The sequence below is a fragment of the Pholcus phalangioides genome, unplaced genomic scaffold, assembly GCF_987345545.1.
Source record: "Pholcus phalangioides strain wild (caught in Gottingen) unplaced genomic scaffold, Ppha-v1.0 ptg000010l_1, whole genome shotgun sequence".
In the NCBI taxonomy this organism is placed as follows: Eukaryota; Metazoa; Arthropoda; class Arachnida; order Araneae; family Pholcidae; genus Pholcus; species Pholcus phalangioides.
Genome location: NW_028301603.1, coordinates 28,795,235 through 28,858,740, shown reverse-complemented (window position 1 = coordinate 28,858,740; position 63,506 = coordinate 28,795,235). Strand labels below are relative to the sequence as shown.

The 63,506-nt window shown below is 41.0% G+C and overlaps 1 protein-coding gene across 1 annotated transcript; it reads left to right on the top strand.

Moving 5' to 3' along the window:
* Positions 1–28,962: 28,962 nt before the first annotated feature.
* Fdh (alcohol dehydrogenase class-3 Fdh) lies at positions 28,963–40,516 on the top strand. Its single transcript, XM_089238062.1, has 10 exons — positions 28,963–29,014; positions 31,512–31,613; positions 32,791–32,932; positions 35,239–35,326; positions 36,972–37,104; positions 37,323–37,539; positions 37,959–38,089; positions 39,026–39,161; positions 39,387–39,525; positions 40,363–40,516. Exons 1-10 carry the CDS (start codon positions 29,009–29,011, stop codon positions 40,385–40,387), a joined length of 1,119 nt encoding a protein of 372 aa, XP_089094188.1. The 5' UTR covers positions 28,963–29,008; the 3' UTR covers positions 40,388–40,516.
* The last annotated feature ends 22,990 nt before the right edge of the window (positions 40,517–63,506 follow it).

Here is a 63,506-nt window from a genome sequence, read left to right as displayed (position 1 = left end):
AATCGCGGAGTGTGTATGTGATATGAATAAGAAAGAAGGATTCACACACACACACACACACACACACGTGGAGTCTTAACTAAACAAGGAAGCTCCTCTCCTCTTCTAGTTTGTCAAATAGCATATTGAAAAAAAAAAAAGACACTGCAGCTCACGATAGTAGTTTTATCCGATTCAAGATCTCTAACGGAAATTCATATCCGAGACATAATACACAAAATAATGAAAAGATTGCTTTGATAAAGTCGAAAAAGATTCTATTCTCTTCGAACAGAAGAACAATTTCTTTTTTTCCTCTCTCAGAGACCATCTTCCGAATCGCTGTTACAAATGTGGAATTCCGTGAGTGTGGAGAGACAGATACAATATCCAGTTCAATTCTCAAACGAGGAAAATAATAATTCCATAGAAAACATAAAAGTAAACAAAAGGGAAAAAACATTTCATAAACAGAAAATGAAATAGAAACAGGAAACCCACAATTTGTTCGTTTCAAAAAAAGACCTGATACGTGGTATAAGAGGGCATTTAAGTATTACGTCAGTATCGATGGGGTGGGGGGGGGGGGGTTCGGGTTGGCTGACTTTTGATGACGGGGTGGGGTTTGAATGCTGCTTATACGTCATCAACCACCTTTTATAAAGTATGAACTATTCTTGATAGCATCTTTATTGAGTGTGTGCCAAAAACGAGAGAAAAACCTTTCCATGAGCTAATATCCTCCCTACATTGACAGTGCCGTCACAACACATGATCCTACTTGGAGCGGCGGGGGGAGCCTCAAGAGAAGAGGGGTCTCCAAAAACTAGAACCGATTCAAATTTTCGACAGTTGGCCAGGCAGGACTTCAGAAAAATCACTTGGACCGGGGCACATGATGCTCTTAAGACGGCACTGCTTGTGGATAAGTGCTCTATAGAACCACTTTTAGTGACCCTCTAAATGTTTCGCGGATCCATTAAGTGATCTGGAAATGTGTCCGGGTCACTTAAGTTCTTCAGAAATGTGTTGCTGCGGGCCACTTAAGTGTTCTAGGAATGTGCCGCGCGTCATTCAGATGGTCCATAAATATTCCGCGGATCCCTTAAGTAATCTGGGAATGTGTCGCGGGTAACTTGAATGATATAGAACTGCACTGCGAGCCGCTAAAGTCTGCGCGCATGTCACTTAAGAGATATCTAAATGTGCCACGGGCCACTTAAGTATTCTGGGACTGTGCCACGGGTCTACTTGAATGATCTGAAAATGTGCCAAGAACCGCTTAAATACTCTGGCATTGTGCCACGCATGGCCCCCACAAGGGGTGGGCTGACAAGGCTCCAGCCCTGGGGCCCGGGAGGATTTTAATCACTTTTTTGTTTTTTCACGCTATAAATTCATCATAAAGGGGGCCCAGTGAAAGTCTGATCGGGGGGAAACCTGTAAAAAATCCCAACCTAGGGGCCCTGCTTCAGGATGTGGGGACCATGGTGCCACGGGTCACTTAAGCGATCTGTAAATGTGCCGCTTAAATCTTCATTTTTGCAAAATTATATTTGAGAGTTTTACCTCATCAGGTAACCCTGAGGGGCCACATTTAGCCCGCGGGTCATGAGTTCAGCATATATGAGTTAGAGAGTAGGTCGCAATGAATTTCTTGAAGAGAAATTTTTAGTTCTTAGCCTCTAAATAGCATCGAAATTAACAGAAATTTCTTGTAGTAACATTCCGATATTTAAGTTAAACAAAATTTTTTTTGGATCGTCTGGGGGATCGTGCCCCCGCCTTCCGCGTACGTTTCTGATCTTAATGTGCGGGGGGGGGGGCAGAGCTGACGAAATTTTGCTGACAAGAGGGGGGGGGTCGAAATGGCTAAAAAATATGCTGACTTAATACTTGAATGGCCCCCTGTACTGTCCAGTGCTATAGACTAGGGTTCCGAGTCTGCAGAGGGGCCTCAAAATTCTCAAACTTATTTTTTGGAGAAATAGCTCAAAAAGATCAAATTTTCACACATTTAATTAACACATGCAAATTGTGTTTCAAAGGAACTTTTGTTTTTGCCAAATGCCAATGTGTTTGCATTATTCTGTGAATGTGCTATGAATAGAAATCTGCCAGTCACACAACCCCGAATTTTCATGCGCTTCACCGTGCCTTATTTTCAAGGGTAGTGCTAAATATGCTTATCACACTGAATACTCTTAACAAGTTAGAAATTCTGGTACTCTTAGAGATTCGGTTTACACTACGATATGCAAAAATGCGTACTCTCTCGTGCTTCACCTCCTCTTTCCTGCGGCAAACACATGGCAGTGGCTACATTCGGAATTACTGTTCTATTATTATTTTACTTTACAATTATAGAATTTATGTTTAATGCACTCTATTCTTGGCTTCTATAACATCATTATTATTATGTCATCAATAATTGTTGATGTTATAGCAGAGAAAACTTTTGGCTAAAAAAAAAAGAGCAGATTGCGCAAAATTCGTAGCGGCCATTTTCATGTCCAAAAGAAAGGGGGGGGGGGGAAAAGCCGCAGCGTTTAAATACGGGACAGACCAACTTTTCTTATTACAGTATAACCTGTTTCTAGCGCAATACTGTAGGGAACCTACAAAAAATATTGTTATAGACAGGTTGTTGTTGTAGACAGTTTGAGTATTTGCGCTATTTCCCATTGAATAGGAATTTCGCCGGGACCAAACAAAATATCGTAATAAGCCGGTTTATCGTTATATACAGGTTTCGCTGTATCTGAATCTTGAGAGGGGCGATCACCCCCCCCCCCTTTCCCATTCCGATTGGTGTCTGGTCCCGATAAAATTTTTCAGTGACTACGGAATGATCGCTGAAGAGGCTGATCTCCAATCTCTGAGAATCAGATGGCATTTTTCAAGGCATTTTCAATCAGACGGCTAGCATTTTTTATCGCACCCATAACCCTGATCCTACTTTTTCAATGTTATTTGCTTCACTCCCTTTCAAATTCCTAATGCGAAATGATCATTTAGCTGATGTAGAAACCCTCGAAAATCTCACAGACAACCTCTTTCTGCTTCGTAACCTACAAAATTCTAAGATTAAAGAAATTGAAAAAAAAAAAAACCGTAAGCAAAATAGCTTTAAATTCTTGTCGGTGAGTGGAGGATTCGTTAAAGCAGCGGTTCTCAACCGGTGGTCCGCGGAGCCCTTGGGGCTCCTTATGCACAATCCAGGGGCTTCGCGGCCACTCGAGGAAAATAAAAAAAAACCAGTAAAATTTAAAAAAGTAATTATAAATATTTTTAAATAGTAAAAATGAATCAGTAACTCTGATGAATAATTCAAAAATTGGCCTACGGAGCTCCGCCATAGAATTTTTTTACTTAAAAGGGCTCCGTGAGTCAAAAAAGGTTGAGAACCGCTGCGTTAAAGAATAGTATCCTAAAGTCTTTGCTGGATATTTTGTGATTTCCAGAAGTAACTGGACGGCATTAACTGCACGTGCATTTATCTTACAGAAGATTAGTTTTTTTAACGTTTTGACACAAATTTTTTGTATACTGGGTTACATCTCAACATCTCATAGCTGTGCTCGAAACTATTCTCAAAAAGCCTTTCATGACTCATGACAATCGTTGAACAACGAATGTGCTAGAAAAAGAAAAGAAAATTCCCACCTCCATTTTCTTCCCACATAAATGTACAACCTTGTTATTATTACACATACATATACGTACATATATATTTAAAAAAAAATTCATTGTACACGTAACGAATTTCACGTCTGTTTTCTCTTTTTTTCGAAACAAATAGCAATAAACAATATAGCTTCCAGCAAGAACACGAGAAAATTCTCGTAGTGGAAAAAAAAAATTACACGACAAAACAATCATTTGACACGTGCATCACCCTCAAAAAAAAAAAATTTCGAGAGAAAGAAGTGATTTTTAACTCATTTACCTTCGTGGGATGTCCCCAGCGGCCCTCCATGAGATCTATCCAAGAAAGAAAACCTCAAATCAATTACGTACAGTATTTCCAAAAACAAAAAAAAAGAGGAAAATGCTCGAAGGTGTGAGGCTCACGAAACGAAAACAAGAACAAAACAACGTGAAAAAAAGAAGGAAGGGCCTTAAGATATTACCTGAACTACCTTTTAGGAAGTTGTGTTGACCACACATCACTGGAATAGCTTCCAGAACATCTTTCTATATTGCTGCTTTCTATTCTGCCTGTATATGTGTTCATCATTTTTTCAAGGTTGATGTAAGTTTTAAGCCGGAAGAGAAAAAAAAAAAAAAGAGAGCCAACCTTCTCTTATTCATAAGAAAGCGTTGGCCATAAGAAAGAAAAAGAAGAAAACAACTAATAAAAGAGAAGAAAAAATAAATGAAATTGGCCGTCAAGATTAGAAGACGACAGAACATTTCACTCGTCCTACAACCAATCTTAAGGCGAAAAGATAAAAAGAAGGAAAGAAGAAAACTAAATTTACAGAAAAAAAAAGTCTAATTCCATACATTGTTCCATCTGATGAGTATAATTTTTATTTTGTTTTTTGTTTTTGATGCAAGAAAAGATTTTTTAAAAAAGAGAAAAGTTACATCTTCGTTATTTAAAAAATATTTTCATTCGTTGCTCAAAAAAAAAGGTTTCAAAAATTAAGAGTCGTGTTTAAAAATCATTGCTGAAGCAGAAATGTTTGAGAAACTTTTTTTTTTCGTTAGTAAAAGTAAATGCAGTCGAATCCCGTTATAACGAACTCGAGGAGACCGGAGAAATCACTTCGTTACAACGAAATTTCGTTGTAAAGGAATTCCAAGTTTTTACATTGTTCCTATGTAACCTTATCTGGGGGATTAGGAAAGTGTTCGTTAAAACGAGATTTCCGCTATAACGGCATTCGTTAAAACGGGATTCGACAGTATATAGTTTCACCAGTATTTCAAAAACCATCATATATTATAGTTTCATCAGTACTGCAATTGAAAGATTGTCAGAATTGCTTCAAAATCTCATCAGTATTGTTTTGAAAAAGTGAAGTTTTGAAAATAGTGCAGAATAAAACCATAACAATACATTAAACGGGGGCACGCATACAACTCTTCGCAACGATACTGACAATGTGAACGACACCACTGCCCACGGCCGCAAGACAAGATGTCCTCCTTAATCGGTTGCCAAGATCCAAACTCCAAGCAACCGCAAGAAGTTCCGGAAGGCAAAACCCTACGGTTACCAGAAATTTATCGCGCAAACCCGAACTTTTCGCAGGCATTCTGCACCGCTGAAAGGCTCACAAACTGCTCAGATCGATTGTCATGTTACTTGATGCTGCGCTTGCAGTGCGAGCTTAGGGTTCGAAGAGCAGAAGTTCGGTAGTGGAAAACTTAAAAATACAGTTTTACAATACCGAAACAGGTAGTTTTCCTTCTCTGGAAGCTCTATGAACTCCCGGCCTCCCTGTAAGAGTATAGAAAAGTACGTGTCATCCATTCCAATTGCCTCATTAACCATCAGTTCCGGAAGGCAAAACCCCACGGCAACCAGGAAATCATTGCGTTAGTAGAGCGCAATAGCTGGCATTCTGCACAGCTAAAAGATTTGCATCCTTTGTTCCGTACGATTTCAATCATTGCCATACCCCTCATTGCTGGACTAGCACTGCCACTCCTATGTGGTCTAGTGGTTAGGATTCCCGGCATGGGAGCTAGGGTTCCAAGGTGTAATGATTAGCACTCTGTACTTGGAATTCAGTGATCCAGGCTAGCACTGCCAGCTTGGGGTTCGAACGGTACCATTTCTCACACTACCGAAACATTGGCAGTTTTTTTAAACTCAATGAACTCTCGGCTTCCCAGTAAGAGTATAGAAGTTCGCGTCAACATCCGAATTACTTTTCCGCTCACCATTCCCTGTTAATTGATTGCCGAGATCCCAATTCTGAAGAATCGCAAGTTCCGGAAGGCAAAGCCCCACGTTAACCAGAAATTTGCTTTGCAAACATCCAATTTTCACTGGCATTCCGCACATCAGATAGGCTCGCAACCTTTGCTCAGATCGATTTACGATCATTGCCACGTCACTTAGGTGTTGGCAGCTTCTCTTTATCTCTATGAAGGAAAGGAGTATAGAAGTTGGCGTCAACATCCAAATTACTTTTCCACTCCCCATTCCTTATCAATTGCCAATATTCAAACTCCGAGGAAGTTCCGGAAGGAAAAGCCCCACAATAACCAAAAGTTTTTGTGCAGCGCTTTCAACTGGTATTCTGCACAGCAAATAGGCTCGCAACCTTTGCTCAGATCGATTTACGATCATGCCATATCACGCAGTGCTGGGTTTGCACTGCGAGTTCATTGTTCGAAAGGCAACTTCCGTTGTTTACTACCTAAACATTAGCAGTTTCTCTTCTCTATGAACTCTCGGCCCCCGCAGTAGGAGTATAGAAGTTCGCGTCAACATCTAAATTACTTTTTCGCTCCCCATTCCTATTAATTGATTGCCGAGATCCCAATAGTTCTGGAAGGCAAAGCCCCACGGTAACCAGAAATTTTCTGCGCAAACGCACAATTTTCTTTGGTATTCAGCGCAGCAGATAGACTCGCAACCTTAGCTCAGATTTACGATCGTTACCACGCCACTTAGGTGCTGGGCTTGCACTGCGAGCTTATCGTTCGAACGGCAACTACTGTTTTTTTACTACCCAAACACTAGCAGTTTCTCTTAATCTCTGTGAACTCTCGGTCCCCACAGAAGGAGTATAGAAGTTCGCGTCAACATACAGATAACTTTTTCACTAGCCATTCCGTGTTAATTGATTGCCAAGATCCCAATAGTTCTGGAAGACAAAGCCTCACGGTAACCGAACTTTGCTGCGAGAAGCACAACTTTCACTGGAATTCTACACAGGAGACGGGTTCACAACCTTTGCTCAGATCGATTTACGATCATTGACATGCCACTCACTGCTGGGCTTGCACTACGAGTTCATCGTTCGAACGGCAACTACCGTTTTTACTGCCTAAAAATTGGCAGTTTCTCATCTATATGAACTCTCGGCACCCACAGTAGGAGTATAGAAGTTCGCGTCAACATTCAAATTACTTTTTCGCTCACCATTCCTATTAATTGATTGCCGAGATCCCAATAGTTCTGGAAGACAAAGCCTCACGGTAACCCGAATTAGCTGCGCAAACACCGACTTTTAACTGGCATTCTGCACAGCAGATAGGCTTGCAACCTATTTCAGATCGACTTACGATCATTGCCATGTCTCAGTGCTGGGCTTGCACTGCGAGCTTAGGGCTCGAACGGCAACAGTTGCAACTACCGTTTCGCTACAGCGTGATGAACTCTCGGCGGCCCCACAGTAGGAGTGTAGAAGTTAGCGTCAACATCCAAATTATTTTTCCACTTGTCATTCCTTATTAGTTGATTGCCGATATTATAACTCCGAGGAACCGGAAGTTCCGGAAGGCAAAGCCCCACGGTAACTAAAAGTTTTTGCGCACAGCAGATAGCCTCATAACATTGTCTCAGATCTATTTACGATCATTGCCACGTCACTTAGGTGATGGGCTTGCACTGCAATCTTAAGGCTCGAACGGCAACAGTTGCAAGTACCATTTCCCTACAGCCCAATGAACTCGCCCCACAGTAGGAGTATAGAAGTTCGCGTCAACATCCATTCTAATTGATTTTGCCACTTCAACCATCAGCTATTAATTAGTTGAAGCTCCTAACTCCGAGCAACCGCAACAAGTTCCAGAAGCCGAAACCCCATGGTAACCAGAAAATTTTTGTGCAAATACAACTTTCCCTGACATTCTGCTCAACGGAAAGAATTACAACCTCTCCTCCGACCGACTTACGATCATTGCTGTGTCAATCAGTGCTGGGGTTGCACTGCGAGCTTCGGGTTCGAATGGCAAAACTTGCAACTACCGAAACATTGGCAGTTTTCCTTGAGCTGTATGAACTCTTGGCTCCCCTATAGCGGTGTAGAAGTACGCGTCAACATCCAAATTCTTTCTACCATTCACATACCATGCCCTATAAATCGATTCCGAGATCCCAATTCCGAGGAGCCGAAAGTTCTGGAAGGCAAAGCCCCACGGTAACCAGAAATTTATTGCGCAAACGCAACGTTTTCACTGGCATTCTGCACAGTTGAAAAGGTTACAACCATTGCTCCGATCGAATTACGGTCATTGCCAAGTCCCTCAGTGCTTACTTGCACTGCGAGCTCAGGGCACGAACTTGCAACTACCGTTTTGATTTAGGACTCTTGACTCTCCAATAGCAATATAGTTCACGTCGACATCCATTCTAATTGCTTTTGTCACTCTAACCATCCACTATTATTTGATTGCCGAGATGCCAACGCCGAGCAATCGTAAGAAGTTCCGGACGGCAAAACCCCACGTTTACCAGAAGTGTTTTTTGCGCAATTGCAAACTTAACTGCCATTCTGCACAGGCAATAGTCTCACATTTGCTCAGATCGATTAACGCTCATTGCCACACCACTTAATGCTGAATTGCACTACAAGTTTAGGGTTCGAACAGCAACTTTCCTTTTCTAGTACCGAAACAGCAGTTTCCTTCATCTCTATGAGCTTTCCGCTCCCATAGCAAGAGTATAACGTGTCAACATCCATTCGAATTGCTTTTGCCACTAACCATCGCCTATTAATCGGATGTAGAGATCCAAACAGACTCCGCCCAATCGCAAGTTCCGGAATGCAAAACCTCACGGTAACCAGAAGAGCAACTGCATATCGACATGCATACTTACCGCTGGTCTGCAGCATAACTAGAAGGTTCGCAACTTCCATTCCGATTGATTCACCCTCCTTACCATGTTATTTAGCGCCATGCTTGCATTACATATATAGTGTTTGAGCGGCAGAAGTTGCAACTACCTTTTTCCTTCAGCTCTATGAACTCCTGGTTTCCCGATAGGAGTCTAGAAGTTCGCGTCATCATCCATTTTAATTTCTTGTCACTCTTTCCACTCCCCCCTAATCGGTTGCCGAGGTCACAACCTTGAGCAATCGCAATTTCCGGAAAGCAAAACCCCACGGTAATAAGAGTGTTGAGCAAATGCGTATTTCACGCCGGCCTGCAGTATTAGGGGTCAAGTATTACTTACATTCATTTGTCAGAATCGATGGGGGGGGGGGGGGGGTTAAATTATTCGTACGTCATTAACCACCATTGATAAAAATACGAAATATTCTTAATGACATCTCACTAGGTGTGCCAAAGAGTGCTCTGGAACTGTGCCGCGCGTCACTCAAGTGATCCGTAATTATGCCGCGGATCACTTAAGAATGTGCCAGGGCCTATTTGAGTGATCTGGCAATGTGCCACGGGCCACTTAAATCCCCTGAAATACCACAGGTCACTTAAGCGACCTGTAAATGTGCCGTTTAGTTCATTTTAACAAAATTAGGTTTGAGATGGCGGGCCATGGGTTTAACATATATGGCTTAGAGGGTGGATCGTAACGAATTTCTTGAAGAGAATTTTTGAGTTCTTACCCTTCAAATAGCATTGAAATTAACAGAAATAGATTATAATATTACAGGCACACACCATATATAAAAACACATTTTCTTTCGAAATTTTAATTCCTTTTTTAAAATAGTTTTCGCATCAAAAAAATTTTTGATCGTCGGGAGGGGGGGGGGGGGGTATAGAGAAGCTCGTGCTCCTCCCCGCTTACGTCTCTGATCCCAATATGCGTTAGGAGGTAAGGGGGGCAGAGCTGACAAGAGGGGGTGGGGTGGGGAAGGGGATCACACAGTTATGCTGACTTTTGCTGACGGAGGGGAGGGGGCAGGTGGGTCAAAAATGACTAAAAATCTGCTGACGTAACACTTGAACGGCTTTAACGCTCAGCTCTCCGACAAGAGTCTATAAAAGTTCACATCACAATCCATTCCAATTCGCGTTGTCTCTCCATCACCAACCCGCTACTTCGTTGTAGAGAAGTGAAGTGTGAGCAATCGTGCGAACAAGTTGTAGACTAGATTCAGCCTAGACTCTATTCGTTTTGGAAATATGTCTGTTATGCATTTAAAAAGTGCTGTCATCTGGATTTCGAACTGGGAAGCTAACAAGTATATTTTGCCTGTTGTATCATGCATGAATTTTCTAAATGTTGTAGGCCCGATTGCTGTCTGTGGGGAGACTAGAAGATCGGCGAACATTCGCGCTTTCAGGGACGCCGGAAGTCAAAAAGGTTTGGTAATGCTCGAGTAATGAACATAATGTTCACTTGGATATGTATGAAGACCATACATCACACATTCAACAAAAATGCCCCGTTTTTGGTAAATCTTCCATCGCCCGAACTGAGGGGAATGAGCTATATTTGAATGATGATTGGGTGTTGCTTTAGCAACATGAGCATATATGTTCCGGTATCCCTGTGCGCTTCGAAGTTAGAAAACCAACTTGAGTCATTCACCATTATACCGTCAGTGAGGTGCAAACCTGGATCCGCTCAACACCAGCTGGTGTTGGTACTCTACGATGATCACACGACCACAAAGCGACGCACCTTCACGATGTTGCTCTTCCGAAATGTGATGCACTCATATATTTCCAGAAGATACAATAATTTCATGCTTACGAGAAAAAAAACGTGTGGCAACTCTATCAAAGCGAACTCTTATTGAACTCTTTCATTTTATCAGCTCCTGATAGTGATATCACACAACGACGAGGACATTATCATACAAAAAAAGATAAGTCAACCTGTGAATGGGAAACCAATGAATATTTAAAAAGAGAGGCAAATACGTTAAACACACACAATTTGAAATGGCTCTCTGCCAACAAGACATATACGTATATATAAACAACAACATCGTAAACACTTGGCGTGAGGAAGAAAGGAAGCGCCAAGAACAATGATATTGGGATAAGAAATCAGTACGTTGCGTAAAAATCCCGACGCATTAATACGTTTTGTTTGTCCTTGGCATTTTAAAGCACGAAAACATCAATGTTGTAATGATTATTCTCATTACGCTTCGAAATCTCGTCGATGTTGTCGTAACAGATTTGAAATAACTCAACTAAATTAGATAGATTTTGATAGATCGTAAAATGACTCTCGTTCCCTTTCATTCATTTGTACGTTAATTGATCAACTAAACAGATTTTAAAAAAGCATTTGTCTTTAAGTGGAACTTTTGGAGCTCTCATTGCAGGTTGCTGCTGCATCATATGTAAATAAAGAAGATAAAGAAAGAAATATGCACACACGAGATATGATGCATGTTGCCAAGTTCTAATTAGTCAATTGAAGGCCAAACAGACAAGGGTGTTGTTGAATAGATAAAGCTGGCCATATTTCTTCGAGACTGAAACGGGACGTTGGGGATAAGATCTGCAGGAGAAATTGCGGACTAGCAGGATCTATTGGAGAAAGATCTGCACACGATTGCTAAGGGAGTCCCCACAGATGCCTTTAAAGATCTGCAGGATAAGCGTTAATTAGAGTAAGGGGTGCCGCGAGTTGAAAAAGGACCCCTGCACTATATATATATATACACTGCTGGCCACCGTAAATGCAACACCCTGAAGGAAGCATGCAAATAATATGAAATTTACAAAATGCATTAGCGGAGGTGAGATATGCAAATGATTAGAATTTCAGCGCAGACGCACTACACGCGCGCCTGTGGCGCCACTTCAAAGCGCTATTTAAGGCTTGGAGATTTCGACGATTTGAAGTACGGCAATTGTGTTTTTCTTGTGGTTTTTTCAAAAAAACGATCAATTATGCCTCGTAGAAAACAGCGATCATCTTTTGATCAAGTATCCGAGTTCGACAGAGGAAGGATAGTGGCCTACCGAGATTGTGGATTATCTTTCAGGGAAATCGGTAGTCGTGTTGGACGAAACCAAACAACTGTAATGCGGATATGTGATCGTTGGATGCAGGAGGGTACGACGGACCGACGTGTTCGATCGCATCCACCTCAGTGCACCACTTCACGTGATGACAGGCGTATTGTGCGTATGTCAGTGACGGATCGCTCAGCCACATCACGAACCATAGCACAGCACATTCAGTCTGTACCGCATCATCCAGTGTCTGCGCGTACCATTCGACGCCGTTTACAGCAGAGTGGTCTGTCCGCAAGACGTCCATTGCTTCGTCTACCCTTGACGCAGAACCACAGACGTCTCCGCCGCCAATGGTGCGATGAAAGAAGGATGTGGACGGCACAATGGAATGAAATTGTCTTTACTGACGAGTCACGCTTCTGTCTGCAACACCACGATGGTCGGATTCGAGTCTGGAGACACCGTGGAGAGAGGATGCTGAACAGCTGCGTTATGCACCGCCACACTGGTCCTGCACCGGGTATTATGGTATGGGGCGGTATTGGATATCACTCTCGCACTCCTCTAGTACGCATTGCCGGTACTTTAAAAAGCCAGCGCTACATCTCCGAGGTGTTGGAGCCAGTTGTCCTTCCTTACCTTCAGGGCTTGCCCACAGCCATATTTTAACAGGATAATGCGCGACCACACGTGGCACGCATTGTCCAAAGGTTCTTCGTCAATCGCCAGATTGAATTGCTTCCCTGGCCAGCTCGCTCTCCGGATCTTTCGCCGATAGAAAACATGTGGTCCATGGTTGCTCAACGATTGACCCAGATTACATCCCCAGCTGCCACACCAGATCAACTTTGGCAACGCGTGGAAGCTGCTTGGTCTGCTGTACCCCAAGAACACATCCAAAGTCTCTTTGAATCAATGCCGAGGCGTGTGGCAGCGGTGATCTCCAACAATGGCGGCTACTCTGGCTACTGATTTTGGCAGGAACCACACTTCACAGAAGTCTATAAATTTAATCATTTGATGCTTGGTCAACATGTTATCTACAAAATAAATATTGTTGCGATATCTCTTGTCTTTCTTGGTGTTGCAATTTGGGTGGCCAGCAGTGTATATAGGGTGAGATTTTTTTTTTTTTCATTTTCCACTCATTTCAAAGATATCGAATGAAGAAAGAAACCAACTCCCATTCACAGTTGGCTGACCATATTTCCTCCAGAAAAATGCGGGGGAATTGGGATTTCAAATACTGGCAACCGCTGATTGCTGCGAAATAATATGATGCCAAAAGTGAGCAAAGTTGCTAATTATTGGTAAATTTGTGAAAAAAATGATGACCGATCGCGGGAAATGAAGCGCTACTGCTCATCACAGTGGATTTGAAATGAATTTTACGAAAGAAACAAAAATCGTTCAACTTGACAAACATTAGAAATGAACATTCATATTTGTAGTCGCAACTGTCATGATACAGTCGACGCTCATTAAAGTGACCATTCCATTATAACGACCGGTAGGATAAGTCTCAAATGTTTTCATATAACGACTAACCGATATGTTTTCCTTCCGATACAACGACCACCCGATATAACATCCACTTTCAAGGGTGTTGTTATAACGAGTGCCGACTATGTAATTTATAAGTTGGAAAAATGGCTTTAATCCTTGGTTTCAGTAAAGAGAGTAAACATTTAATTGGCTTCGTTTAAAATCGTAGGAAAACGCGGGTCATATGGTCACGCTTTAATCCAGAGAAGAGAACGCTTATAAAGATCGCCATCTTCATCAGAATAATAACACTATCTTATCCAACGCGGCGTGTGTTATCTAGTTCAGCGAAAAATCGTGTTTTTATCCTCGTTCTGCACTTGCAGGAAAAAATCGTTGCCGTTAAATAGGAAGTGAAACCGCTGTATAAGTATACGTATATAAAAATGGCTTCTGTTCTGTGTGTGTGGGGGGGGGGGCCCCCGGGGGCGCCACCGACTAATAAATGTAATTGGGTAACGCTCGTGCACCTGCATATAACCAGCCAATAGTCATTGTTTTTAAACTCAGGAAGGGGGAAAAGTGTTACAAACACGCAACTGCCTAAACATCAATCAACAATCACCGACACGAAAAACTCTAGGCCCATTACCTTCTTTCCTCCCTTTTCTAAAAATAATAATAATAATAATAATTTTATTCCGCTTAGAATAATAATAAAATAAGAATTATGTAATGGAACGTGGAATATTATAATTGAACATGATTTTATATATTTCAATTGTTTTCGGTCTTTGTTTCCGCTTGAGATGGCGCCAACGTGAAGAATTTGGCGAGGAATTTCATTGTTGTATGTATTTTAAGAATTTGGTGGGAATTATTGTGTTGCTGTGTTGAAGAGATGCTGAAAAATGACAATGAAATTCCTGCAACACAATTTTTTAGTGTATAAGGAAAAATATCTTTTTAACAATGAACCCACACAACATCCCCTCACAATAATTTCCAACTAATTGATTCATATGACGGAATTGTGTGTGTATGTCGCATTTATGATGGCTGAGGCGTGTTTTGCGTTTTGAAGTGCTGCCATCTGTCTTCAAATCGGAAGCCAAAGTGTGTTAGTGTGGGCATATGTCTGATTTTTTTTCGTTTCTCAATCATCGCGCTGCAGATCTGTGTTCTCTGCGGGAAGAATGTTTTGGAATTTAATAATACTGAGAGAGAGAGAGAGAGAACAACAATGTCTCTTTAAACCATAGGGTGCTGTTCAACAATGTCTCTTTAAACCATAGGGTGCTGTTCAACAATGTCTCTTTAAACCATAGGGTGCTGTTCAACAATGTCTCTTCATCCAATGCGATCCTGTTCCATAATGCCTTTTAAATAATCCGATGCTGTTCAATGATGCCACTTCAAACACTGAGATGCCGTTCAACAATGTCTCTTTAAATAATGTGATGTCGTTCAATAATACATGTTTAGACAGTACGATGCTGCTCAACAATGTCTCTTAAAAAGCAATGCAATTTGTTCACGAATACATCCTTAGAGAACCGCATTGTTCATGCTGTTTAACTATGTATCTTTATAAAATTCGATGCCGTTCAACGATACGATTCTCTTCAAACAATGCGATGCTGTTCAACAATGCGGTTCTCTTCTAACAGTGCGATGCTGTTCAACAATGCGGTTCTCTTCAAACAATGCGGTTCTCTTCAAACAATGCGATGCTGTTCAACAATGCGATGTTGTTCAACAATGCGATGTTGTTCAACAATGCGGTTCTCTTCAAACAATGCGGTTCTCTTCAAACAATGCGGTTCTCTTCAAACAATGCGATGCTGTTCAACAATGCGGTTCTCTTCAAACAATGCGATGTTGTTCAACAATGCGATGTTGTTCAACAATGCGATGTTGTTCAACAATGCGATGTTGTTCAACAATGCGATGTTGTTCAACAATGCGATGTTGTTCAACAATGCGATGTTGTTCAACAATGCGGTTCTCTTCAAACAATGCGGTTCTCTTCAAACAATGCGGTTCTCTTCAAACAATGCGATGCTGTTCAACAATGCGGTTCTCTTCAAACAATGCGATACTGTTCAACAATGCGGTTCTCTTCAAACAATGCGATGCTGTTCAACAATGCGGTTCTCTTCAAACAATGCGATGCTGTTCAACAATGCGGTTCTCTTCTAACAATGCGATGCTGTTCAACAATGCGGTTCTCTTCAAACAATGCGATGCTGTTCAACAATGCGGTTCTCTTCAAACAATGCGATGCTATTCAAACAATGCGATGCTATTCAAACAATGCGATGCTATTCAAACAATGCGATGCTATTCAAACAATGCGATGCTGTTCAACAATGCGGTTCTCTTCAAACAATGCGATACTGTTCAACAATGCGGTTCTCTTCAAACAATGCGATGCTGTTCAACAATGCGGTTCTCTTCAAACAATGCGATGTTGTTCAACAATGCGGTTCTGTTCAAACAATGCGATGCTGTTCAACAATGCGATGTTGTTCAGCAATACGATGTTGTTCAACAATGCGGTTCTGTTCAAACAATGCGATGCTGTTCAACAATGCGGTTCTCTTCAAACAATGCGATACTGTTCAACAATGCGATACTGTTCAACAATGCGATACTGTTCAACAATGCGGTTCTCTTCAAACAATACGATGCTGTTCATCAATGTGGTTCTCTTCAAACAATCCGATGCGATGCCGTTTAAGAATGCCTCTTCGGAGAAGGCGATGCTGTTTTACGACAACTCTTCAGACATTGTGATAGCCGCTTTGGTGGTTGAATGGTCCAGGACTGACATCACGAGGACATGGGTTCGAACCCCACCGTCACTGCAGTGGTGGTATGCTGAAGTTGGTTTTCTGTGGTTCCAAACTTCGAGGAGCAAATGAGGACTGATCTCTCCGTTAAAAAAACTTCGCCACAGTCAGCAACAGGCGATACAATCATTGCACTTCACTCATTGTTACAAAAATTGATGCAGATGGCAACGCGCTGCACATAACAAGCACAACACAGTAACAAACTTTACCTTAGGTTCACAACACATACGCGCACATTCCAACATTCCGCACAGGAATGTGGACAAGGCGCATGTGTGGTTTAGTAGCAGCAGTAGTAGACATTGTTCAACAATGTCTCTTAAGACAATGCCATGCTGTTTAACATTGCATCTGTATAAAATGAGATGCCGTTAAACAATGCCTTTTCTACAACTGGACGCCATCTGTTGAACAGTGTCTCTTTAGATAATGCGATACTGTTAAAAATGTATCTTTAAACAATGTGATGCCATTCACAACAATATCTCTTTGAACAATGTGATGCCATTCAACAATATCTCTTTGAACAATGTGATGCTGTTCAACAATGTCTCTTTGAACAATGTGATGCTGTTCAACAATGTCTCTACAGATAATGCGATGAAATTCAAAAAAAGCCTTTCTAGACGGTGCGATGCCGTTCAACAATGTCTCTTAAGATCAGACATCTTCAAAACGTTGCTCGTGAGTACCACGGTGCTCTCTGACTCATCCAGAGTGCTCGATGCTCGTGTCCGAGCTTCGTGATCGCGAGCACTTGATCAACGTTCCAATAAAACACCTTGTACAAATTTCATGATTTCATGCCTTCGCATGTCAAACTTCCCGTAAGGACGCTTGCTCTTCTTTTGACGATGGGTACAGGCATGGCCCCCACAAGGGGTGGGCTGACAAGGCTCCAGCCTTGAGGCCCGGGACAATTTTCACCTTTTTTTTTTTTTTTGCTTTTTCACGGTATAAATTCATCATAAAGGGGGCCCGTGAAAGTGTGGGCGGGGCCCCGCAAAAGATCCCAGCCTAAGGGCCCTGCTCCAGAATGTGGGGGGGGGGGTGGGCATGGGTACAGGCTAATGCTCGCTATTAGAAAAAGGTTGAAGACCTCTGCTTTAGGCAGCGCGTGTCACCACGTGGATGTTACCATCAAGTTACAGCACTTCCTTGTCTCCACGTTCCAATGTGTCCCAATGTCCAATATAATTTCATAACCGGAATATCTCACGGCACTTCTCGTCGACATCCTAAATGATGCCGCGACATATCATTTGGGAATCGCTGATTGAAGGAAATGATTCTGCAGTATCTTGAGCTACTCAAAGTTCGGAAACCCCAATTTTTATGATTCTGACGAAGTTGTAGTTGCACTCGACGAACTCTCGTGTTGCCTTCATGAAAAAAATAAATAAAGTGTAAAAAAGCAAGTGAAAATGATCCAAAATGTACACATACCAAAAATAGCGGATGGATCCGCTGGTAGTAATATTTTTAGCAACAACGGGGCGCTAATAAAACCTGTTTCATATTCGTTCCCCCATCTTATATATTCACTTGGCATGAGTATACATTCGTAATAAAATGCATGGAAGAAGAAGAATACGAAATTCATCATTTCTCACGAAAAGCGGCACAAAATGAAAGTGCCGTATGGGAGAAGAAAAATATGTCTCTCAGTTTGGCACGCATTCAAAACCACTTCGACGTATAAAAAAGACGTTGCGTTCAAGAGAGAGAGAAACGTTTCTCTCTTGTGTTTTCTTTTCTTTCTTTGATGGTGTCATTCAAGGTATCGCACTCGCTCCTATTATCCCGTTGTGGAAATTCTTTCTTTTCCCTAACAAAGAACGAGAAACAATGGAAATGCTTTAGACATTTGTTGTCTCGTGGTGGGAGTTCATCTCTGAATGTACACAGCGATTATAATAAGTTCCCGTAGTCTGTGTGTGTGTGAAGAATAGTTTTTTTTTCTCAAAAACTACTCATCCGAACACGGCCAAATTTTCAGGATATCTTAATGGGAAAAGATTTATGAAATAAAAAAAAGTTCAATTTTCGGCCACCAGGTGAGAAAGTGGAGCTTTTTTAAGTGCATCTTTTTTTTCCATGGTCCACCAAAAAAGTATATGCGAAGTTTCAATGGAATGCGTCCAACAGAACGGGACGCAACGGAGGTCTGTGACACTGTTCAGACATATGTAGCACCCGTTTTGGTGGACGTACTCCATTGAAACTTGGTATATACACCATATGGACCATCGAGAGAAAAAAAAATTCAATTACAATAGCGCCACCTTTCCACCTGGCGGCTGAAAATTGAAGTACTTTTTTATTGCATAAATCTCATCAGTAGTTTTTGAAAACTATCCACACACACACACACAACACAGGCTACGGGAACTTTAATTATAATCATCCTGTATATACAGAGTCACCGGATTGTGGAACTGTTTATTGTGTTTCCGCTTTGTATCGCGGGCACAGGCGACGTTTGTCTGAACTAGAGTTACCAACCATCTGTGTTTACTGATGGCAATCCGTATTCTGAAAGCCACTTTCATTTTTGTACCACAAACATTTCTACCCGAACCATTTCTATGTTGCGGACTCAGTAATGAAAGTCAATATCCTGCGGACCCCTTGTAGTGAAGGTCAATAAACCGCGGACCCCTCAGCAGACAAAGTGACTACCGACACCATCTCTCTCCCCCCCCCCCGAATCCAAAATGCAATGTTTTTTAGAATTTGCAAATCATAAAAAATCGAAGTAATAAATTGCAATTCCACAGCCCTGTGTCATTCATGCAATGGCAGTAGATGAAAATGATCCCTACGGATCACAGATTCAGGAAACACTGTTATAGCCCTTCCAGACTCCGAGCATTCATTTTTTGACATTTTCAGAATTTTTTTCCCATTTTCGATGCTCAAAAAAAATGCATTAACAACATAAATATCGGCAATTATTTATTAATGTCGGCATTTATTTTTTTTCAAATTTTCACTTTTTTTATTTGTTGTGAAGAACTAATTCACTTCGTTCAGATTTTTTTCAGCCAAGATGATACAGGGTATGTTCATACTCACAAGCAATTTTTACCAGAATTTTAATGCTAAATTTTATGTAATATATAACACTCTTTTCCCAGAGGCACCTTCTCCTGGAATCCGTCTAAAAAAACCCATGAAAGTTCAACTTCAAGTGCTGCCATCTGATGAACATACCCAAAGTTCATATTCACAGTGTTTCCAACTCAAAAAAAGCTCACACAATCCTTCAAGTCAGGGCTTAACTGCCTGAGGTCGTCCCCAAAACGGATGGGAATCGGCTCCAAATTCAATTCTGGTCTGGTCTGGTGAGGTCAAAAGCAAAAATTCTACACGGAGGGAAAGCAACCCACACATTTGTGGCATCAGGGTCTGCAAGATATAGAGGCAGAGAGAGAGCCGCATTTATGGTTTTTCCGCTTGTGTGCTCCACTATGTTTGCTGCCCTTCACCCATTCAAGTCTATAATTTTCTTGACTACTCTTTCCTTGAATTCGCTACCTTGTGATATAACCCACTTGCTCCCCCCCCCCCCCACTTCCTGCAAGTACACCTGTGTCTCTAAAGTCACTCTATCAATCATTCACATGCCTGTACACTAAGTGGAAGTCAGTTGAGGCCCCAGACACAAGAGCATGGCCCCCACATCCTGGAGTAGGGCCCTAGGCTGGGATCTTTTGCGGACCCCCCCCCCCCCCACCCCCGACCAGACTTTCACGGGCTCCTTTATGATGGATTCATAGCGTGAAAAAACAAAAAAAAATAATGAAAATCATCCCGGACCCCAGGGCTGGAGCCTTGCCAGCCCACCCTGTTGTGGGGAGCCATGCACAAGAGAAAACAATGGACCCCTTAAATTGAAAAAAAATATGTAAAATTTTGGTTTTTCGGGCCCCTTCAGAAGTCGGGGCCCGGTGCTCCCACCGTTAAATCCGCTTCTACCTGTACACTATTTCAATCATTCAGATGCGTGAACACTGTTTTGGTTATATACAAGCTTCGCCGCTCTTCTCCCATTCTACTAATTTTCTTTGTCACTCACATGCTTGCACGCTGTTTTGGTCACTCACATGCTTGCACGCTGTTTTGGTCACTCACATGCTTGCACGCTGTTTTGGTCACTCACATGCTTGCACGCTGTTTTGGTCACTCACATGCTTGCACGCTGTTTTGGTCACTCACATGCTTGCACGCTGTTTTGGTCACTCACATGCTTGCATGCTGTTTTTGTTATTCACATGCTTGCATGCTGTTTTTGTTATTCACATGCTTGCACACTGTTTTGGTCATTCACATATGCACACTGTTTTGGTCATTCACATGCTTGTACACGCTCTAAGTCACATTTTCGCTCACTCACGTGATTGCAAACTCTCCAGGTCACTCAATAACCTAGTCCCCTGCTGTTTGGGCAGAGGCGGCCATATTGAGGGTTATACAAATTTCCCACCCTTTTTTCCCCCCCATCCTATTAATTTTCTTTACCACTCATTCCCCCAAATTTGGCGACCCTCTGAACCATCCGACCTGAGCTATAGCCCGCTAAGCCCCTCATGAAAATACGCTACTGGATAGAGGATGATGATGACAGTCCAGTGACTTCCTGGAAAACCTGGGATGGACGTTTTAAAGGGTGGAGGGAAAAGGCATATTGTCATTAAAAAAAAAAGGCGGCACAGCTTTAGAATATAAAAAAGCCTTGAAATTTCATGGAAGTTCCGCTTTTTTTTTTTGATTAGTTCATATTGAGATAATATGCGTTCAAAGTGCCATTATCCAAAGTACCGCCGTTATCGGTGAGTTAAATTAAAAATTACTGCAATGGGATGGATGATGTTTTATCGGTGCTATTCCTGGATTATGATCTTCGGACCCACCCGAGTTAATCGCTTGCGGCCGCGAGATAATTCAAATTCAGATATTTTCGAACTATTGTTAATTGAAATTTCTTGATTCTTTTCCTTCCCCTTCAGAATGAATTCAAGCCCCCCCCCCCTCCACCCCCAACCCCGACTGTAAGAGGCCCTGGGCAAAGCAGGCATTTTGTGAAAGGTTTAGATCCCTAGAAACGTAGTACCCTCAGAAACTCGTAGAAGGAACACGCGTTTCCCCCCGAGATGCGGCAGAAACGCGAAAATACACCCACGAAATGTACGTACCTATAACTATAACTCTCTGAAACTCGTGGAAATCTCACGAGACAGGATAAATGCTTAACAGGCAAGCGTGCATCCCTGGAAATGCGTACGAGCTACGTATCAATTGCCAGGGGCGTCTTAAGCAAGGGCTCAAGGGGGTACGGTGTACTTGGGCGGCAGGTTGTTATTGGCAGCAGCTCAGATAAGGGGTCATTCAAGTATTACGTCATCATCGAGGGGGGGGGGGGTTTCGGATTTGATGACAAGGGGGGAGGTTTGAAGGTTGCTTACGTCATCAACAACCCCTTTTTGAAGATATGAAATATTCTAAGCTGCTGACGAAATTTTGCTGACAAGGTGGGGGTGGGGGGTCAAAAATGGCTAAAAATTTGCTTACGTAATACTTAAATGGCCCCTAAGCTTTAGTTAGACACTTATTTTTAAAGAGCCAAATTTTTTAAAGAAATTTGTTTCTGGTGCTCCAGAGGCCAGACAAATAAGAAACTGAATTTTTTTTCTTTGCCTTTATTTGACCGTTTGTGAAAAAATTATTGGGTGTGGGCACCAATTTCCACACTCGCCCCTTGTAAAAAAGTACATTCTTGTTTCTGGTATTATGGTCACAAGCCCTGTCTGTTCCCCTTAAGCAGTGGTGTCTAAACGCATGGAGCCTACCCAGGGCCTCAAGTGCAGATGGGGGAGGGGGGCCTCGTGATAATGACATCTCGTTGAGATTTCAAGATAAAGCATGCAAATTGCTGAGTAATAATTTCTAGCCAGAAGAAGGGCCGCTGCGGTGGTCGAGTGGTCATAATGACGGACTCGCGTCGCGAGGATCCGGGTTCGAACCCCACCGTCACCGCAGTGGTGGTCGGCTGAAGTTGGTTTCCTGTGGTTCCCAACTTAGAGTCGCAAATGCGAGCCGATCTCCCCATTAAAAAGTCTCGCCACAGAGAGCAACAGGCCTACAACGATTAATTATTCAATCATTACATTTGACTGATAGTTCAAAAAACTGGTGGAAGATGGCAGCACTACTAATAACAAGTATTACACAGAAACAAACTTCACATCAGGTTTCACTACACGTACACGCACATTCCCGCATGTACCAATTCGTTAGAGGTTCCGCAAAGGAATATGGACGAGGTGCATGTCTGGGTTTAGTAGTAGTAGTAGCCAGAAGAAGGCGGGCTGAGAAAAATCAGTTTGCTTGTTCTCCAAAACTCAAATGAAATCACACTCTAGAACCATTTTGGACATCAACTCTTGAGGGCAGGGCCGTCTTAAGAGCACAATGAGCCTCCGGGAAAACTGATTTTTCTCCGCCCGCCTTCTTCTGGCTAGAAATTATTACTCAGCAATTTGCATGCTTTATCTTGAAATCTCAACGAGATGTCGTTATCACGAGGCCCCCCATCTGCACTTGAGGCCCTGGGTAGGCCCCATGCGTTTAGACACCACTGCTTAAGGGGAACGGACAGGGTTTGTGACCATAATACCAGAAACAAGAATGTACTTTTTTACAAGGTAACGTACTTTTTACGAGTGTGCAAATTGGTGCCCACACCCAGTTTTTTTTTTCACAAATGGTCAAATAAAGGCCAAAGAAAAAAAATTCAGTTTCTTGCTTATCTGGCCTCTGGAGCACCAGAAACAAATTTGCAACAAATTTCTTTAAAAAATTTGGCTCTTTATACTTTCTGTTTACAGGATAAGTGCGAGTAACAACGATGGACAATCAGTAAGTGCTGTAATGTGGATTATGGCGTAATTTAGCATGGCAATGATCCTGGACCAAAATTCGAGACAGTTTCTTTAAAAGCGGGACGTATGGTCACACTGACATACATTTGTATAATCAAGAATGATGTGTGGCTTTTTTGTACCAAAAAAAAAAGTCAAGTTTATACAAGCGTCACCTGGGCTAAAGCTCTGTTAGTCGCCAGCCAGGGTCTTCTTTAAGGGCGGCACATGAGGCTTTGCACCCGGGCGGCCAGGTAGACTTGAGTCGCCCGTACACTTTAAGATCCATAAGGCCGAATACATACACCGCGGGGGGTGACCACGACGTACGGGAGTACATAATAGACTACCCATAGCTCAAGAATCTCTGGCTGTGAGTAGGTTTGTGCGACCCATCTCGAAAACACCAACGAATCAAGTTTAGGTCGTCACCCATAACTCAAGAGTCCCCGCCCCCTCTCCCACTCTATTCTAATTTACTTGACTACTATTTCCCCACCCTGTGCTATAACCCGCTTGGCTTCCCCCCCCCCCCTCCGCCTGCAAGTACATCTGTGTTTCGAAGCCACTCTTTTGGTCACTCCCATTGTTTTGGTCACTCACATGCTTGCACACGCTCTAGATCACCAACTGATTTAGTCCTTGACTCTGCAGGTCATTCACGTGATTGCTCACGCTCAAGTCACTCTTTTTCTTATTCACGTGCTTGCAAAATCTCTAGGTCACTTTTTCCGTCACTCACTGACCTAGCTGTGTGGGCAGAGACGGATTAATGCAGTTACATCCACTCTACAGGGTTATTATCCATATATTACAGGGTTATATCATTTGCATTTGACCAATTTTGTCGCACCACGGTCATTTTCTGCACACTAGGGCTAATTAGGCCGGGACCTACAATTTATTGCCGATTCCGAACGGCAGCCTTTTTTATACTCACCGATCGGTTAGTGCGCTTAACAACTGGGTGTGGGACTCTCTGCGGTAGCAATCTTTTTCTGTGGTCATGTCGCCGTTTCTGTTGTACCCCCAGTGCCAGGAAAGTTTTTGACAAGGACGAATCGGGTATCGAACTCGCGACACCTCTAAACACCCTTTGGTACTTCAGTCGTGTATCTTATCGACCAGGGCTACCGCTCCCTTACAGGGTTATACAAATTTTGACGCCGTTCTACAATTCTACTGATTTTCTCAATCATTCCTCAAATTTACCACCCCCTTTGAACCTGTCATCCTGGTCTAGAACCCGCTAAGCACGCGCCTTAATCGATTTTAATAAAAATTGGCGACCTATTTTTTGGCTATAATTGGCGATATCCCGTATTTAGGATCCTAATTTCTGTATGTTCTCGAGCAAATATGGCCAGCCAGTAACATTAACATAGTTAACGAGAGTTATTCGTCCCGCGAATCGCAACAACGGCCTCACATCTTTCACTCATTTTTTGGCAATCTCATTAGAATTTCATTGAAGCGTATTCAATATATCAGTATATCCGGCTTCTCTCATCTAAAAAAGAATCTGTTCATCTTATCACTATATGCATGCTTTTTTGTAAGCCGATACATTACCAGGAATTTGTACAGTTGCGCCCTCTACTCAATGTGATTGAATCACCGAGGGGGAAAAAAGCACCGCTCATAATGCTAACGAGTTCTAGGAAATGCTTCTCATCGCATTGTGCGCAATGAACAAATTGGACGCCCGTTCCGTCATTATCAAGTTTTGTTTTTTTTTTCTCCCGCATTTGGTTACACAAGCGTAATTCTTTCCCCGCATCAATAGACAATCATTATTAAAAGTGAAATTTCTCTCTCCGCATAAGGTGATGATGACATAATTCGGGGAGGGAAAAAAGCAAAATGACGGTGTTTATACCTGGTTAGGGATATTACGAAGCTCAGAATATAATTAGCCTGGAGTCAAAAGAGGGGGGGGGGGAAATCCATCGCCAACGTCAACTAATAACAATAATAATAGCTACAACTACGGTTGTTTGGCGAAATTAATTATGAATATTTAAAAAAAAAATGCTTGTGTGTGTGTGTTGTGCGCGCTGTGTCATATCGATGCGCGTATAAAAGTTTTTGTATGAATACGTATATTTTCAGTACGAGAGGTTCGACGCGGGACCGAAATTATGATTTATGATAAGAGGTTCTTAAGCCGGGTTTTCCTAGGAATTGGTTTTTTTGCGCCGCGTGAACCGAATTAGACCATTTCGCGCTGGCAGAAACGTGTTACATACTAACGCTGAGCATTTGTGTTTTCCTAGCGTGGCGTATCAGATCAGGGAGGCTATATTATAGTATATGGCCCTGGGCATCAGCTACTCTGTCGTCTGCATGCTGCGGTTTGAAGGGAAAGGAAAGAAAACGCACAAGAGTGAAGAGAACATCGGCAAAACGCACGACGCATTTGACTCCTCCAGAAGCAGTCGGCCAATCACGCCCGACGTAAAGCGCTGTCGTGAGACGTATTACACTCTGTAGGAAAACAGTCGTATTGCTTTTCTTATTGGTGAGTGGACGGCGTGTCGCGCTGGACGAATCACGTTGCGTGCGGCACAGGAAACCTGCTCCTAGGAAAAGGTTTTCTACGGTGCGTGTAGCGTGAAATCGCTGATTGGTTAGAAACCTGAAATTCAAGTTTTCTGACCAATCAGCGTTTTCACGTTGCTCACGGCGCAGAAACTCTACTCCTAGGGAAAACCCGGCTTTAACCTACAAGTAGCGAAATAAACTTGCGCGTCGTAGGGTCTGCCGGGAAGGGTCGTACAAATCCCACAGCAAAGGCTTTTTGGCAGAAGTGGTTTTGATTTATGGTTTTGCCATCTGCGGACTGCATGAATTTTTCCGCCCTTTCCCCATTTTAATCTAATTTTCTAGACTACTCTTTCCTGGAATTCGCCACCGCGTGCTCGCAACAATAACCCGCTGGCCTCCCTCCACTCCTGGAAGTACTCCCGTGTTTCTAAGTCACTCTTTTGTTCATTTCCATGCTCACACACCCTCTAAGTGACTCATTTTTAGTCATTCACGTACTTGCACACTATTTTAATCTTTCACATTGGTCAATCACGTGCTTGCACACCGTTTTCGTCACTCATGCTTGCACACCGTTTTCTTCACTCATGCTTGCATACCGTTTTGGTCACTCACGCTCTAGGTTACTCTTTTGATTGATCACTGACATGGTTTCTTGCTGGGTCAGTCTTTTGATCATTTACACGTTTACGCGTGCTCTAGGTCATTTTTATAGTAATTCACAAGATTGCACTCACTCTAGGTAACTCTTTTGGTTATTGGCATGCTTTCACACGCTCTAGGCAGTGTCGTCTTAAAGCATGGACCCACCCGGGCACTGCCCGGAGGCCTCAAGAGAAGAAGGGCCTCACAAAAATGAGATCCGGTCGGAATTTTCTAGGATTTACCAAGTAGGGTCTCCGAAAAACCACTTGGCCCGGGGGCCCATGATACTCTTAAGATGGCCATCATTCTTTGATCATTCTTTTGGTCAATCACATGCTTGCAAACTTTCTAGGTCACTTTTTGGTCACTCACTGACCTATCCTTTCGCTATCTACGCAAAGGCGGATTTATTGAGGTTTATACAAATTTTGCCGCCCTTCTTCCATGCTACCAATTTTCTTGGCCAATCATTTTCCAGATTTGTCCCCCCCCCCCTGAACCCTGGGCTATAGCCCGCTAGCCCCCTCTCCGCTCAATACGCCACTGGTTTTTGAGCTACCATACTAAACCACACATGCATCTCGTCCATATTCCTCTGCGGAACTTCTAACGAATTGGTTCTTGAGCTATGGGTCAAAACCAAAATGAGTGATACGAATCCACTTACACCATAAACGCGCCTCTGATCTCTATTAACGGGAAATGACGCTCAAAAGGCTCCTGCAAATCGAGTGGATTACAATGTATTTCACGAATTGAACATGACAAATATTTAAGATGCATATTTATATAGTCATAATTATCGTATTATAATTTATTAATTGTCAAAATAACCTTAATCTCCGATTCCAGTTAATAACAAACATTCAAACAAGTTTCACTGAAAATACAGGAGAAGTCCTCGTATTTCTTTCTCTAAAGGAGGAAAATATCCAAGAATCCTTTGCGTTATTATGGTCAGTGAAGGCTACCACAATAAATAGCGTATCGCCAAACGCCAGGGGGTTGATCAACGAGAAATTAACTGTTTCGCTTTTATTTTGTCATGACAACTCGCTGCTTGCAGCAAGCGCATCATCATGACCCCGCATCCCTCTGGCAGAGCCGCCCTTAGGGGTGTGTGGTCGCACCGGGCCCCGCACTTACCGTAATGATAATTCCTCTCCTAAATTCTGAATTTTCATGAATTCTGAAATTCTGAATTTTCATCAATTCTGAATTTTCATCAATTCTGAAATTCTGAATTTTCATCAATTCTGAAATTCTGAATTTTCATCAATTCTGAATTTTCATCAATTCTGAATTTTCATCAATTCTGAATTTTCATCAATTCTGAAATTCTGAATTTTCATCAATTCTGAAATTCTGAATTTTCATCAATTCTGAAATTCTGAATTTTCATCAATTCTGAAATTCTGAATTTTCATCAATTCTGAATTTTCATCAATTCTGAAATTCTGAATTTTCATCAATTCTGAAATTCTGAATTTTCATCAATTCTGAAATTCTGAATTTTCATCAATTCTGAAATTCTGAATTTTCATCAATTCTGAAATTCTGAATTTTCATCAATTCTGAAATTCTGAATTTTCATCAATTCTGAAATTCTGAATTTTCATCAATTCTGAATTTTCATCAATTCTGAATTTTCATCAATTCTGAATTTTCATCAATTCTGAATTTTCATTGAGGTTTTTTTTTTTTTTGCATAATTTCCAGAAGTTCTGATACTACGTAAAGCAGGGGGTCTTAAAATGTGGGGTCACGACCCAAATTTGAGTCGCAGAGGCTTCCCAGATGGGTCGTTCAAATCCACTTATAACTAGGGATTCTTGAGCTATTGGTCACGACTCAACATAATTCGTAAGGGCTTTCGAGATAGGTCTCACAAAAACAATTGTAACCATAGGGACTCTTGAGCTGTGGGTCCTTGGCTGCAATTGTTTTTGTGGGTAAATCGTACAAATTCATTTAGTAGATGCACTTACTGTACCCCTAGTTTCACCAGTTTTCGAAAACAAACAGTCCCATGGCCATGAAACGGATCTTGTAATTGATTTTGGGTCACGGCTGAAAAAGGTTAAGAATCCTTGACGTAAGGTTTATCCTCAGCGGCTCATGGTAAGACGCCTTCATACACGTGTATTAAGGAGTTCTATCTAGCCCATGGCAAAAAGCCTCGCGGGCACTGATGCTGCCATCTAATGTTAAAATTGAAAGTGAGTACTCAAAAGGAGCAGATTTTTTCATTCACTTCAGTTCCCTACAAATAAAGGCCACTAACTGAGCTGAATAAAATGTTCAGTTTACTTTTTTCAAAAAATAAGGAGAGACATCAAAAAGAAAGAACCTGGGGGAAAGAAAAAGCAGACGACAAAATGAAGCTGGAGATTTCACTGTATGATCCAGTCGGTGCTGCCATCTAATCTCAAAAGTGAAGCTGATTTTGTGGTGATGATAAAGGTTGCCCCCCCCCCCCCCCATAATTGTAATGACAACACCGTCATAATGATTTTAGTTCACATAAATTTCAGATTCTAACCTTTTTTGAGTCATTGAGCTATAAGGAAAGTTTACTTAATAGCTCAGTGGTTTGAGTCTATAGTTTAGAAACAAAAATGCTTATTCGGAAATTTTTGGAAATTGAATTGTTCGCAGTCATCATCATCACTATCACTTTTTGTTTACACTCTGCCGGTCACGCGTTTGATAATGTCGGTCGGTATCAGATTTTATTTCTAATTTTATTCATAGCAACTCTTTTTTTTATATAATATTTGCAATGTATAAAAATAATAACGCCTCCGCCTCCCATTGATGCGCCCCACATGTACCCCCACCCCCTCAAATATACGGGACCCGAGGTCCCAAGCACAAGCCCGGGCTGACAGGGCTCGAGAAAATCATATTTTGCTTTTTCATGCTGTACACGAATTACAGAAAGGCCCGTGAGAAGTCTGACCGGGGGGCCCCCGCAAAAGATCCCAGGCTAGGGGCCCTACTATTGGATGGGAGGGGGCATGGCTTCAGCCTGGGATGATTCTTATTTTTGTCTTTTTACACTATAAATTCCCTTGAAAGTTGGCCTGTCAAAGTCTCAGCCTAGGGCCCTACTGCAGGGGGAAGGGGGCCGTAGGGCCCTCACATAATTGAGTGTAATAATGGTAAGGGGGGTGTCTATTTTTTAAATGCCTCATGAACATACCCGTGGGCATCGAGTATTTAAATGGCTCCGTGATCAGATTTGGTGCTATGATTTTCTAGGGCAGGGGTGGCCAACCCATGGCACGCGAAAGTTCTTCAAAAGTTGAAGAAATTGTATGTCATTGTTTAATTCAAAAAAATTCAGTGATACGGAAAACTTGCATGCCCCCATACAAACGGGGTGTATGGTCTGCATGTCAAAATTTTGTGGATCGGTACATGCATCAGAAATAATTGCAATTATGGTACAGCTTGGGAAAAAAATTAGTCACTCCTGTTCTAGAGTATGTTTAGGCTGGATATGAGCCCTAAAGCAGAATGTTTATCACTGTTCTGCGACGAGTCCTCAGCTGACTGGAAATTGTTCTGTGGTAAAAATCCCATACGTGTAAGTGTTTTTTGCACTTTTTCTTAAAATTCTTCTGAATTGTTCTGCAGTGGCGCTAATTGTTCTGCAACGTACGTCACAGATTTTGGCACATTCTGCTTTGGGGGGATATGAGTAGACTAGAATATGTATAGAAATTTCGGCGCAGAAGACTCAGCTCACAATATCACCTTGCCAGAGGTCCGGCGGTGCTGTTAAGACTGCCATGCATCCCACGGCCACTACCTTTATTCCTATGCCTGTGCACAGGTACACATGACCAGTTAGCAGTGCAGCGAATTGTTTTTGGAAATAATGTTAGTCACTACCTAAACTAAACATCATAATGGGTTATTGATTCACATATTATGTGCCCGAGTGCCATCTAAGTGGCTACTACTAAACCAAGACATGCACCTCGTCCATATTCCTCTGCGGAATCTCTAAGGAATTAGTACAGTGTAGTGAAACCTGGCGTGAAGTTTGTTTCTGTGTAATGCTTGTTATGTGTAGTGCTGCCATCTGTCATCAGTTTTTCTAACTATGAGTGAAGTGCAATGATTGAATGATTTATCGTTGTAGGCCAGTTGCTCTCTGTGGCGAGACTTTTTAACGGGGAGATCGCCTCACATTTGCGCCTCGAATCCTCGCAATGCAAGTCCGTCATTATGACCACTCGACCACCACAGCGGCGATCTAAGTGGCTGGAAATCAAACAGAGGTGTCATTATAATTATTCCCACCCGATTGCGCTCCAAGGCTGTCTCTGCTTGTACTACTGTGGCCCACTGTTGAGGAATCTCTGGCATAGTGATTCAACTTGAAGATATGGGTATGTTAATAGGGCACTAGCGTATGGACACGGAAAAATAAAGTTGTATTTTTTTACATTGTAAGTAAAGAGTACATTAGAGGAAAATCAATATAATGGGCTTGCCGAATATCTTTGCCAACTTTGATGTACAGATGATCGCCTCTTAAGTTTCTGGGGACTTGAGCTGGGCGTAAGAAATAGAAAAATTTTTTTAGGCGCCAGCCAAATTTCTTAGATGTAAAAAATGATTTTAATCTCAAGAAAGAAAGGTACTAAATAATGGTTTTTTTTTTACTTTTCCCGGGACTTTACATTCTTTTCCTATGTTAAAAGACACACTGTTGTGAAATCAGAAAATTTTGTGTTATTCATAGACTCTCCAATTTAATAATAACATACAGAAAATTTTAGGTGCCAATAAAGATTTTATAGATGCCGTGGCAACCTGGCGCCTGGAATTTGTCAAGCCCTAGACTTTGTTTTGCCCCTGTGGAAATTGAGCATAGGATTCTTTTCAAGGAAACAATATCTCAGCGAGGTATCAAATAGTAGTTTTTTTTCCGGTTGTAAATACGCAATGGTGTCAGAACCGGGGGTGCTTGCAGAATTTGTAGAACAGGTTTGAGCACCTAGAATTAAGTCACAAAGAGCAATTTCCTGTATAAAGATCAATCTGAGGACCCACAAGTCTGGAATGCGCATGTATATATGAATCGGTTTCTGATCCAATTAATTAAATTCATCAGATCAATAATTCATTTTACATTAGTTCAATGCTTTTATAATATATACAGTTGTATATTTCTAATTTCTGTGTTGCATGATTTTAGGTGATAAAATGCAAGGCGGCAGTAGCCTGGGAGCCGAAAAAGCCTCTCGTTATTGAGACAATAGAGGTCGCTTGCCCTAAAGCAGGTGAAGTGAGAATTAAGGTAAGTCTAATACAGTAATGTCCCAACTTGCATCCTCTTGTTTTGAAATTATTTTTTCCCTATTGAATGCACTTTGCGCTAAATCTAGAAAGCTTTTTACATGAAGTTCTTAGAATTTAACTGTTTGGTGAAAATGAAGTTTAAGCGCCAAGACCTTGGGTTAGAATCCTAGCGCATCCCGTGGCATAATGTAGGGGAATGAAAAGTGTTTTTTTTACTGTGCTCACCTGTTATATTTTTTTCTTCCTCCACACCAATATAATAATCCAAGTTAGAAATCGGAATAATCCTTGTGGCATAGACTACACACATTTAATAATTCACTTAATGAAACAAAATCTATGTGTGCATAGCTGGAATCAAACGGACGGCACTCTGGCACTACCAAATTTTAAAAAAATTCACCAAAACACAAAATTAAAATTTACCGGAAAAATAAATTTCGCTGGGTTTGAAGTTGCTAGACCTTAGCCCAACAGAAGCAGTTAAGCCACTGCAACAATGGAATAAAAAATTGGTGCTGAAACTCGACTGTGAGCAGAATATGCAGTACCACAGCATGATCGGAACAAAATGAACAATGATCAATACGAGAACTAAAATATGCGCATGTGAATATGCAAATAAGACATAAGAGGGAACATAGTAAAATTGTTACAGCTATAACCATAGATTTGATTTTGCTTTTACTTTGTCATGTCCCCTCACCCGCAAATATAACTAATAAAAAAATGAATAAGAAATGCTGCGGCTTACCACAATGTAAATATATTGCAATATTTGTGAATCAACAAATGATAGCAGGGCCCAGCACTCGCTTCATGAACAGTTGTTATTGTAAACTTGATGCAATGAAATAATAACAACCTGAACTGCAATTGATTAACTGAGGGGAACGTTATAAAAAAACGTTCCCCCCGGTATTAATATTATTTACTAAGCAGGTTTAAAGCCCTAGTAAATGAAGGCAGGAGCAGGCAAGCACAGAGAAAATAAACGTTTCCAAGGTCCCACATTTGGCGACTTCCTGAAGGGTATCTAAACTACATGCCACCCAATTACTACTACTGCTTGTGTGGCAGATCAAAACAGCTGAGAACGAACATTGGTTGAGGAGATATTTATTACAAAGGTTCTAGCAACTGTGTAATTGTGAATATTGTTTTTCATTTCATAGGTCTTGGCGACTGGAGTCTGTCATACCGATGCCTACACTTTAGATGGTCTCGATCCAGAGGGATTATTCCCTTGCATTTTAGGTCACGAAGGAGGCGGCATCGTTGAAAGTGTCGGTGAAGGAGTAACATCTGTGCAGCCAGGTAATTAATATTCATCGAATCCAGAAATGTTTTGGGGAAATATGGAAATTTTTTGTGCATTGCCACAGTGGCATCAATTATGGTAATTGTGATTGTACAGGCGATCCAAAAGTCACCCGACCCATTATAAAAGAATTAATTTTTGAAATTGTACTGAGTGTAAATGAAAAGTTTTTCATAGACAGCAGCACTATACTGTTCAAGATGAAAAGTCGTTTTTTTTTCATTTTCCATGCTTACTGATATTCTCAGTTGCTATTTGTTTGTTGTATGATAAAGATTTTTTTTGACAGAAACAAAGAATTTTTATGATTGAACAATATTTTTCAACTCATTTGTTTGAAGCCGTTATTCAGGCGTTCAAAAATTAATTCCGGAATGTTTCTGTACCCAATAAGCCAACAATCTTCTGATTGGTGTCCCATTTTCGAGAAACTGGAAATGTTGAAGACCGTAGGCAAAGTGCCCTTCTGTCTGTACTGAGCCAGCATGGAATGCGTTAACTAAAGGGCAAAATGTAGAAATGTACTTTTCACATAGCCCTGAAGAAATTCCAGTTTAATACCTGTCATGTTTAGGTAGTTTTGGAGTTAAAAGTTCCAGATCAGATCAAATGTCAGAATTCAGTGCACTGAAAATCTGCATGTCCGTCATGAAAAGCCTCTGCATTCGATCAAAATTAGTGTGTGGTGCTCAGTTTCACGCCGTAGGAAAGTGTATGCCCATTTTTTTTTTTTAATTAAGAAACAGTGGATGGGAAACTGTAAAAGGATATTTTTCGGTAATTCATTGCACTGTTGGATGAAAATGAACATGTTTTCTTGTTGCAACAGAATGGAGCAACCTGCCATATGTCTAATGAGAAAATGTATTACTCCTCACACTTTTTGATAATCACATTTCAAAAGGATTGTGGCCACCAAGATCACTGGACCTGTCATCTCTTGATTTTTTCCTTGTGGTGACACTTGAACTAACAAGAATAATCCCTGTAAATTATTAAAATTATATTATATAAAATTATTTGAAATTAAAGGGACTGTATGGCACCAGAAAGACTAAAGATCATCCTTCTGCTTTGACGAAACACGAGAAAAGTTTGATTCTATGCAGAGTAAATAACTCTTCCATATAAGTTTAAAGAAAATAACATCTTTCCCTGATGTGAGTATATCTAAATCTAAAGTTCATCTTATTCTTTGACATTGTAAATACGTCTGGCCATTGCAAAATGCTTACTCGTCCAAAACTTAGTGAGCATCATAAACAGGAAAGACTTCGTTGGGCGAAATATCGTGTCATGGACTTCCAAGTGGCATAATGCCATTTAGAGTGATGAAAAAAAGTTTAATTTGGACGGTCCAGATGGCTGGAAATGTTATTTGCATGATGTCAGAAAAAGGAAGAACTAAGTCATCTTAAGCATCAACGAGAAGGTGTAACCATCTGGGGTGCATTCAATGCTAGTAGAAAAGTGCAGTTAGCTGTTATATTGAATGTCTGAATGCTCAGACATATGAGGAACTGTTGAATCAGTATCTAATTCTGTTTTTTTGATTTTCAAAATGGATCCACAGCTCAATTTCAACAGGGAAATGCACCCCCTCGCAATACAAATTCGACCTGGGCATGGTTCCTTGCGAATGAGATTCCAGTGATGGACTGGCCCGCATGTTCTCCAGACCTCAGTCCGATGGAAAACATGTGGGGGTACAGTGGCATGTAAAGTGTGTGAGCATGGCAAGCAATACAGCAGTGTTTCAGAACTTGAACGGGTGATCTTCAAAGTGTGGCAAAATATTCCTTTGCAGAATTGCCAAAAACTTGTTGAATCAATGCCTAGACGAGTGTTTGACATTATAAAGAACAATGGAAAATTTATTGGACGTTTAAAATATAACTGAACATGAAATTGTTTTGAGTGGCTTTATTATTTTGGGACAGGTTTTGATTCCACTATTCGATCTAATTTTTTTTTTCTGTCATAAGAAATGTAGATATGTGTTAAATTATTATCATTGTTTTAATCCTGTGCAGTCAGAGAATTCAAGTTAAAAAATAATTTTCACTTCAGAAAAATAAATTGTTATTTATAGAATATTGTATGTGGCTTTTTATCATTTTGGGACACACCTTGTATTTATTTTTATATGGAATTTGTATCCACACAAAAATCTTTCTAATTCTCATTCTCCAAAGTTTGCAGCTATGCTGAGTTTTAAATGCGCAATTCAGTTGAATGTACTCCTTCCTACCAATATATGTGTTGTGATGCTTGTTGACATTCTTGCATTTCTTAAATGTAGGTGACCATGTCATTCCTCTATATATTCCTCAGTGTGGTGCATGCAAGTTTTGTAAGAGCCCAAAAACTAATCTTTGCGGCAAAATAAGGTATCTATGATTTCTTTGAAATGCCTAAAAAATATTAGACTTCTGCTTGATATATATATATATATATATATATTGCTTTTACAGATGCATCAAGTTCAGAGATGTGGGTAACTATTTAGTCAGGCAGAATTTCATGGGGGGGGGGGGGGTTGCCTTTACCAAGAGCCAAATACTATTGGGAAAAATTGGTTTGTCCCACAAAATATGGGATGGTCTAATGAACTTATTGCAATTATAAATAAATTATAAGAGGAAAATCTCTACTTTTGAAGAAAAAATTATTCCAGAAGAATTCACCCGGGGAAACAGATAGTTGCTTTTATTTTTAATGCCAAAATGACATCACAAGCATAATATAAATTGTCACCATTGCATCAAATCACAAAAAAAAGTTTCATTTTTGCAGGAAAAATACAAAATCTGAAGATGCCACTTCCACTGTTAAAGGTTTTGATAGCTGGCTGATATGGAAATAAATTATGTTCACGTAAAATTAATCTTCACATCAGCCAGCTGTCAAAACTTTCATATTAGTAGTGGGGAATGACATCATGTGTGGATAAGTCGCCATTGTTGGTGATATGAGCTTTGGCATGAGTTGGGTCTGGCTGTCCATGTACAGTTCCATTCAGAACGCACAAGCTCTAACGAGAGAGGACTTATTGCCTTGGTAGCATAGTGGTCTAGCGAGCTCATGCGATAAGTGAGAGGACATGGGTTTGATTTGCAAGGGCAATTGAATTTTCTTTCCTGGATTCGGCTTCTGTAAAAGAAAAAAATTTACCAATCAGTCAGAATCAGTTTGATCTCTCAACATTCAAATCGGTCAGATAACTCCATTATGTCTGTATGTCCTGTTTTCGTACCTAATTCTGATACAACAGTTGGATGATATTAGCAGAAAGGAATGTGGTAACCAGTTTAGGACCCAGACAACAACATGATGATTCAGCAAATATCTCTGTGTCGCTATCATATTTTTATTGTGCTGCCGATACTAAGATGACCCCTAGGGCCGTTGTCACGCATTTGAATTTTTATAACCTTTTTTTCTTACCATGATTTTTTTTTCTGACTGTACTAGAAATTGTACCTTTTCCACCTTTCCAATAGGTGGACAACAGAGGGTTGCTAGACTGTACTAGGTTTGTCTAAAAGTATTCGGCCATAGTTTTTTTTGTGTATGAACCAATGAAGCTAGGGAAACATGGTTTGGCACATACATGTAGACAATCCTACTGCACACACTTGAATTTTTTTCTATTTCCAGAAGCTACCAGTCACTGGCAGACAGCTTATGAGTAAGGAGGTATAAGTAAGCACTGCCGAATTTCCGTTTTTTGCAAAATGGCACAAAAAATTTGTCAATTGACAGTGAATTTTCTCCATACACTGCCTTCATTTACTGATGCATTTCATGAATTCAAACTCCTGCCTCTAAAGAAAAAAAAAGAATAACACTATGTTGCTTTTCTTTACTCGCAAACATTTTGCAAACGCGTATAAAAAAAACAACCTCTACACAAAGTTTTGCCATACTCATATAAAAATGAACAAAATTATAACAACTGTTCTGTTTTCATTTGATCCACCTTGTAATATGTCTTACTGCCGATTGTAAAATATTCACAATGGTTTTTAAAAGAATGACTCAAGGAAAAGGTGTGATGCCAGATGGAACAAGTCGCTTCACTTGCAAAGGCAAAACACTGTACCATTTTATGGGGACCAGCACATTCAGTGAATACACAGTCGTTGCTGCAATATCTGTTGCTAAGGTGGGTTGTTATACTTTTGAGATTATTTTTGAAAACATTTTCTGATACAATGTTTTTTGAAGTTTATGTATTTTCAGAATCCTTATGTCGATAATTTACCTTGGTAAATTCATGTATATTCCCCAATCTTGATGATTGGGTCTAAATGGAACGTTTCTGCCTAATTAAACTTTGTGTGCATATAACGATAAAAACTTCATCTTAAAAATTTGCAATAGGTGGACTCAGCTGCATCGCTAGATAAAGTATGCCTTTTAGGTTGCGGAATTCCAACAGGGTATGGAGCGGCTCTCAATACAGCTCAGGTAGAACCAGATTCTTCCGTAGCAATATGGGGTCTTGGTGCAGTTGGTCTTGCTGTTGCTATGGGTTGCAGGGAGAGAGGTGCCAAGAGGATCATTGGCGTTGATATCAACCCCGAAAAGTTTGAAATAGGTACATGACTAAAATTTTCTTTTCGTTAGATATTCTAGTACGCAATAGACATTGAAAAAAATTTTACATTTTATAAGTATTACATGCACCATAATTTCATACACAATAATATAATTCTGTGATTGTTAGTAGACAGTTGAGACAATATGTAGTGACCATATGTCCGACCAGGCATGTAATTTTTTAAAAATTTGTCCAGCCTAACAGGGCCGTAACAAGTACACATTTTGGAGCTCTCTTGTAATGTTGAAAGGAGTGGTTGAAAGGTGTAATTTTTACTCCCTGCGGAAACCCGCCTGCTCCCTCCACCCTAGTTGCGGTCCTGCAGCATGGTACCAGCGCTCTGTATAATAACTGATATTTTTGTTGTTTGGTCGATTTAATCAATCTTGAATGTTGCAAATTTTTTTCCCTATTAGCAAAGAAATTTGGATGCACAGAATTTGTGAATCCACTTGACCACAAGAAACCAATACAAGATGTTCTGGTTGAAATGACGGACGGTGGCCTTGATTACACTTTTGAGTGCATCGGCAATGTTGGTACTATGGTGAGTTGATTTTCTCTTTTCAAAGTTGAACAAATGAAATTTTTAATGCAATCTGGTCATTTTGAAAATATAAAGACTAAATGATAGGCAGTACGATACACTGAATACCAAGCAGAGATGAAGATAAATTTCGGACCAAAAATTCACATGCCTCTGCAGAGAGTCAAACCACCTGTTAAGCATACACATATATTCTAAGGAAAGAAAAATGCCAGCTCTTTGTAGCTTAATAGTAGAGCACTTATGAGGGGAATGGTACTTCAGTTTGAGAGGCATGTGAATTTCCAAAATTCATCTTCATCTCTACTTGGTATCCAGTCTATCGCACTTTGTATGAATGGGGAAGAGAGACATTGTTTCTCTCTGTGTGATTATGACTCACTGATTTTGGTACAGAGTATCTACCATCATGGAAAAATCACAAAATGAGAAAAAGGTCACAGACGTCAGGAAAACATAGCAAAATAAGAAAGATCACTGATTTCTAAAAACTATTTTCAGATTCTTCCTGGCGAGTTCCTATGCTCAATTTAACACATAAAATCATCATGGACCCATAACCCTTTCAGATACTGGTGCCATAAATGTGTAGGTTGCTTTTTCTCATTGTAGAATTTTCTCTTTTGACCTCAGAGAGTTAAACTCTGACTTAAAGGATTGTGTAATTTTTGAGTTAGAAATATGGTGAATATGAACTTTACGAGTTTTTATCAGAGGGTAGCACTTGAAGTTGAACTTTCATGGGGTTTTTAAAATGGATTCCAGGAGAAAGTCATAGAAAAGCCTTAGAATTTTTTATTGGTCATATGGTAGACATCCTGGGAAATTTTCTGCCGTACATGACTGTATTAGCATCTTTATTTACATGCAAAAATATGTGGATGGAATTCATAAACTTTCTGACACTTGAATTATAATTGATATTTATTATTTCAGAGGGCTGCTTTGGAATCTTGTCACAAAGGTTGGGGACAGAGCATCATCATCGGAGTAGCTGCAGCCGGTCAAGAAATCAGTACTCGTCCTTTCCAACTTGTCACTGGCAGAGTGTGGAAGGGATCTGCTTTCGGAGGTATGCTCTACCATTACAAGAATTAGAACTTTATTACTTTTTTTTTCTATCGCAAAAGGCTGTGGAGCTGCTTTCAGAAATTTCGATACTATAAGCTAAATGGTTTTTTTTTGGTAACTTTTGAAAGCACCCTATTGACTTGCGGGAGTGTTATAAAATTTAATTTTATAAAACTTATGAAATTTTACTTACTTATAAAATTTTCTTTGATTTTCTCTTGTGTAGGATGGAAAAGTGTGGAAAGTGTTCCGAAGTTGGTGCAAAAATACTTGGAAAAGAAGCTGATGGTTGATGAATTCATCACTCACCAATTCCAGTTGGAAGGCATCAATGAATCTTTTGACCTGATGCATGCAGGAAAATCGTACGTTGATATTATACACTAAACGACTAAAATAATAGACTCCTTACCTCTACTTTCCCATTCAACCTTTGATCAGTCTATTGGTGATGTGCATAACAACAAACAATTGCATATAAAAGCATACTCAGCATCATGAGAACTGGTTATCACTACTCATACATCAAGGCTTCTTACTCACACACACCGGTTTTGTTTTGTTATGGCCTTTGCTGCTAGTCATTTGGCCAGCTGCAACCATCCTTTGGGAAAGGGCCCTATTCTTTCTTCGGTTGACTGCTCCCCACCCACAGGGAAAAAAGACAGGACGGTGTCTTTGGGGGGAGACAGCTTCTGTATGGATGAAACTGATGTGTGTGAAAGGCTCCTTAGCTAAACATTTGTAGGGCAATAAATTTTTAGAAGTTTGAATGAAACAAGAAAGGATGGCATCAACATTTCTGAAACTATCATATTTTTTTCTAACACCACTGTCCAGTATTTTAATGAACTAATCACTGTGATGGCGTTAAAAATCTGGTGAATGGTCCAACATCCAGATGGCTATGTTGAGCGAGACAAAAACACACTATTTCATCAGTTACATTTTCTAGAAATCAGACTTTCTGACTGCATAGTTATGAAGATGAGTGCTCGTCTTAGATGTTATCTGGGGAACTATCTCACTATTCTCTTCACTATCTGTCTATTCTGGTCGTATTTGAGTTACTCCCGCTTTCTTTTGTACCCATGGTTTGTGTAGCTGTAGGTCATAACAATTGCTTTTGCTTACTTCCGGTTGATGAAATTGCATGTGTTTCAATTCTGTTGCAATATATTCTGAATTTTAATTTGCTGCAGGTTGAGAAGCGTTATCAAATTCTGATGATGAAAACTGCGCAAGTGCTCAAAGATCAATCTGGTTATATTTGGTCCAGCTGAAATTTTTGGCAAATTATTTTTGTATTCAATAACTTCTGAAAGCTTCAGGATTCAATAAAAGTGTGAATTTTCATGTCGTTATACGTATAATTTATTCAACAAATGCTGTTCATGACAATGTACTTTGAGTTTGTTGTAAAATGAGAGGTTGAACCCCTGTTTCTTTGTTGTCTGTTGATGCATACTTGGGGAAGAGTTGTGATCTGGGAGTGCTTTGATTAGTTGCACTGTGCATGACGATAGGGAAGATCACGGTAGCTAAGGACATTGCATTTTAAAATTCAAAAACAGGTGAGAATATAGGATGGGGGTTCCTGATGGATGTAAACCAATGATAGGCAGTCGCTCATGATAGCCAGCTCGCAGAAGACTCAGGGCCCATAATATTAACCATAATATTTTTACTCTTTTCTGAAGGTCAAAGTAAAAATAATTGCAATTAATAATAATCCAAATAATCCTTATTTTTTTCCTTTTTCACTAATTTTTTAAGATTAGTTGTCATAGTTATTAAGGTTTTGATGATTTATTTTTGATCTTATAAAGTCATCAAAACCTTAACCTAGCTGTTCCTTTACTTTTGTTGTACCTTCGGACACAATCATTTATGACTGCAGGTACATCGGTCATTTTTATATTCATTTTTGTTATTCATTATTTTTGGTTTTTCTTCAAATTTCTCTACAAAATAGTGTTTTAGTTTTGGTTTGCTGCAAAAACCATATAATAAAACATGATTGTAGAATGGTAAAGAAGGTATAGGTCGTGCAAGAGAGTTTTTAAATGGATTTTTTTTTGGTGTTAGATACGAAATTGGTTTACTACTCTGTGCTTTTGAATGTTAGAGGAAAAAAATGATCAACTCTAGATAACTAAACATTCATCTAATATACAAGATATACGGAAGACTGGATGTTGTGAAGATATTTATTATTTGAGATGTTAATTTTTTTTTTTTAAGAAAGGAAAAACTCATCACTGCCTCTACCGGGAGTCGAACCTGGGTCCCTCGATTGCTGAACGAGTGCAATTGATGAGTTTTTCCTTCCTTAAAAAAAAATAAAAAAAATTAACATCTCAAATAATAAATATCTTCACAACATCCAGTCTTCCGTATATCTTGTATTAACAAGTGGTCATGTCATATTCGTCTAATAGACTACTGACTAAATTAGTTACTGAGTGACACTGATTCAAGTTTAGTTATCTAGGGTTGAACATTTTGTGACATTGTGTTCGTAGGTGCATCAGGTTGTTGTACTTAAGGACGAAAATTACATTTCCAAATTTTGGATTTCAGTATTAGAAATTTTAGATTTTAAAAAATATAACTTTATTCACAAAAGTTTAGAGCATAACTTGAGCATTTTACTAAGTGAAAATATGTTTCCCACCGGTTGAAAAATAAATAAAATGTGAATTTTGTGTCCGTAGGTACAGCAGTATCTCCTATATTTTGGCTTCGAACTAAGTCCTTCATTCCTATAATTATGGGATCATTGCTGCCGCGTCAGTTATAACTATCGTTGCCGATCAGTTAAAAACCTGAAATTCAGTTTTTTAACCTCTCGGCAATAACGTTTCATCTTTATGTCATTAAAATCCGAGCCCTAGTCATAACTATACATTTTGGCCTCATTTCCATAATTATGTAATCATGACTATACATCAGCCATTCCGGAATATTTTACTTTCGCGGAATATTTTGAAGCACGTCGGTGGCTTCCTTGAATCGCGCCAAGGGCGTAGCGGGGGGGGGGGGGGGGAGAAGATGGCCAAATCTATTTTTCTATCACTTTGGTCCCCCCCACGAACGAAATTTCTGGCTACACCGTGAATTGCTTCCTGAAACACTGGGTGGTAATCAGTTTAATATATTAATAAGAGAAGAAGAGCTTTATATATAATTTCATTCCGAACACACCTCGTGACGCATCCTTTGGGAAATATTGGCTATGCATAGTCGCGCCCGTCAATTCGATCATTTTTTCCCCTCATCAGTCACGACCAGTGTTATTGTTATCCGAAAAAAATGATTTTCAAGAGTAATTTCATTCCTGTCCAAAACTTTAAGGGGTAATTTTGTACAAAAATCAGAATTCTATTAAAAATTACCTAAAATTTCAAAGTATTTTTTACTCAATGAAATTAGGAGTAAAATTGAATTTTAATGCGTGAATAACACATCTATCGTAAATAAATATTAGCAAACACTGGTCACGACTGTACGGTTTCGTTTTCAGTCGCGTCCGTCATGGCTATACAATATTGCTTCTAGAAACGTCGGCCATTTCCTTAATACTTTGGCAACATTCGACATTTCGATTGCAGACATTCGGGCTCCAGGGGCGTACGCAGGGTGGGAGAGAGGAGGGCACAGGGACTTTTCCTCCCTCCCTCAAGCAATCAGGAATTAAATTTTTAAAAATAATTTCCGTATATAAAAATCAAAATATTGAAAGAAAGTTACCTGTCATATGCTATTTTAATCTATTCCTGTTAATTTAAACACTTTTTAGAGGTTGGTAACTCTGGAGGAAATTCCTCGTGTGTCCGTCCCCCGCCATTTCCAAAGGTCAATCCTGCTTTCGGCATTTCTATAAAATTTTTTCCAAATCAAGTTTTTTTTGCCAAGCGTGTCTTTTCGACGCATTTCGCTCATACATTTCGATAAATACTTTGTTTCATCCATCACTATGAGATCATTCAGCATCCGCCATTCTGATACTTTCTGATATGTGTCCCACGTGCCCAGGGACGGGCTTAACCATTTTGCGGCCCGGTGCGAAAACAGCTGCTTTGCGGCCCTCCGAAATTATTTTTCAAGATCCTTGAGGGGGGCTGAAATAAGACTCAGCCCCAGGTTCCGATGCCTATGCTATTCTCTTGCATAGGCATCGGACCCATTCTGCTGCAAAATGCGCGGGCGCCATCTCTACAACATCTGTACACAGTACATCACAATGGAAGGGCTGTCAGGGCTATAGACGACGGATTATCTGCCCAGAGTTACAACTAAATACGATTTAAGCTGTGACAAGCATGCATTTTGCCGCACCGCATCCCCCTGTAGTTTTAAATAAGTACGTCGTTAGAGTGAGAATTCAGCGCTCTTTCTTGTCCAGCGCCCCTGAGCACTCCGGATTTTGTGTGCACGTGCCCAAAAATTTACAGGGCGCAGAATTTGGCTGCTTTTTTGCATTACATGCAAATTCCCTCCCGACGCCTCTGCCTCAAAGAAAACTGTACAAGAGCCGCCCAAGAATAGTACTTTCCTATGGCGCTAACTTATGAGATGCAGGTCATGGGTTCGGGAGAGGGGTTGTCAAAATCCTAGATCTCGAGGGTTCTTTTGTCTCGGACAGAATCTTAAGATATTGCTTTGATAAGAAGTCAAAATGTAACTCCATGCAATCAACGTATTTTCTCGTAAATTTGGGCAATTTGCCTGTTGTGGCGTTGTATTTGTATATAGACAAAGTATTTTTAATTCGTTTTTCGGTCACTAAAATTTAGCGGCCCGGTGCGACTGCACCGTTCGCGTCTGCCTAAATCCGGCCCTGCACGAGCCTGTACATTTTGGCTTCGAATTTCGTCCGTCATTTATACACATTTTTTACCGTGCACGTCATTTCTGCACCGCATTTTCATTTTCACTGCATCGTCGTACTTGTACGAGTTTTGGCCATAAGTTTTCGTGCGTGAACCAATGAAGCTAGGCATTGAATGGTTCGGTGAACGTATGTAGGCAATCCTAGTGTGCAAGCTTGAAATTTTTCTGCCTGCAGAAGCTGCCAGTCGCCGACAGACTGCCGATGGCTGATGTAAGTGAGTGCCGTAAAATTTTCGTTTTTTGACAAAATGGCAGGAAAAACTGCAGCAATACTACTGCATTAATCGTGATGGAGCTACTAATTGCGACGCAGAACTCCTTGGTTGTGGGTTGTACCGTGTGGTGCGTACTCGTCTCGAACCATGCCATTGAATTCAAAGAAGATGGTTAGCATGACTTTGACATTGTATCTTCTGAAGACCAAATCGTCAGTCAAAATGGAATGAACAGATCCAATGATAATGCTCGAATCGTCTGAAAGTTCTCTGATCGTGAGACTCGATGATCCTGCATCACTTAGTCAATAATGATCCCATTTATGGATGTTGAGGGGCCATATAAAACTTGCGCTTCGCTCCTTTATTGGTGCGGTGCCCGTTTCTTCACGTCCGAAGGTCTGTTGAATCTTGCGGATTGTTTCCACTCCGGAATTACCAAGCTTCACACAAAATTTAATGCAGTAGCTTGTTCAAGTTTTTCCTGCCATTTTTTGTCTGAAACGTAAAATGCGACGGCGCTCAATAACACTTTCTCATTCATACGCGGTCTGCCAGTGACTGACAGCTTCTGCAGACAGGTACAAATTCCAGCATGCGCACTAGGATCGCCTACATACGTGCGCTGCTAAACCACGCTTTTCGTAGCTTTATTGGGTCACGCATCAAAAGATTGTGGTGGGATACTTTTGAACCGGGCAGCAACTAGATACTTGGTCACCCGGTGCAAGCGCGCATTTTGACGCCCCCTTGTAATGTTAAAGGAGAGGTTTCTGAATTAAATTTGCTCCCCTCGGGTCTAGCGCTCGGGGCACGAAACCCGCCTGCTCCCCACAAGTTGCGGCCCCTGCTTTTGAAAAAACCTAGTTTTTTAGTACATTTGCCTCGTTTGTCATTTCGATAGATTTTTGCTGCTTCTCCGTCCATTGTGATTAATTTTTCGATAAATGTGCGGAAGTGAAGGGTGCGGACCATTACGCGTCCGTCATAGCTATAAATATCTGCCACGAGTCTTATCATTTCAGTTCATTTTTCGCCACATCTAATTAAAAACTGCTTGATTTGCAATATTTTCAAGTTCGGTCGCCATTAACTCACCTCAAAACTTTTTCCAGATCATAGAAGAGTCATTTGTAAGACTTATACGAATAATAGATGGCAGCACACTTCATATCCAATTCAAGATTTTTCCTTTCTCACCAGATAGATACAGTGCCACTGTCCAAGATGTGTGGAGCTGGAGGTGGATTTATATGGTTTTGTCGCTTTCTTCCCGTTCTAGTCTAATTTTCATGACCGCTGCCAATTTACATCGATTTGAATAACTTTCGAAAACGAAACCACACGTATTTTAGAGTAGAGGTCTTCAACTTCTTTCTAGTCACGAGCACTGACACTACTGAATGGAATGTATTTTTCGAATGCTATAGGATTGTGGCTCGTTCGTTAATTCAAAGGAGCGTCTACACGCGCGCTTTATGCGTTGTCCGTGTGAGTGGTTTGCTGATACTTCCCATTCATGTGTGCGGCTGTAACAAAATAATTTATCGCTATCCAAGCAACGCGCACTAGACGAACATCGAACTTGGATTTGGAGAAGCTTGCGTTGCGTCTCTTTGATTTTGTATTGCCAAGGCTGCGGTCGGAGCCGGGTTGTGTATGGGGTGGGGGAAGAAACACGGGGAATTTCCAAAACAAACGCACGGCGAATAGGGATCAGGGCGAGTGAGCGTAAACTATAGCGTGTTATTGATTTTGTATGGAAATTTCATCGAAATACGTACCTCAGACGAGACATCGCCGAACTAATGGCCTGATCCTGAAAGCGAAGATAATTTTTGCTTCTTCAACTTTGCAGTAGCGAAATCTCGTTGTTTGCACTTATGCACGCTACCAAATGGCAACGATTACAGCGAAGTGAATGGAATTGTTGCGACTTTGGTGTCACAGCATTCCGTCATTCACGATTAAGGAGGCTTGATACAAATCTTTGGTGTAGCCTACTTCACCGTAGATGGGTGGGGGCTCCTCACGAGTAGTAAACTGCCGGCAGACAATTGCTTTCAACAATGGCAAGCATTCCGCTCAAAAATGGCTTTTATAAATATTCTCATGCAATATAGGTTTTCAATGTTTGTACTCAAAAACTGTTTTTGAGTCATTTTAAGCAAAGATAACTTGAAGCTATTGCACTCAACAACAGCTTTTGAGGCTTTGTGCATTCAACAATTACTTCCGAAGCTTTTCATAAAGATAACAATCGCTTATTAATATTTGTACGCAAAAATGGATTATAAAGCTTTGCACTCAAAAATGGCTTTTGAATAGTTCATACAATTTGAATATTTGCAGGCAACGATGACTTTTGAAACATTTTCCTTCTGAATAACTTCTGAAGCTTTGAGCTCAACAATGGCTTTGAATCCTTTCATATATCAATGAAATTTGGATGTTTGCAGGCAATGATGGTTTTTGGAACTTTACATGGGACAATGAATTTTGAAATTTTGTATGCAACAATGACTTTTAAAACTTTGCACTCAACAATGGATTTTGAAGCGTTGCACTCAAAAATGGCTTCTGAACAGTGGCTTTTGAAGCTTTGAGCTCAAGAATGGCTTCTGAACAGTGGCTTTTGAAGCTTTGAGCTCAAGAATGGCTTCTGAACAGCGGCTTTTGAAGCTTTGAGCTCAAGAATGGCTTCTGAACAGTGGCTTTTGAAGCTTTGGGATCAATAATGACTTCCGAAGCTTTTATCAATAATGATTTCCGAAGCTTTGCGATCAACAATGGATTTTGAAGTGTTGCACTCGACTCAACAATGGATTTTGAAGTGTTGCACTCGACTCAACAATGGCTTCTGAGACTGCAATAAACAATGACTTCTGAAGCTTTGCCCTCAATAATGACTTCTCAATCTTTGAGCTCAAGAATGGCTTCTGAACAGTGGCTTTTGAAGCTTTGCGATCAATAATGACTTCCGAAGCTTTTATCAATAATGACTTCCGAAGCTTTTATCAATAATGACTTCCGAAGCTTTGCGATCAATAATGACTTCCGAAGCTTTGCGATCAATAATGACTTCCGAAGCTTTGCGATCAATAATGACATTCGAAGGTTTGCACTCAACAATGGATTTTGAAGTGTTGCACTCGACTCAACAATGGCTTCTAAGACTTTTCAATAAACAATGACTTCTGAAGCTTTGCACTCAATAATGACTTCTCAATCTTTGCACTCAATAATGACTTCTCAATCTTTGCACTCAATAATGACTTCTCAATCTTTGCACTCAATAATGACTTCTCAATCTTTGAGCTCAAGAATGGCTTCTGAACAGTGTCTTTTGAAGCTTTGGGATCAATAATGACTTCTCAAGCTTTGAGCTCAAGAATGTCTACTGAACAGTGGCTTTTGAATCTTTGCATCAATAATAACTTCCGAAGCTTTGGGATTGGATGGAAAATTGGATTGGAAAACAATGGATTTTGAAGCGTTGCACTCGACTCAACAATGGATTTTGAAGTGATGCACTCGACTCCACAATAGCTTCTGAGACTTTGCAATAAACAATGACTTCTGAAGCTTTGCACTCAATAATGACTTCTCAAGCTTTGCACTCAATAATGACTTCTGAAGCTTTGCACTCAAGAATGACTTCTCAAGCTTTGCACTCAATAATGAATTCTCAAGCTTTGCACTCAATAATGACTTCTCAAGCTTTGCACTCAATAATGACTTCTCAAGCTTTGCACTCAATAATGGCTCGTGAACAGTGGCTTTTGAAGCTTTGCGATCATTAATGACTTCTGAAGCTTTGCACTCAACAATGGATTTTGAAGCTTTGCGATCATTAATGACTTCCGAAGCTTTGCACTCAACAATGGATTTTGAAGCTTTGCGATCATTAATGACTTCCGAAGCTTTGCACTCAACAATGGATTTTGAAGCGTTGCACTCGACTCAACAATGGATTTTGAAGTGATGCACTCGACTCCACAATGGCTTCTGAGACTTTGCAATAAACAATGACTTCTGAAGCTTTGCACTCAATAATGACTTCTTAAGCTTTGAGCTCAAGAATGGCTTCTGAACAGTGGCTTTTGAAGCTTTGAGCTCAGGAATGGCTTCTGAACAGTGGCTTTTGAAGCTTTGAGCTCAAGAATGGCTTCTGAACAGCGGCTTTTGAAGCTTTGAGCTCAAGAATGGCTTCTGAACAGTGGCTTTTGAAGCTTTGGGATCAATAATGACTTCCGAAGCTTTTATCAATAATGATTTCCGAAGCTTTGCGATCAACAATGGATTTTGAAGTGTTGCACTCGACTCAACAATGGCTTCTGAGACTGCAATAAACAATGACTTCTGAAGCTTTGCCCTCAATAATGACTTCTCAATCTTTGAGCTCAAGAATGGCTTCTGAACAGTGGCTTTTGAAGCTTTGCGATCAATAATGACTTCCGAAGCTTTTATCAATAATGACTTCCGAAGGTTTGCAATCAATAATGACTTCCGAAGCTTTGCAATCAATAATGACTTCCGAAGCTTTGCGATCAATAATGACTTCCGAAGCTTTGCGATCAATAATGACTTCCGAAGCTTTGCGATCAATAATGACATTCGAAGGTTTGCACTCAACAATGGATTTTGAAGTGTTGCACTCGACTCAACAATGGCTTCTAAGACTTTTCAATAAACAATGACTTCTGAAGCTTTGCACTCAATAATGACTTCTCAATCTTTGCACTCAATAATGACTTCTCAATCTTTGCACTCAATAATGACTTCTCAATCTTTGCACTCAATAATGACTTCTCAATCTTTGAGCTCAAGAATGGCTTCTGAACAGTGTCTTTTGAAGCTTTGGGATCAATAATGACTTCTCAAGCTTTGAGCTCAAGAATGTCTACTGAACAGTGGCTTTTGAATCTTTGCATCAATAATAACTTCCGAAGCTTTGGGATTGGATGGAAAATTGGATTGGAAAACAATGGATTTTGAAGCGTTGCACTCGACTCAACAATGGATTTTGAAGTGATGCACTCGACTCCACAATAGCTTCTGAGACTTTGCAATAAACAATGACTTCTGAAGCTTTGCACTCAATAATGACTTCTCAAGCTTTGCACTCAATAATGACTTCTGAAGCTTTGCACTCAAGAATGACTTCTCAAGCTTTGCACTCAATAATGAATTCTCAAGCTTTGCACTCAATAATGACTTCTCAAGCTTTGCACTCAATAATGACTTCTCAAGCTTTGCACTCAATAATGACTTCTCAAGCTTTGCACTCAATAATGACTTCTCAAGCTTTGAGCTCAAGAATGGCTCGTGAACAGTGGCTTTTGAAGCTTTGCGATCATTAATGACTTCCGAAGCTTTGCACTCAACAATGGATTTTGAAGCTTTGCGATCATTAATGACTTCTGAAGCTTTGCACTCAACAATGGATTTTGAAGCTTTGCGATCATTAATGACTTCCGAAGCTTTGCACTCAACAATGGATTTTGAAGCTTTGCGATCATTAATGACTTCCGAAGCTTTGCACTCAACAATGGATTTTGAAGCGTTGCACTCGACTCAACAATGGATTTTGAAGTGATGCACTCGACTCCACAATGGCTTCTGAGACTTTGCAATAAACAATGACTTCTGAAGCTTTGCACTCAATAATGACTTCTTAAGCTTTGAGCTCAAGAATGGCTTCTGAACAGTGGCTTTTGAAGCTTTGAGCTCAGGAATGGCTTCTGAACAGTGGCTTTTGAAGCTTTGAGCTCAAGAATGGCTTCTGAACAGCGGCTTTTGAAGCTTTGAGCTCAAGAATGGCTTCTGAACAGTGGCTTTTGAAGCTTTGGGATCAATAATGACTTCCGAAGCTTTTATCAATAATGATTTCCGAAGCTTTGCGATCAACAATGGATTTTGAAGTGTTGCACTCGACTCAACAATGGATTTTGAAGTGTTGCACTCGACTCAACAATGGCTTCTGAGACTGCAATAAACAATGACTTCTGAAGCTTTGCCCTCAATAATGACTTCTCAATCTTTGAGCTCAAGAATGGCTTCTGAACAGTGGCTTTTGAAGCTTTGCGATCAATAATGACTTCCGAAGCTTTTATCAATAATGACTTCCGAAGGTTTGCAATCAATAATGACTTCCGAAGCTTTGCAATCAATAATGACTTCCGAAGCTTTGCGATCAATAATGACTTCCGAAGCTTTGCGATCAATAATGACTTCCGAAGCTTTGCGATCAATAATGACATTCGAAGGTTTGCACTCAACAATGGATTTTGAAGTGTTGCACTCGACTCAACAATGGCTTCTAAGACTTTTCAATAAACAATGACTTCTGAAGCTTTGCACTCAATAATGACTTCTCAATCTTTGCACTCAATAATGACTTCTCAATCTTTGCACTCAATAATGACTTCTCAATCTTTGCACTCAATAATGACTTCTCAATCTTTGAGCTCAAGAATGGCTTCTGAACAGTGTCTTTTGAAGCTTTGGGATCAATAATGACTTCTCAAGCTTTGAGCTCAAGAATGTCTACTGAACAGTGGCTTTTGAATCTTTGCATCAATAATAACTTCCGAAGCTTTGGGATTGGATGGAAAATTGGATTGGAAAACAATGGATTTTGAAGCGTTGCACTCGACTCAACAATGGATTTTGAAGTGATGCACTCGACTCCACAATAGCTTCTGAGACTTTGCAATAAACAATGACTTCTGAAGCTTTGCACTCAATAATGACTTCTCAAGCTTTGCACTCAATAATGACTTCTGAAGCTTTGCACTCAAGAATGACTTCTCAAGCTTTGCACTCAATAATGAATTCTCAAGCTTTGCACTCAATAATGACTTCTCAAGCTTTGCACTCAATAATGACTTCTCAAGCTTTGCACTCAATAATGACTTCTCAAGCTTTGAGCTCAAGAATGGCTCGTGAACAGTGGCTTTTGAAGCTTTGCGATCATTAATGACTTCCGAAGCTTTGCACTCAACAATGGATTTTGAAGCTTTGCGATCATTAATGACTTCTGAAGCTTTGCACTCAACAATGGATTTTGAAGCTTTGCGATCATTAATGACTTCCGAAGCTTTGCACTCAACAATGGATTTTGAAGCTTTGCGATCATTAATGACTTCCGAAGCTTTGCACTCAACAATGGATTTTGAAGCGTTGCACTCGACTCAACAATGGATTTTGAAGTGATGCACTCGACTCCACAATGGCTTCTGAGACTTTGCAATAAACAATGACTTCTGAAGCTTTGCACTCAATAATGACTTCTTAAGCTTTGAGCTCAAGAATGGCTTCTGAACAGTGGCTTTTGAATCTTTGCATCAATAATAACTTCCGAAGCTTTGAGATTGGATGGAAAATTGGATTGGAAAACAATGGATCTTGAAGCGTTGCACTCGACTCAACAATGGCTTCTAAGACTTGGCAATAATCTACGGCTTCTGAAGCATTGCACTCAACGATGACTTCTGAAGCTTTATACTCAGCAATGGCGTTTGAATCTTTTCATGCAACAACAGCTCTTTTTTGAACCTTTCCACGCATAAATAACTTTTGAACCTTTGCAATTACAAATGGATTTTGAATTTTTTTGCACTCGAAAACCTGAAGCCTCATGCAGCAACGGCTAATGAATCTTTGTACGCAAAGATATCACGTGACTTATGAAGATTCTTAAACCAAAGCTTATACTAAATTAAACCAGGGCTTTTGAATCTTTGCGCGCAACAACAACTTTTGCGCATTATATGCATGCAACACAATTTGAATTTTTTTTTTTTTCTTACTCAACAATTTGAAACATTACAAGCGACATTCATTTCACTGAACATCGAAACTTCTTTCCTTCCGTGTCATCTTACGCATCCGTGTTTGCGATGATAAAAAAAAAATAACGTTCATACCAGGTCAAAAAAAAAAAGGCTTTTTGTTGGTAACTAATTAGGATCATGGCAAACGATAATCGCAAAATCGTGTTCGCAATCAGACCATTATTAATAATAAGAAGAACAGGTCCAGATCGGACAATGTGATTGGGCAAACAGCATACCACCGCGGGAAGTGGGGAAAGTACGGTATTTACAACATCATGGCGGCCGTCACCTTGTTCTCCCTCCTCGTTTTATTTATGCTTTTTTGGTCGCATGATTCTCTTGGGGTAGTTGTTGAAGTAGATATGGATGGTGTATTTCCTCTTGCACGCGGGGCCTACTAAGTAGCTGGGTGTGGCCTTCTGTTATCAATTTATTTTCCTGAGGGAAGTGAAAATGGCCCGATGAGAGAGGGGGGGGGGGAGAGAAAGACCAGGATTCATTGTGTGCCCGTGTCCGCACAAACTTGATTCACCGAACACTGAAATGCGTAAAATAAAAAATAAAAAATATTTGCCAGGGAAGTCATTCATGGAAGTGAGTGATAACTTATACGCGGGGCGGAAAAAGGGCGGTGACTCTCATCTCTTTGTCTGTGTCTTTGCCGAATCTCTGCTGGAATGGAGTAGAGACTTGTATCCTGATTATTGATGATAACAGATATGAGCGTGGGTTGGAGAGGCAAGAATTTTTCCAATCTTTTGAGACATGCAACGTGTGTAATTCGTTGTGACGTTGATGTTCGGGATACACACCCAAGGGTTGGTTGATAGACCGTTTTGTTGATTGGATTCTACGTCCTTATGGGAACAAACAACCAAACGATTTTTTTTTTTTTTTGAGGTGGGTCCACACTGCTCGTGCTCGGACGAATTCGAATGCTGAGAGAACATGTCCATACGCCATCTACACGTCATTACAGGAACTTTTTATGAGAGAAAAGAGGTTTTATACGGATACGGAATACTCCGTATGCAATACAGTATTCCAAAACCACGTTGCATGCTAAACTCCAAAAGACATCATCAGAGGGGCATTTATGGTTTTCCGCCTTTCTCCTATTCTGGTATATAATTTTCTTTATTACTCTTTCCTCGAATTCGCCACCCTGCTCTATAACCCCCCCTGGTCTCCCCCTCCTGCAAATACATCTGTGTGTCTAACTCACTCCCATGCTCACACACTTTCTTAGTCACTCACGTGCTTGCACACTGTTTTGGCCACTCACATGCTTGCACACGCTCTAGGTCTCTCATATACTTTCACACGCTCTAGATCACTCACTGACCTGGTCGCTCTCTCTGTAGGTCACACTTTTATTAATTAACATGCTTGCTTGCGCTCTATGGTCTTGCTTGCGCTCTTTTGGTCACTCATCAAGTCCTTTACTGTCTCTCCAGAGACGGATTTATTTAGAGTTATACAAATTTGGCCGCCCTTCTGTCATTCTACTAATTTCCTTGGCCCACTCATTCCTCAAATTTGCCGCCCCTCTGAACTTTCCACCCGTAAATATGCCACTGGACATCATTGCATATAAAGCATCGAAATTTGGTGCAATCAAAGCTTCAAGTCTTGTAGGTTACGACTCGAAAGGCATCATCAGGGGGAGGGGGGGGGGGAAAGCGTCAAAAGCCATCGTTGCATTCGAAGCAGTGGAATTTCTTGCATCCGTAGCATTGAAATTTGTTACATCCAACGATTCGCATGCTCGCTCCAAAAGTCATCGTTGCAAACGAAGCTTCAAAAAGTCGCCATCGTTATATGCAAAGCCATCATTTCATACAAAGCTTCAAAAGCCATCATTGCATACAAAACTTCAAAAGCCATTATTGCATACAAAACTTCAAAAGCCATCATTGCATACAAAGTTAAAAAAATCTTCGTTATGAGCAATAAACGAAGCAAGCACTGCATACAAAGCTTGAAAAATCATCGTTATGAGCAATAAGCGAAGCTATCATCATTGTATACAAAGTTTCAAAAGCCATCATTGCCTACAAAGCTTCAAAAAATCTTCGTTATGAGCAATAAACGAAGCAAGCACTGCATACAAAGCTTCAAAAGCCATCATTGCCAACAAAGCTTCAAAAAATCTTCGTTATGAGCAATAAACGAAGCAAGCATTGCATACAAAGCTTGAAAAATCATCGTTATGAGCAATAAGCGAAGCCATCATTGTGTACAATGGTTTAGAAAACGATCGTTATATATACAAAGCCATCGTTGCAAAAAAAAAACTTCAAAAACCATTGTTAATCGCAAATGCTGCAAAGTCATCGTTGCGTGCAAAGCTCAAAGTTATCGTTTTATGCAAATCAAAGAGGAGCGACATCTGGGATTACTCGGGAAAGAGCGGAAGTCTATCAGATCGCCAGCAGCGGTGAAATACGTAGCGTTTGTGCCATTTCTCCTGGAAAGCATTAGAATATTATTCTCAACCACGCGCAGATTTCTGTACTGTCCACATCATCGAACACTGCATCAACCCCTACGCGTTTCCCGCTATTTTATTAGCCGTATAAATTTACTACCAGCCACCCATCCCCTGAGCTGGTAATACGCGCCACCTTACATATATCTGTACTCTTGCCTCCGAAAACAAAAAAAAAAAGAGAATCAACAAACTTTCGATAGAGGAAAAGTGATTTATCTTAGTTTTCGGTCGCTAGAGCAGAGCCAACCAACACCGCCAACACCCGTTAAGGGGGAAGAACCTTATACGTAGACAAACTAACAAATACCTTTTCACGAAACACCATTTTTCGCTTATACTTCGTTAGTAGTATCTTTTCAGTTTGCCATCACTGTATGTATGTATGTATAGAAGAGTCTTGTGTCAACGTGAATGGGGGAAGAAAAAAAACTCTAGTGGACCTCACGGGAATAGTTAGTTCTCATCGTGGACGCGTCCGTTTTTATGAAGAAGGATGTTTTCGCCCCCTTTTAAAAAAAAACAAAACTTTGTCCCGGAGACGAGGCGTTGCCCCAACGGAATTCTCTCTCTTGGAGAGTCTTTTCACACGTTATTAACCTCAGACCCTCTTTTTTTTATTACCCCCCCCCCACAAACCAAAAAAAAAGAGAGAGGAGAGATTATTATTACATCGTAGACGACGGGAATCGGGAGGAGAAAACAGCCCGGATATGAGACTCGATCCCCGTTGGGAATTCGGGAGCCCGGAAGTGCGCGGAAGAGATACGAGTATTTGGTTTGGCACGAGCCGCGGCGAAATATGTGTTTTGATAGACGCGGAACTAACTACACATAATGCGAGTAAACATTTTACCCGTGGACCTATTAATATATATCTCTTCCAGCCTTTCTATTTCTTAAAATGGCGAGTTAAGCCGGGATGAATGGTTGAATCAATCCATCGTTAATGGGGAACTGGTGACTCTCAGACCCCTCAACAATTTTTAAAAAAAAATGTACTGTAAAACCACGCATAGTCCAGGCTCTGTCCCGTTGGGGGGAATGTAAGCACTGTGCCCCGAAATGTAACCCTTCATTTTGGAGGCCATAATTCTCTCGGGACACCTCTGTTGCAAATTTAGCGCGTGAAAAATAAGAAAATGTCGGGGGAGGGGGAGCGTGGTAAGCTTCCCCCGACTTTTATGGGGAGCCATAGGCGGAGATAGACTTGGAAGTCTGGGGGGGGGGGGGTAGAGGCACGATGATGATGATGATGATGTCAATCCATATATACGCATATACATTAGATCTGTCGACTCAACCTTTGACGCTGGGTGGGCAATGCCCCTCGTATCTGTGGAGCATTGCCTATACACACATTCAGTATTTATTTCGAAAAAATATTCATAGACGCTTCACAACCGACACCAACGTTGCCGCAGTGGTGATCGGCTGAAGTTGGTTTTCTGTGGTTCCCGACTTCGAGGCGCAAATGCGAGCCAATCTCCCCGTTAAAAAAAAGTCTCGCCGCGCAGAGAGCAATTATTCAATAATTATTACACTTCATTCATAGTCAGAAAAAAATTGATAGCAGGTGGCAGCACTACACATAACAAGCATTGCACAGGAACAAACTTCACCTCAGAGTCTCAACCCGTACACGCACATACCGGCTTGTACCAATTAGAAATTCCGTATAGGAAAGGGTACGAGGTGCATATCGTAGTACATAGACGCTCGAGTGGCGTGGAGGTAAGATGCTCGTCTACCGCAGTCAAGTCCAAGGTTTGATCCTGGGGGAAAGAATATAAATAAGATATCTTTCCCTATAAGGCCGTGCACATGGGCGGCGACCAAGAGGTACGGGAGTGCATAGTAGAGGCTAGCGACGAAAACGATTGAATTGTTCTGTTCTACACACCGCACCTACTGGAGAAGCGAGACAAAGAGACGCCACTCCAATTTGAACAAACCTGTTTGTTTTCACCTCCATCTACTGATTTTCGCTATTTGGTGATTGTGTTCCGTTTCTCCCTTTTTGGTTTCCTTCTTCCGTCCGCGGAGGGATCATCATCATCACCACGCCCTTACATTTCAGAAGGCCTTCCGATCATTTTCTCTATCCTCTTTTACTTTGTGTGGACACCTCTTCCTCCACCCCTAATCCCTATGCATTTTTTCCTTCCTAATCGCAATTCTTGTAACTCTCGTACCTTTTCGCTCCATTATGAGCGCAGCCAAACGAACTTGAAGCGACTAAGTAGTCAGCGCCTTTATTTCCAAAGCAACTTGTTAGGGGTCATTAAAGTATTACGTCAGCATCGAGGGGGGAAAGGGGGTTTCCGATTTGCTGACTTTTGATGACAAGGGGGAAGGGGGTTTGGGGGGGGCTGCTTACGTCATCAACCACCCTTTTTTGAAGATATGACATATTTTAATCTGCTGACGAAATTTTGCTGACAAGGGGGGGGGGGTCAAAAATGGCAGAAAATCTGCTCACGTAATACTTGAATGGCCCCTTAACGGCAATAAGTTGCAATATAGCGATATGGCCAGAATTGGTGTGTGGAGAAGTAGTGCATAGACGCTGTCGATGAACAGTCATGTGGGCATCGTGTTGGACTCCCAGAGCAAGGGACCAGACCAGTGGGTGACTCAGAGCATGCGCAAGCATGTGTACTATCAAAATGGTGATGTAACTATTGTGTTAGCATCAGAGTGATCAAAAGGGAGACCTAGAGAGAGTGTGGGAACACGGGAGTGACCAAAAGAGTGACATAGAACAGTGGTTCTCAACCTTTGGAAGCTCGCGCCCAGGTTAACTTCTTTTTTTGTGTGGGGGGGGGGGGGAAAGCCCTGTCATACACACACGACTAAGGGGTCATTCAAGTATTACGTCAGCGTCGAGGAGGGGAGAGAGAGGGGTTTCGGATTTGCTGACTTTTGATGACGGGGGGGGGGGGGGGGGGCTTGAAGGTTGCTTACGTCAACAACCTCGCCTTTTTGAAGATATGAAATATTCTAAGCTGCTGACGAAATTTTGCTGACGGGGGTAGGGGGGGGGGGAAGGGATCAGTGTTTTGCTGACAAGGGGGGGGGGGTCAAAATGGCTGAAAATCTACTTACGTAACACTTGAATGGCCCCTAATGGGGAATAAATGAGACACTGTATCCTTCATGGCCCGGTTTGACGGATGTCGGGGTCCAGTATTGGGCCGCGGCCCGGCGGTTGAGAAACACTGGCATAGAACAAAACATGTCAAAGCATGTGAACGACCACAATAGTGTTACGATCTGTGGGCGATAGATGGCGCGATTTGTGCGATGGCTCTCAGAAATATCGAAATCGGTTGATGTCGGTTTCGGTTCATCAAAGGAAGATGCTATTGGTGAGAACATTCCAGAAAGTCCCGCCCCTCCAGACATTGGTTCAATCCCTCCGTACGGTGGCGCCGCCGACTAGGAAACTGTAAGATAGAATTTTGTAGAATGTTCTATTTCTCGAAGTTTCTGTCGGGGTTACAAATAGTGCGGAGCTCACAAGATGGCAGGCTAGACAGGCTCAGAGAGGCACAAGGAGATTCAGTCAGTTGTGTTTAAACTTTGCGAGAAAGTTGTTAGCTCTCTGATTAGCCTGTAAATACGTGTAAATTGCTGTTCTGTAAATAAATCTGTGTTTGTCCGTCGAATCGCTTCTTGTTTTGCAATCTCGAAGTCTTGTGGAAAATTATCCGCAACAATAGTAACCTAGAGAGCAAGGAACCAACCAGACTAGTGTACGTGACCAGGCTAATGCGTGTGAGCATGGGGATGACCAAAAGAGTATCCGAGAGGCTATAAACAAACCTTATATTGCGAGATACATTATAAGGAAATTAGCGCATCATGATTAGTCGAAACGAGTGACGAACCATTACGTCACTCGTAGTGAAATACTTGGCGAGATTTACATTCGGCGGAGTTGAGTGGTGGTTTTTTCTCTCGCTATTGTTTTATTTTCTCACGTGGTTGCAGCTGTTTTTTTTTTTTTTCGATTCTCTTGCTTTAAATTTCACTGTTTTATTTTATTAATTTCAAAAAAGACTTTTAAGGGCCAAATTAATTTTTCCCCAATGCAGGGTCGTCTTAAGAGCATCATGGGCCCCTGGGCCATGTGGTTTTTCTGAGGCCCTACCTGGTAAATTCTAGAACATTTTCACCAGATTGAGTTTTTGTGAGGCCCCTTTCCTCTTGAGGCTCCCGGGTCGTGCCCGGGTGAGTCCATGCGTTAATACGGCACTGCCCCAATGTAGCTGCCATCATCTTCTTGTGAATAAGATCGTGGAAGAGAAGCATGAGACTTTCGTGATTCGAAGTAATATAAAAAGTATCAACGACCGACTATTTGGCGAGATTGCTTCCACTCCATTCACAACTGAAGATGCTTGCCTTATTGCAGCTGAAGATATCGACCTTGGCTTCATTCGCCGCTGAAGATATCGATCTTATCTTTATTCAGAGCTGAACACGTCTGCCTTAGCTCCATTCGTAGTGGAAGATGTCTGCGTCGTCTCAGGCTAGAATCCGGGGGGGGGGTGATGGGAACGACCTCCCATCCCCCCAGAACCAAATAATATGGGAACATTTTCTGTCTTATACAAATACAAATACAACGCCACAACAGGCAAAATGCCCAACGAGGTGGCTGATAAAAAGATGCCCATAAAAATATGGTTGTCATATGTTTCAAAAATACAGCAACCCAATTAAAAATGCAATTAACACAAATTACAAACAATATATACACATGATAAAATATTATACAATGCCCATAAAGAATACTTATGGTTGTCTTATTCTAAGAATGGATAGCTTCTCGATTTACCCCAACATGTTTATCGTATTTCTTTTTAAACGTGTCAATTGTGTTACAATTTACTACCTCCGAGGGTAAGCTATTCCATTTATTAACAACCCTATTAGAGAAAAATTCCCTGCGACACCATAACCTTGCATTGTCCCTCACCAATCGATACTGGTGTCCCCTTGTAAAAGCAGTCGATTGGCGGTGTACTAAAAGTTCATGGTCCATCCTATCCATCCCATTGAAAATTTTGAACACTTCGATCATATCTCCTCGACACCTGCGTTCATCCAATGTAAACATATTCAAAAAATGAAGTCTCTCTTCATAACTCAAGCCCTGTGTGCCAATAAGGACACGTGTAGCTCTTCTCTGCACCCCTTCAATCAAGTCTATGTCCCTCTGTAGGTATGGTCTCCAAAACCTTACAGCATACTCCAGTCCAGGACGAACTAAGCCTCGAAAAAGCGGAAGAATGACTTTAGGAGAGCGCAAAGAGACCTTTTTGAAAATGAGACCAAGCATTCTATTCGCTTTTTTGACAACCGCTGAACAATGTTCAGAAAACTTAAGTCGCTCGTCAATGAGAATTCCCAAATCGGTGACTCTAGTTGCATCCGGGATAGTGACACCATTCAACTCGTAAGATAACCATGGGTTGTTCGAACCAAAATGAGCGACCATGCACTTATCTACGCTAAACGTCATGCCCCATTCATTTGCCCATGCTGCAATCTTGTTTAAGTTGGTCTGGAGCAACTCCCTATCACTTTCATTCCCGATTACCCCCATTAGCTTCACATCATCTGCGAATTTGCTAGTAATTCCATCGATACCCTGATCGAGTTTGTCGATAAAAAGTGAAAAAAGTATGGGGCCAAGGACACTTCCCTGAGGAACCCCACTTGTGACGTCTGTCCAACCAGAGAATTCCCCGTTCACCATAACTCGTTGTGACCTATCTCTTAACCACGATTCTATCCAATTCAGCAAGTTGCCCCCTATTTCAATCTCGTGTAAACGCTTCAAGAGTTTGCCATGTTGGACCCGATCGAATGCCTTCTGGAAATCAAGGTAAACAACGTCGACATTTTTGCTCTTACCCAAAGCCTTAGTCACGTAATCATAGAAGCAAAGGAGGTTAGTTACACATGACTTCCCCTTCCTGAACCCATGCTGATTATCCGACAATACATTATTCTCGTCTATCCACTTCACAAACTGCCTTTTGATGATAATTTCCAAAATTTTCGAGAGGGAGCTCGTCAAACTCACTGGACGATAATTAGACACCACTTCTCTACTACCCTTCTTAAATATCGGAACAACGTTAGCCAGTTTCCAATCTCTCGGGACGATACCCTCAGCAACACTACTCCTGTATATCTGTGCGACTGGCCCCAACAATTCATTAGCACCTTCCCTGAGAACCCTGGGATAGATATCATCTGGTCCTGGTGCTTTGCTTGCACATACATTTCTTAGAAGATTTAGGACCTCCACGTCTTCTACTTGAATATCGTTGAGGGTTTTATTACCCCACGCAACACCCGTATATCGAATATCATTATCTCCATTAAAAACAGACGCGAAAAAGTCATTGAAAACACTACACATGCCTACATTGCTCTCTACCTTAGAGCCTCCTATCGAGAGGGGGCCAACTGTCCCCTTACATCCATTATTGACGTATCGAAAAAATGATTTTGGGTCAGAGCCAATGTTATCTGCCAACCTAGATTCAACTTCCTTTTTACTATCCCTTATCGCTTTATTCAACAGTCTTCTTTTATCAGTAAACAATGATAGGTCACCACGTCCACTTTTATACTCTCTGAATGCTCTTTTCTTTTCAAGATAAAGGTTCCGCACGCTATCCGTGAACCATAGAGGGTGTGATGTACAAACACGCTTTTTTCGAACAAAGGGTATGACGTCGTGCAAAACAGAGGACAGCTTCGTACTAAATTCTTCCCATTGACTTACCACCCCTACTGATTCCAACCGGTCTTTGAAAACTTCCGCTAACCTTCTTCTCAAAACATCAAAGTTAGTTCTCCGAAAACAAGGAACCAGTCTTTTGTTATCAACCTTACCCGAGGAAAAGTTACAGTGAAATCTGACGATACGATGATCACTGGAAGAAAACTCTTCCCCCACCGAAACATGTTCAACTAGATCCTCAGAACTAGTAAGAACTAAATCCAAAATAGCAGTACCCCTAGTGGCTTCTGATACATGCTGATACAAAAAATTTTCGAGCACCAACTTAAGAAAGTCTCTTTCATACTGATTTCCAGATGAAAGGTTCTCCCAATCAATACCCGGGTAATTGAAATCCCCTAGTATGAGAACCCTCTTTCGCTTACACATGTAGGAAATTTCATCATGCATTTTGGCAATGTAGTTTTGATCCCTATTCGGTGGAATGTAACAAACCCCAACAATAAGCTTATGACGTCTTTTGTTCTCAAGTTCAACCCATATGGTTTCAATATCACTTCTCTGCACGTTACACTCTCTAGCCTTCAAACAGGATTTCACGTATATCAACACTCCACCCCCTTTCCTATCAGATCTATTTCTCAAAAAAGTATCGTATCCTGAGATGTGTAAGAAAGATTCATCCCCATCCTTTGCCCAAGATTCTGTAATGGCTATAAGATCCAAGCCCTCCACAACTATCATAGTTTCTAAAAAATCTTTCTTATTACCCAAGCTCCTGGCATTTATTAACACACATTTTAATTTGCCGGGTGGTTTGTTGTCAATCGAGAAGCCATCCAAGTCAGAGGTGGGTAATTTCAAGTCAGTACTGTTGTGATTATCATTAACTAACCCGCATTCCCGACTACGTGGTCTGGGAGTAAAAAACCTGACCTAAGACTATCGTAAACCTCCCAGACCCCTCTCTTATTTAGATGGATCCCATCCGAACGAAGCCACCTATCGGTAAATGCGGGAAGCTCCAAGAACGTGACCCCAAGTGAGGAGCAAATGTCCTTCAGGCCTATATTGAATTGGTGGATCCTACTCCTATATCCCCTACTACCCCTTGGCAGCACTGGAATCACTGCCACATCTGAACCCCCCTCCCTAGCGGATAATAGTAAATCCCGGTATTCTGACAGAGACTCACTAATATTCGCTCCTACCTGATTTGTTCCCACCCACAGAATCACCCGCAAGGGCAACTTTCGGCGATGAAAAACGTCTCGAACGTTGCCAATCTTCCCCCCAGGAAGACAACAGCGCTCGAAACCCCAAATCGAAAACCCCGTCTTGTGAAATACGGGACTATCAAATGAATTTACCTCCCGTCATATCGTCCCGGATCCGCGCCTGCATGTGAGTGACTAAAGGAGTGACTTATAGAGACAGAGTCGTACAAAACCATGAATCCGGCTCCGACACCAGAGAGAGAATCCGACACCAATGGGGAGATGATGCATTCTTGGAAGACAAAATGTTATCTTCAATAAAAGTCGAAAACGTGGATCCTTGGCCGAAAGAGTAGGTTGGAAATCGTCTGATTTAGGGGGGGGGGGGGATTCGTCACAACACTTATTATACTTCTGGGGCCAATTAGAACACCATAAAATTCTGTGGCCACCCCTCTTTCTTTCCCTTGTTCAAGTGTGAAGTAACAGAACAGGAACACGGACATATTTCAGAAAAGCATGGAAACTGTCGTAATAACGAATTATACGATTTATTGTAATACAGTACATGGGCGAAGGAAGTTGGGGGGGGGGGAAGCTCAGTTGTTTATAACGAGCCTTCAAAAGATAAAGGGCCGCACTGCCATCATATCATAACTTTTAATGGCTTCGATGGCAAAAAAAAAGAGAGGAAGGAACAAGACACCACACACTACCATCTCGCGGCAATTTCGTACGACGATGCACTTTACGCTGTTATAAACATGGACGCGATCCAAAAAGGAATAATAAAAATATAAACGATTGGCTGTAAAACGAATTTTGACAGGTCAAAGCCGCCCATTTCGAGTTTTACACGGGACAGGTAGACGAAACATGGCCTTGTCAAAAAGATATTCTCTCTCTCGCAACACTTA

Excerpts from the sequence above, each read along its gene's own strand:
- Fdh (XM_089238062.1), top strand. Across the intron at positions 37,105-37,322 it reads CTGCAATATCTGTTGCTAAG|GTGGACTCAGCTGCATCGCT; the intron begins GTGGGTTGTTAT and ends AATTTGCAATAG. Across the intron at positions 37,540-37,958 it reads CCCCGAAAAGTTTGAAATAG|CAAAGAAATTTGGATGCACA; the intron begins GTACATGACTAA and ends TTTCCCTATTAG.